Source organism: Zingiber officinale, chromosome 11B, assembly GCF_018446385.1.
Source record: "Zingiber officinale cultivar Zhangliang chromosome 11B, Zo_v1.1, whole genome shotgun sequence".
Classification (NCBI taxonomy): domain Eukaryota; kingdom Viridiplantae; phylum Streptophyta; class Magnoliopsida; order Zingiberales; family Zingiberaceae; genus Zingiber; species Zingiber officinale.
The window spans coordinates 45,706,903-45,778,991 of NC_056007.1; the positions used below are offsets into that span (position 1 = coordinate 45,706,903).

At 37.6% G+C, this 72,089-nt stretch overlaps 1 protein-coding gene across 4 annotated transcripts; it reads right to left on the reverse strand.

Moving 5' to 3' along the window:
• Positions 1–25,700: 25,700 nt before the first annotated feature.
• Positions 25,701–39,158, reverse strand: LOC122033530 (probable ubiquitin-conjugating enzyme E2 23). Of its 4 annotated transcripts, none has more exons than XM_042592577.1 (8): positions 38,940–39,158; positions 28,844–31,024; positions 28,586–28,702; positions 27,985–28,497; positions 27,712–27,781; positions 27,491–27,630; positions 26,982–27,293; positions 25,701–26,019 (listed from the first exon to the last, which is right to left on the reverse strand). In XM_042592577.1, exons 2-8 carry the CDS (start codon positions 31,007–31,009, stop codon positions 26,005–26,007), a joined length of 3,333 nt encoding a protein of 1,110 aa, XP_042448511.1. In that variant the 5' UTR covers positions 31,010–31,024; positions 38,940–39,158; the 3' UTR covers positions 25,701–26,004. The 4 variants fall into 4 exon arrangements, with proteins under 4 accessions (XP_042448511.1, XP_042448508.1, XP_042448509.1 ...); XM_042592574.1 differs by having other exon boundaries at positions 25,701–26,222; XM_042592575.1 differs by having other exon boundaries at positions 25,701–26,222; positions 27,988–28,497; positions 38,940–39,157.
• Between the last annotated feature and the right edge of the window lie 32,931 nt (positions 39,159–72,089).

Genomic DNA, 72,089 nt, shown 5'->3' on the forward strand with positions numbered 1-72,089 from the left:
ATGTTATCAGTACCTTATAAATTATAAACAGTAGCTCACGACCATGATGGAAAGGAACAAACCATTGGAAGGTCGTAGTGTAATTAGGTATTAGTTTATCTTGACTATATAATTACACTAGTACACTCAGAGTGTATTGAGTAGGACCATTTGAGGTCGCTTCTTTTATCTGACTTTATAAAGAAACAAAGACCTCGGTTATTATGGAAGTGTGTGCTCTTAATCCTAATGTAATAACAAGCACATATATTTGATATTTATTTCTTTAATTTATCAATGGGTGAGATTTAGTTCGTTGAATCAATAAATCCAATAAGTTGGGAAATGGTATCACTTATAGTGTGTGTTGTTGATTATAGAAGGAAACTGTGTCCTAGAGATACTAGGTTGATAATGTCCTCAAGAGGAGCTCATAAAGATTGTCATGTTAAACCCTGCAGGTGGACTTAGTCCGACATGATAATAAGGTTGAGTGGTACTACTCTTGGACTTAGATATTAATTAAATGAGTTGTCAGTAACTCACTTAATTAGTGGACATTTGATATCTTAAACACAGGGAGACTAACACACTCATAATAAGAAGGAGCCCAAAAATGTAATTTGGGATTGGTGCGGTAGTTCAATGATAGTTCTCTAGTGGAATGAATTATCATTGATAAAATTAAGTTGTGTGTTCGGGGCGAACACGGGATGCTTAATTTTATCGGAAGACCAAAACCAATTCCTCCTCTCGGTCCCTATCGTAGCCTCTTATTTATAGAGTTCTATACCCACCTATACCCACCTTCTAAACCTACCCAATAGGGGTCGGCCAAGCTAGCTTGGGAACAAGCTAGGGCCGGCCTAGGTATAAAATTGGGTGGCCGGCCCTAGCTTGAACCCAAGCTAGTAGGGCCGGCCAAACTAAATTAAAAAAGAAATTTAATTTTAATTTTTATGTGGAAGATATAATTTAAAGAGAATTAAAATTAAAATATCTCTCTTGTAATAGATCTACAAAAGATTAAAGAAAAAGATTAGATCTCTTTCCTTATTTGTAAATTGGAGAGATGTTTTATTTTCTCTTTAAATATTATCCACATGTTGATAAAATTAAAATTATAGAAATTTCCTTTTTATCAACCATGAAGGGATTTTGAAGAGAAATTAAATTTACAAGAACAAATAAGGAAATTTTTGTTGATTGGAAATTTTTCTTCTCTTTAAATTGTGGCCGGCCATATGAATTTAATGGGGAGTTTTTATTTTATTAATTCCTCATTAATTCATATTAAGGAAAGCTATTGATATTATTTTTAATAAGTTTCCTTAATTGTCAAGGCCAAGGATTATAAAAGAGGGGGTTAAGGTGCCTTGAAGAGAGACAATATTTTTATTTTTCTCTTCCTCTTTTCTTCTTCTTGTGGCCGGCCCTAGCCTTTCTCCTTTCTTCTCTTTTGGTGGCCGAACCATACATCTCTTGGAGCTCTTGTTGGTGGCCGGACCTAGGAAGGAGAAGAAGAAAGAGGAGGAAGCCTCATCTTGAAGATCCTTTGGAGCATTGGTGGTGATCAAGTTCTTCTTCCTTGGAGGTGGTTCTTCTTGTGGCCGAACCTTGCTTGGAGAAGAAGAAGGTGCGTGGTGGTTTCTCGTCTCGGAAGATCGTTGCCCACACAACGTCCGAGGTTAGAAGAGGAATACGGTAGAAGATCAAGAGGTTTTTCTACAAGGTATAACTAGTAAATTTTATTTCCGCATCATGCTAGTTATTTATGGAAATAATACCAAATACAAGAGGCTTACGTTCTAGAATTTCGAATATGTTTTTTCGAAGTTGTGTTCTTTTGTTTCTTTCTTTTCCTTGTGATTTGATTGTTCTCTTTGGTTAACCTAAAATTATTTTAGGAAATTAAATATTAGCTTTCTATTAAAGGTTTTGTCTAGTCGGTGGTGGTTGCTCCCATATCCAAGAAGGCCATGTGCCTCGCCACGTCAGTACTGGGAACCTTTTATGGAAATTAATATTTAATGGAATTAATAACTTAAGGAGACTTGGGTCGAACGTGTTAAGTTCCGCAGGAGATCCAAGTCAAAACCTAAAAGAACAAATAGATTAAGTTTTGGATCAAACGTGTTAAGTTCCGCAGGCGATCCAAAATTTAATTTAAAAGAACACATGGTAGCTAGGAAAAGGTTCAGACCTTTGTACAAAATTTTTGTACAGTGGAACCTATAGGTTTTCCGAGTAGCAACCAACAGAGAGGTCGTCACCGGGAAAGAACAAGACTCGTCGTCTGCGGAGGTGCGTGGTGTTGTCGTTGTCGCATGGCGCCACTGCAGCGTCATCGTCGCATGACACCGCGGCGTTCGATCACGCTGGGAGCAGCAGCGGAGGAGAATGGAGCGACGATGGTCAGCCGCCAGTGTTCACGACGAGGAGGTAGGGCTGCCCTTGGTGACCGGAGTTATCAATGACGGTGGTCCTTCGCAAGTTACCGAGTCTCGGCTGTCCATCGTCGAGGAGCGGAAACAGGAGGCCACAGCGGCAATCTGGTCGCGGTGGGGGAAAGAAAAGCAGCTTGTGCCGCTGATTGCTCGTGATAGGATCGTCGCTGGTCTTTCCCGGAGATAGAGGAGGTGTTTCTTTGGCGGACAGCGGGGCGAAAGCGGGGAAACGCGGCGCCGGCGAGGGCTCGCGGACAACTGCCGCGGCAAGGTCGCATCGTGTGCACAAGTAGGGAGGCGGCCGAAGGGTTGTAATTAAACTTAGGTTTTGTATCGTTAAAAACTATATTTATATTCAACAACTCCACATTTAAATGGATATTTCTAAACAGGCTTTCCTTTGACCCAATAATTTATCCATTTAACATATGTCATATGAGCTCCGAAAAATTCTTAGGAAATTCCTAAAAATTCTGTTAAGGTTATTCGCCCAATAACCTCTATTATTTAATTGTCGGATTTCACATTCTCCCCCACTAATAAAAATTTAGTCCCCAAATTTCCTGCTCAACTCTGGGATCCTCATCCTAGGGTAACAACAAACGACATACTCATATACTACTCCAACTAAATATCATGAACAAACCTCTAACCGTAACAGATGACTCTGTGGGTTATGAGCTCACCATGCTTTCGTTGTGCCACTTTGATATCTATCTAACTGTGGGTAAAATTCATTAATAGATCCTCAAAAGACTACATATTACCACACCTAATATCTCAATATCCATCAATCAAAAATCATTCTCAACATCACTTGTTCTAAAATTTGATTCGGTTACAAACATAAAGCTTCCATGATCAAACTCAACCACAAGACTCCATAGATTAATGTATAATAACAAATCTACTAAACAGTGTCACAAAAGGAACAAACAAAGAAATAGTGCAAACTATCTAGCCCACGACCAAAACAGATAGTTTATATAGACTATAACCACTAAGACGCCAATAAATTAAGATTGTCAGCTTCTACATAGATCCTTGCCGTATTCAATTCATCATAATGTGTCATATATGGTATAAATAACTAAACAAGAATACATGGTATAATCAACTAGCCAAGTATTAATAAATATGTACGATGACAGTATACGAACATACCTCCTATAGCTTAGAGATGTCCTACCGCTGCCTGGTCCCAAAATCGAGAAAGTCACATCATAAAACCAACTCATGAAAATCCATAACACGAGAAACAAGCATCGCAAACCTACTCTGATACCATTAAATTGGTATCAGATTAACTCAATAAATCGTAAATCACAACAAGATCAAAATCCAAAATACAAAAAAACAAACAAACATCGTATACCTGCTCTGATACCAAAAATTAGTATCAGATTAACTCGAAAATAATCATAAATCAAAACAAGATCGAAACTGCTCTGATACCATTAAATTGTCACGCCCCAGAGGAGTCCCTGTACGAAAATTTTTTGGCAGCATCTCCCCTGTGCCGGTGACAATCTGAAGCATTTCTACATACAAAATATACATCAGCCACATTCGGCTGGAATATATACACAACCACGCAGTTAATATACGCAGCCTACCCGGCTGGACATAAATGAATAAAACAACCACAGTTAATATTTAGCCCACACGACTGTATCAAAAACGCAGCGAAAAACCGAAGAGAAAACCCACAATCCACAACTAAAATTTACTAGCCAATTTGGCTTGCACCACCACAAGATTTCGGAAGCAAAACACCACGAATCAAACACCAAACACAGACCAATTCATACAATACTAAAACCACCATATACTAAAAATACAAGTAAAGCGAAAATAAAATCGATATAGCACAGGACCCAGAACTGGCAGCCAGCGTCTCTCCAAGCATCCATGAATCATCTACTGCTACCTGGCGAAAGAAAACCATTTTACGGGGTGGTGAGTATTGGAACTCAGCGAGTATAGGAAAAGATAGTGCATGAACAAAACCTATAAATAGAGAATGGCCAAAAGGAATACAGTCTCATAAGAGAAGTAGCATATACAAAATGAAACCATAATCAATGCTCATACCTGGGACCATATCCTAGGCTAGATATAGAAGGTCAAGAATGGTACTAATCTGCTATAATACTACTCGTAACTACAGAGGTAATGTGTAAGACATATAAACATTTCCAATAAATAAACCAAGGTTTAACCACCTACAACGAGAGCATATCTCAACATAAGACAACATATCAGCATAAGTGAACAATAGCAAGAAGCAACGACAACATAAATATACCACATCAGCATAAGTAAGCAATAATAACATAAGTAAACAGCAGCAGCCAAAGCAGGCATAATAACAGCGTATGCACGGATGGTCACCCCGCCTTTTTTGCCTTGGGTAAGTAATATAAAAGAAGGGGAGAGGAGGCCTCAATTATTATCAATTCTTATTCTCTTGGAGGAGTTCCTCATTGTGGCCGGCCCTCTCTCCCTCTCTGTTCCCTTTGCTCTCTTTTGCTCCTTGGTGGTGGTGGTGGCCAAAACTTAGAGAAGGAGGAGAAGCTCTTTGGGTGGTGTTCATCTTGGAGGATCGTCGCCCACACGACGTCCAAGAGGAGGCGAGGAATACGGCAGAAGATCTCGAAGTTATTAGCTTACGAAGAAGAGGTATAACTAGTAATTTTCTTCCGCATCATGATAGTTATTTTTCTTTGTATGAATTCCAAACACAAGAGCCATTATATTATAGTTTTTCGAATTTGTTTCGAAGTTGTGTTTTTTGTTTTTCGAATTTGTGATTCGATTGTTCCTTTTGGTTAAACCTAGAGTTATATAAGGAAATTAAATATTAGCTTTCCTTAAAAGGCTTTGTCTAGGCAGTGGTGGATGCTCCCATACCCAAGAAGGCCATGTGCCTCGCCATGCAGTCCTGGAAGCCAATTTTAGAAATTAATATTTAATTAAATTTATAACATAGGTGGATTTGGATCAATAGTGTTAAGTTTCGCTTGCGATCCAAGTTTAAACCATTAAGCACAGATAAGTTAAATTTGGAATCAATAATGTTAAGTTCCGTTTGTAATTCCTAATTTAACTTCTAAAGAACACAATAGGTTATTAGGAAAGGTTCGACACTTGTACAAAATTTGTGTACAGTGGAACTAGAACGATCTTCCTAAGATAACCAACAATTAGTATCAGAGCTAGGGTTTGCCTCTATGTGTTTTGGTTTTAAATTAATTATGCACATGTCATACATAATTTAGGCAGGATAATAGTAGGATGTGCTAACTTTGTGGTTGCAGGCTCTAACTATTATGGCTTATAGATGTTGTGTGTGATTGGACCCTTGGACATGTCAAGGGCATTATTTTGTGTGTGCATGATTACATGTATTAAATACAGCAGGAGCTGTATTAGTTTTAAAATTTTACTTTTTTGTTCGATTTAGAATACATGTACATTCCTTCATGGAATATAGGATCGATATATGTAAAATTCTATATTTATCGCGGATCGTATCTTTGCAAGGTGTGGTGCTATTGGAGGACCAGAGGCGCAGCGAAATAAGAAGCAAGATAGATGTAATAACTGGACCCGATGTCGGTGGCTAAAGATGGCAACAACTAGGGTTGGAACACAAAGAGGACAATGATGGAAAAGGCCATAATAGTTGAAAAATTAATTTTCATATTTATTGCTTTTATTTACTATGATGTGTGTGTATGCATGTGATATATGCTAGCATAGGTTAAAATTCCTCACCTTAAATAACTAAGTGGGAGAGAGATTTTTAAATAAATTCCACGGTCTCCATTACTGGTTTATAAGTAATGCAACAAGCTTGCGTGTTGGCTCTGAGTGCCTCCCTCCACAACGGATGGGTTTGTTGCGGATCACTAGATCAAACTTCCTTTATGGATGGTTATAGGAAATTATTTAGGAGCGTGTGATCTTCTCCAACTGAAGGGGCACAATCCTATTTAATGGACTAAGTATCAAGTAATGGTATACACTTTGACGCATACAATAGAGACCTCCCCAATGGAGTCACTGCTATTGTTTTGCGTGACCAAAGTAAAACCAACTATTAATTTTATTTGTCATAAAGTTAGGATGACAAGATAATAAAATTAATGGGTAAGACCCTCCTCTTATAGATGTTGAATTTGTATACGTCCACACTAACGTGGCATGCAATATTCACGATGTTTTGAGGTGTTGTTAAATTTAGAGACCTGACCAAAGTTTATTTTGTGATTCTTAGGATGTCTTTCAACCCATTGGATATTATATTGAAAGAGAACAGACTTACTGGTACCAACTATATAGATTGGAAAAGAAACCCGGATATTGTCTTAACTGCTGAAAGCTATAAGTTTGTACTGTTAGAGGTATGCCCAGATATATCTAATGGTGATTCTACCCTAGAGGAGATTGAGTATCATAAGAAATAGGTAAAAGCAGATGAGATGGCACGGTGTTACATTTTAGCTTCAATGTCAAATGTATTGCAACATCAGCATCAAGATTTACCAACTGCTTATGATATAATGAACAATCTCAAAGAACTCTTTGGGCACTAGAATCGGACTGCTAGGCAAGAGGCAATGAGAAAGTTAATGACAGCCACCATGCCAGAGGGGACACCCGTAAGGGATCATATCCTCAAAATGATGGCTTATCTGAACGAAATATAAGTCCTTGGAGGTGAAATCGATGGGGAAACCCAGGTCGATATAATTATCTAAACGCTACCGAGAAGTTCTGAGCAGTTCCGCCTGAACTATAACATGAATAAAAGGGAGTATACGTTGGCGGAACTTCTGACAGAACTACTGGCAGCAGAAGGTATATTTTTTCACAATTCTCATATTTACTATGCTGAAAATGGTTCTACTTCTAAGTCGAAAGGCAAGAAGAAGAAGAAACGGGTCTTTTAAGCAAAGAAGGTGAATAAACCTCAGGGTACAGGACAAAAAGCTGGAATGAAGAAGCCGAAGGGCAAGTGCTTCATCTGCAAGCAGTCAGGATATTAGAAGGCGGACTGTCCTCGTAGGAATCAGAACAATAAAGGTATATCTCATTCTCTAGTAGTTGAAACATGTTTAGCGGTGTTATCTACCAGCACCTGGTGTGTAGATACGAGAGCCACTGATCATGTCTGCAACTCTTTACAGGGCTTCCAGGAAACTCGACGACTATTTGAAGGAGAGATAACCTTCTACATGGGCAATGCTACTAAGGTGGTGGCTGTTGTAGTGGGAGATGTCTACTTATCTTTTGATAGGAATAGAAGTTTGGTTTTAAGAAATTGTCTTTATGTACCCAGTTTTTGAAAGAATTTAATTTCAGTTTCTAAATTGTATTTGGATGGATATTCTGTTTCTTTTAATAACAATGTGATTATAAAGAGAAATAGGGTTATTATCTGTTCTGGTGCATTGGTTGACAATTTATATACTTTAAATCCAATTTCTTCCACAAAGAAAAAAATGGAAATTAATAACACATCTTCTAAATCTAATAAGAGAAAGGAACCTTCGGAAATGAACCAAACATATCTTTGGCATCTAAGGCTTGGTCATATTAACTTAAGTATGATTCAAAGGCTTGTAGTCGATGGACTCTTGGGTTCATTAGAGTTGAAAAACTTTCCAACCTGTGAATCTTGCTTGGAAGGTAAAATGACCAAGGAACTTTTTAAGGCCAAGGGGTATAGAGCCAAAGATGTGTTAGAACTAGTTCATTATGATTTGTGTGGTCCTATGTCTATCCAGGCAAGAGGTGGTTATGAATATTTTGTCTCTTTTATAGATGACTATTCAAGATACGGATACATTTACTTGATGCGCCGCAAGTCTAAATGCTTTGATAAGTTCAAAGAATATAGGGCTAATGTGGAGAAACGTCTTGGTAAAAGTATCAAGACACTACAGTCTGACCGTGATGGCGAATACCTCTTTGGAGAGTTTAGGAATTACTTATCAGAAGCCAAGATTCAATCCCAGTTGTCTGCACCTGGTACACCCCAACAGAATGGTGTGGCAGAACGAAGGAATAGGACTCTAATGGAAATGGTTAGATCGATGATGAGTTATTTAGAATTACCAAATTTATTTTGGGGATATGTTCTAGAAACAGCAGTGTACATTCTTAATATGGTACTTTCTAAAACAGTTCCTTCTACTCCCATGAAATTGTGGAATGGGTGTAAGCCTAGTATGAATCATATCCGGATATGGGGTAGTCCAGCACATGTGCTGAAGGGAGATACTGACAAGTATCATATCATTATAGGCGAACAAAGTGGTTGTACCTGTCATGCTCTTATGCTCATAAGGACATCTTAACATGAAGGCGAACAAAGTGGCTGATGCACTCAGCCGGAAGTTGTAGGCCACCAAAGTATCCGGAACTATTTTAAGTTCGAGGACGAACTTTTATGAGGTATGGGGACTGTAACACCCATATAGTACTTAGCAAGATTTTAGATATTTTTATCATGAATAAAAATAGGCCTTATGTGGAAATTGCAAAAAAGAATAAAAATAAAATAGAACCAAAAAGAGAGATGACCAAGGCTTGAACCTTGGATCTCTTACTAGATATATGCATGTGTTAACCAATAAACCAAGAGAAATTATTGTTAAAGAAAGAAGTGACAATATAGTTAAGGGTAAGAAAAGAGATTTTTCATTGAGAAGGAGAAGTTAGAGTTGTCTTCCCCCTCTCAAAAGAAAAGAGGATTCTTGCTTCCTCTTCTCATTAAGGAGAAGTAAAAGAAAGGAGAAGGAAAAGTACATTTTCCCTTCCTCCTCTCATGATGAATAAAAGGGAAAATTAAAGAGGAAAACTCATTTGCTCCTCTTCCTCCTCCCTCCTCCTCCTCACCGTGACCAAGACCTTCCCCCACCTCTCCTTGCCGAAATCCAAAAACAAAGAAGACCCCTCTCTAGGAAGGCTCCACAAGAAAGATCCCTTTTCCTTAAGCAAATAAGGATGTAAGTATTCCCTCACCTGTGGTACAAGTTGCTTACAGTATTCTCGAAAGATTTGAACTCATAGAATTAGAAATAAAATGAAGAGAAGAAACCATGCTTATGTACTTTAGTAGGTTATGATATGAATTTAGTTAGAAAAGAAATTATGTGTGTGATGTTAAATTGATCTTCTTATTAAGATGTTTATTGACCTTCTTTTCTTTTATAAGGTTCGGCCATGATAAAAGTATAGAGTTCATGAGGCTTAAAACCTAATCTAACATGCTTATAGATTTATTTATGATGTGTTATGAAATTTGTTAGAGATTCATGTTCATATGTTGTTTAGAAGTTGTGTTCTTGCTTTTGTAAGTTTCGGCCATGATAAAGATATAGAGTTTATGAGGCTTAAACCTTAATCTAACATGCTTATAGATTTATTTATGATGTGTTATGAAATTTGTTAGAGATTCATGTTCATATGTTGTTTAGAAGTTGTGTTCTTACTTGAGAAAGTTTTGGCCATGATAAAAGTATAGAGTTCATGAGGCTTAAAACCTAATCTAACATGCTTATAGATTTATTTATGATGTGTTATGAAATTTGTTAGAGATTCATGCTCATATGTTGTTTAGAAGTTGTGTTCTTGCTTTTGTAAGTTTCGGCCATGATAAAAATATAGAGTTTATGAGGCTTAAACCTTAATCTAACATGCTCATGGAATTAATTAGGATGTGTTATGAAATTGGCTAGAGATTCATGTTCATATGTTGTTTAGAAATTATGTTTTTGCTTGAGGAAGTTTCAGCCATGATGGAAATATTAGGGTTCATGAAACTCAAAACCTAAATTAGTATGCTCATAGACCTCCATGTGATATGTAATGAAATTAACTAAGAGATTTATGTTTACATGTTGCTCATAATTTTATTTCTTAGTTGTGAAGTTTCGGCCATGATAGTGATTTAGGGTTTCTTAAAGCTCCAAATCTAATTTAGCATGTCCATAGGCTTCCTTGTGATATGTTATCAAATTTGCTAGGTATTCATGTTAAAAGATTTCTTAGAAGTCTACTTCTTGTTGCATGATGTTTCGGCTATGATAACTTTTAGGGTTCATGAAGCACAAAACCTAAGTTAGTATGCTCATAGGCTTCTTGATGATATGCTATAAAATGGGATAGAAACTTATACTTATATGTTGCTTAGAAATTCATTTCTTACATGATGAAGTTTCGTCCATGAATAATCCTTAGGGTTCATGAAGCTCCAAACCTAATTTAGTATGCTCATAGATTTCTCTATGATATATGATGGAATTAGCTAGGTGTTCATGTTACATGTTGTTTAGAAGTTTATATTCTTGGCTTATGAAGGTTTGGCCATGATCAGATTTTAGGGTTCATGAAGCTCAAAACCTAATCTAGCATGCTCATAGACTTCCTTATGATATGTTATCAATTTGGCTAAGTATTTATGTTCATATGTTGCTTGGAAGTTTTACTCCTTGTTATATGATGTTTCGGCTATGATAAAGTGTTAGGGTTCATGAAACTCGAAACCTAATTTAGTATGTTCATAGACTTCTTATGATATGTTATGAGATTTGCTAAGTATTCATGTTGTATGTTGTTTAGGAGTATTCTTTGTTATGAACTTTCGGCCATGACTATGACTTAGAATTCAAGAAAGTTTTAAACTTAAACTTAGCAAGCCATGAATTTTCCTTATGATATGTTTAGGTTTAAGTATGCATGCTTTATGATAAGATCAGTAACATGTTGATTATGTATGTACGAATTATGCATGATGTGATCCTTATGATGATTATTATGTACACAAGCATGTATGATTTCAATATGTTGAATGCTCATCTATGTAAGCTTAGGAACCAAGCATGATAATGATTTCATATGATGGCCATGTGCCAAGAATGCATGCCTTATGATATGATAAGAAAATGGCAAAGAGTTGCTTCCCTTAAGTTGGGATTAAGAGCACTCTTCATGTTAAGACAAGAGCATGACCTTATGATGATATGATATGACGATTATAAAGATATGATATGCATGACATGTACTTTACTTTGTATGGCTTGTACCAAGGGTGGGCTCCATAAGCGCCCCTAGACCGACGGACTATGAACGGGTCTAGTAAAAAGGGATGGGCTCCTTAGTACGCCCCTAGACCGACGGACAATGAACGGGTCTAGATCCCTAGTAGGTTTGGGGCTAGCTACCCTGTCCTAGGGATTGCGCGCATTTATGTATGTATGTGGTACAAGCCGGACCCTCATGATGATGATATTGTTGGTGCGGTTAGCACTAACGATTTAACCCAGGTTTTGATGAATGACAAATAGGTTAAGTTAGTCTTGTTGTTGTCTGACACTTTGATCGAGTGTGCAGGAGAAGTCCAGACAGGTCGACGGGCTGACCGGATGTCTGGCAAGAAGTCCAAGCGGGTCGACGGGCTGACCGGACGCTTGGCGAGAAGTCCAGCTAGGTCGACAGGCTGACCGGATAGCTGGCGAGAAGTCCAAGCGGGTCGACGGGCTGACCGGACGCTTGGCGAGAAGTCCAGACGGGTCGACGGGTCGACGGGCTGACCGGACGTCTGGCAGGTAAGTGAGGTAAGTCACTGGAGGGGAGTGACTGTGAGGACGCGTTCCCGGGAAGGGGACATTAGGCGTCGATCCGGCTTAGATCCATTTCGGATGTCTAAGTCGAGATCGTGACTAGATTCCGGTCTCGAAAAGACGGAATCTAAGTCATACTCTTTTTTATCCATCTGTTAAACCTTAACTGTGCTAACAATCTGTTTTACAGGATACATATTTGCCTCGGACTAACTTTGTTTTGCAGGAAAAGGGAGTTTTCTGAAACAAGGTGGTCCGGGCGCCCGGAGGGGATCCGGGCGCCCGGAGGTCCGGGCGCCCGGAGGTCCGGGCGCCCGGAAGGGATCCGGGCGCCCGGAAGGCGAATTCTATCCAGCCGAGTCGTCGCCACGTGGAGCATCATGGTTTGTGCAGCTACGTCACATTCCAGGCGCCCGGAAGGGATCCAGGCGCCTGGAACAGCATATAAAAGAAGCCCCAGACAGGAGCTTCAGAACAATCAATTTTTACTGAGAACTCTTCTACTGCTGGTCTTGCTGCTCGACGTTCAAGTGCGAGATCAAAACGCTCCGACAAAAGTGCTCCTCCGGTTTTTATTTAATTTTCTTTGTCGGTATTTCTTTATTGTCACTAGCATTTCCTGTACTTATTCTGTAATTATACTTCGACTTGTTAGTGATTGCCCAACGAAAGTGGTCAAGGACCACGGGCCTTCGAGTAGGAGTCGTCACAGGCTCCAAACGAACTAAAAACATCTGTGTCTATCATATTTTTTCGCTGCGTTTATACTCGTCTTTTTCGAATCGATATTCACCCCCCCCTCTATCGAATCTAACGGTCCTACAAGTGGTATCAGAGCAGGTACCGCTCTGATTTGGTGCAACCACCAATCAGACAAGGGGTGAATTTTCTTTTGTTTTTTTTTAATTTTAAAACTGGTGTTTCGTTAACTTAATCAATTTATATTAGTGCAACACGAATCTAGATTTATTTTTCCTATTTTTCTCTTCCCGCACTACTAATCCAAGACCAAGTCTTGGGATATTTTTTTTGGTTATTTACCTGTGCACAGAATGTCTCAACAAGAAGGATTCAGCACAGTACGACCTCCACTCTTCAACGGGGACGACTTTCCATACTGGAAGAAGCGCATGGAGGTCTACCTCAAAACCGACTTTGACCAGTGGATGAGCATTACGAGACCTTACAAAATTCTGGCAGACACCTCCGGAAATATACTGGATCCTGAAGAATGGACAGCTGACTTGAAGAAGAAGGCGTCAACAGAAAATAAAGCGATCAACACTCTACACAAGAGAAGAACTAAACAGAGTCGGCCCACACAAAAACGCTAAAGAACTGTGGGACAAATTGATCGAGCTGCACGAGGGAACGAGCGACGCTAAGGTAACAAAACGAGACCTGTTTTTAAATAAAATTTTTAATATAAAAATGCAGGAAGGAGAAACAGCGAATCAACTCCACGCGAGGATCAAGGACATCCTCAACGGGCTTCATGCGATAGGCCACCAGATGGAGAATAGAGACTTGATAAGGTACGCATTAAACGCCTTTCCACGTAATAGTTTGTGGGCATCAATAGTGGATGCCTACAAAATTTCTAAGAATCTTTCTAAATTAAAATTAGATGAGCTTTTCTGTGAATTAGAATTACACGAACAAACTAATGCTGGAGTCGAGAAAGGTATAGCTCTATTTGCAGGTTCCTCCAAAGAAAAGAAAAGCAAGCCTGAATTTAAAGAAGAATCTGACCAAGACTCCGAAGACGAAGAACACCTGGTGAACTTGGTAAGAAAAATGTTCACCAGGAGAAAGAGGAGCTTCAGCAAAAAGGACCTTCAAAAGATCAGCTCTCCCTAAGAACAAAAGAACGTGACTTGCTACGGCTGCAACAAAAAGGGACATTACAAGAACGAATGTCCAAAACTGAAGTTCGACAAACCAAAGCTAACCAAAAAGAAAGCACTTAAAGCAACGTGGGACGACTCCTCGGACGAATCGGAGGAAGAAGAGCAGAAACATCAGAGCCACCTCGCACTGATGGCCCGCGAAGACGGGTCCGAACCCGAAACAAGCCACGGGTCCGTACTCGTTTCCGAAGGCTCGAATGAGGTATATTTTAATTTAAACAAAAAAAATTTTAGAATCATTTCTTGTTTAAATAGTAAATTAACCAAAGTAGAAAATGAGAACAAATTACTTCTTGAGGAAAATCAGAACCTCAAGGAACAATTAAAAAATTCGAATCCAACTCAAGATCTAACACTTGAGGAGGAGAATTTATCATTAAAAAATGAAATAAACAATTTAAAGGAGATGTTAGAAAAATTCACAACAAGATCAAAAAATTTAGACCTAATCCTAAATAATCAAAAAGCATGTTATAGTAAAACCGGACTAGGATATAAGACAAATTCAAATAAAACCTTCAAATCATTAATAACCCAATACAAGTCAATCAATTTAGCTTGGGTTCCGAAAGCGTGTCTGACCACGCAAGTAGGACTTAATCAATATTATATACCTAAAGAAAAAATACATTATATAAAAGTGTATAAACCAAACCAAAATCCAAAATACAAACCTAAATCAAATTCAAAATCTAAACAGTTTAAAAATCAACAAAATTATCACCAAGTTAACTATAACTATAAAAAGAATCGACACAAGCCTAAAACCAAAATCTAAATTAATGGCCAATAATTCAGGGGGAGGCTCCAGAATAGCTGGCACCTCCAAAACTAACCTACCCGACAGGGTAATTAACCCGGCAGGGTAATTAGGATTAGTTAAAAAGAGACCAAGTTTAACTTGAATCATGGTACTGGTGAAATTTTTGGATGATAGTACGTTAGGGAAACTTGGGCATCGCATGTCTAGAAAGATATAGCTTCAATCTGGTGCATTTGGCCAAGTGGAATTGACCGAAGCTACCCTTAAATGAATTATAACCAGTTAGACCAAGATTTAGTTCTAAGTTCCGTGGATAGGACTATTCGGAAAAACCTCGAAAGGTTGGTTACTTCTAATGATGTCCATGTGACTCACCAAGCTTAGAAGTTTATCCGAAGAATGCCTATTTGTGGAAACCAAAACTAAATCTGAATCTAACACACGTTAAACCAAAACTCCATAATTAAAAATCCAATTTCATCTCACGAAATCATAGGATTCCCTGATTGAAAATATAGATCGGGTGAGATGAATAAGGTTTTAATTTTAAACTTAAAAATTAATTTCAAAATTTTAATTTTAAACTTAAAAATTAATTTCAAAATTTTAAACTTAAAAATTAATTTCAAAATTTTAATTTTAAACTTAAAAATTAATTTCAAAATTTTAATTTTAAACTTAAAAATTATTTTCAAAATTTTAATTTTAAACTTAAAAATTAATTTCAAAATTTTAATTTTAAACTTAAAAAATATATATATATATATATTATTTTCAAAATTTTAATTTCAAACTTAAAAATTAATTTCAAAATTTTAATTTTAAACTTAAAAATTAATTTCAAAATTTTAATTTTAAGACTTAAAAATTATTTTCAAAATTTTAATTTTAAACTTAAAAATTAATTTCAAAATTCTAATTTTAAACTTAAAAATTAATTTCAAAATTTTAATTTTAAACTTAAAAAAAAAAAATTATTATTTTTAAAATTTTAATTTCAAACTTAAAAATTAATTTCAAAATTTTAATTTTAAACTTAAAAAATTAATTTCAAAATTTTAATTTTAAACTTAAAAAAATTATTATTTTTCAAAATTTTAATTTCAAACTTAAAAATTAATTTCAAAATTTTAATTTTAAACTTAAAAAATTAATTTCAAAATTTTAATTTTAAACTTAAAAATTAATTTCAAAATTTTAATTTTAACTTAAAAATTAATTTCAAAAATTTTTAACTTAAAAATTATTTTCAAGATTTTTAAACTTAAAAATTAATTTTCAAAACTTTAAACTTAAAGCTAATTTTAAACTTAAATAATGCATGCTCAAAAGACTAACTTTAAATCCTACTTACTGTAGGAAACCAAGTGGATTTTGGACAGTGGTTGCTCCAAACATATGACTGGAGATCACACCAAGTTCACTCAACTCACTTACAAAAGCCTAGGAACAGTTGCCTTTGGAAACAACGGCAAACTCAAGGTAATTGGTATAGGTAATATTGAGTTAAAATTAGACTTTATAATTACAAATGTCTTACTTGTTGAAAACTTTAAATATAATCTTCTAAGTATAAGTCAATTGTGTGATACTAGGTATAAGGTCAAATTTTTATCTACAGAATGTTTAATCAAACATCTAGATAATCCTACCATAAGCCTAAAAGGTTTTAGAAAAGACAACATCTATGTCATCAACTTAGCCATTTCTTCCATTAAGTGTTATTTAACACAAAAAGAAGAAACTTGGTTATGGCATAGGAGGATATCTCACACCAACTTTAGAAATATAAGTAAACTAAATGAACTTGTAAAAGGCGTACCAAAGTTACCTAACTTAGATTCAACCATATGTAATGCTTGTCAACAAGGCAAACAAACTAAATCAACCCACAAACAAACAAATCAACCACAAACTAACTCAATCTTAGAACTTCTACATTTAGACCTGTTTGACTCCCATGGAGTCAAATCCATAAATGGAAACTTATATTGTTTAGTAATTATAGACGATTATTCTAGGTTTACTTGGGTAAAATTCTTAAAACATAAAGATGAAACTTTTGAAATTTTTACAAATTTTTGCAAACAGATTGAAAACGAAAAAGATATTAAAATTAAAAGAATTAGGAGTGACAATGGGGGAGAGTTTAAAAATCACAACTTTAACAGTTTTTGTCTAGAAAATGGTTACCATCATGAGTTCTCATGTCCTAAAACCCCCCAACAAAATGGAATTGTAGAAAGAAAAAATAGAATCTTACTTGAAGCTTCTAGGACAATGTTAAATGAGTATAACCTACCTAAATACTTTTGGGCAGAAGCCGTTAGTACAGCCTGCTATGTACAGAACAGAACAACAATTAACAAAACTCATAACAAAACCTTCTTCGAAATGTTCTATAATAAACAACCAAACATAAAATACTTTAAGGTATTTGGGTGCCCAGTTTTTATCTTAAATACAAGAGAACACTTAGGAAAATTCACCTCTAAAATTGAAAATGGGATTTTTTTAGGATATTCCTTAAATAGTAGAGGCTACAGAATTTATAATAAGGTTACCTTAAAAATTGAAGAAACTACTAATGTAAAATTTAAAGAAACTACACAAGACATAGAACCTACACAACCAAATGAGTTTGTTCCAGAAACCAACCAAACTCTAAGTCATGAAGACGAGGAACAACATCAAGAGAATCAACCTCCTAAAACAATAAGGGTAAACCCAAACCATCCAACTGATCAAATAATTGGTGACCCAGACTTAAGAGTTCAAACCAGATCATCTTTTAGAAACCTAAGTCAGATTTCATTAATTTCAAAAATTAAACCCAGAACTGTGGAAGAATCCCTATTAGACCCAGATTGGATTATAGCCATGCAAGAAGAACTAGCCCAATTTGAGCGTAATGAGGTCTGGGACCTAGTCCCACCACCTAAGAATAAGAAAATAATAGAAACAAAATGGGTATTCAGAAACAAACTAAGTGAAATTGGGGAAATTACTAGAAATAAGGTTAGGCTGGTTGCCAAAGGATTTAGTCAAGTTGAAGGACTTGATTATGATGAAACATATGCCCCAGTAGCCAGATTAGAATCCATTAGAATGTTACTAAGTTATGCAGCCCATAAGGGATTCAAACTATACCAAATGGATGTTAAGTCTGCCTTTCTTAATGGACTAATCAAAGAAGAAGTTTATGTAGGTCAGCCTCCTGGGTTTGAAAGTCTAGAACACCCTGATTATGTGTTTAAATTAAAGAAAGCCCTATATGGACTTAAACAAGCACCCAGGGCGTGGTATGAGAGGCTAACATCTTACCTAACATCTAAAGGATTCAAACAAGGTCAAATTGACCCAACCTTGTTTGTTAAATCATTAAATACAAACATATTTATTGCACAAATATACGTGGATGACATAATATTTGGCTCAACAAATTCAGAATTTTTAGAAGAATTTATTAATCTAATGGAAAAGGAATTTGAAATGAGCTTAGTGGGAAAACTAACCTATTTCTTAGGTTTACAAATCAAACAGACAAATGAAGGAAACTATATTTCTCAACATAAATACACCAAAGAATTACTTAAAAAATTCGGAATGGAAAATACAAAAGAAATAAAAATCCCGATGGCAGTAAACACAATCTTAGATAGTGACCCAAATGGAAAACCAATTGATTTAAAACATTATAGAAGTGCAATAGGTAGCCTACTGTACTTAACTGCAAGCCGACCTGATATTTTATTTGCAGTTAGTATGTGTGCTAGATACCAAACTTGTGCTAAGGAATCCCATTTGACACAGGTTAAAAGAATTTTTAGATATCTTAAAGGAACAACAAATGTAGGAATCTGGTATCCTAGGACAAATAATTTTGAACTAATAGGATATTCTGACTCAGATTATGCTGGATGCAAATTAGACCGCAAAAGCACAAGCGGTGGATGCCAATTATTAGGTTCATCACTTGTTAGCTGGTTTAGTAGAAAGCAACATTGTGTTGCTCTATCTACAACTGAGTCAGAATACATAGCTATAGGCGAATGTGTTGCACAATTATTATGGATGATGTATACTCTAAAAGATTTCAACTTAAATATCACAAATGTAAATGTATTAATTGATAATATATGTTCAATTAACTTAACCAAGAATCCTGTGCATCATTCAAGAACCAAACATATTGAAATTAGACACCACTTCATCAGGGATCATGTTACTAAAGGCGATATTGAACTCAAGTACATTGAGTCCAAATCAAATTTAGCTGACATTTTCACAAAACCACTCCCTGAAAGTGAATTTAGCAACTTACGACGAAAATTAGGGATGTGCTCAATAGACTAGGATCTTTCAAAAATACTTTCAAAATAGGTTTTATCAAATTATAGGTTAAATTTGTTTGTTTTCAAAACTTTCCATTTTTAGATTTTCAAAAACAGTTTTGGCCTTAGACTAGTTCTTGAATCCTTAGAAAGCATGTACCCATAGGACTAGTTGTTGAGCATCTCACCAACACCTTAGGTTTACCTTGCTTGTGTTTGACAAACATAGAAAGGGGTGAGATGCATAGGCCAACTGTCTGGACTTAAGATGCTTATTTCAGTGCATCAGCATAAGTCTGGACGTTAAATACAATTCAGATATTAATCAGATTAAAGTTCATCAGTCAAGTCAAACACTGACTGGTTATAATTAACTTAATCTGACTAACCAAGTGAAAGCTACTATCTTCTGATAGTTAGTTAGTACCTAATTGGTTAGACAGCTGGTTAAAGATAAGTGTCAAGTTCAGGGGGAGAAATTAATGTGTGTTTGAAAAAGTTTTTTTTACATCTATGTTAAAACTAACTTATTTTTAAAACACCAGTTTTCAAAAAGTTAAATTTAACTAAGTTTAAATCCCACCTAATTTTTAAACCTGATTTTAAAAGTTGAATATTGCAAAGTTAAACTTATTCAGTTTTGTAACATATGCTTGAAAATTCAACTTTCCAAACTTAGCTTTTATCAAATTAGCCTTAAAACTTTATTTTGGCAAAAAAAAAAAAAAAAAAAAAAAATTGAAAAATTATTCTTACTTGCTAAATTTTTTTATTTTTGAAAAATTGAAGTTAAAAATTTACCTTGTTGAAAAGTAAATGTTATTTAAACATGCAAAGTAAATTTGAAAATCTTTACACACTTATGAAACTTGATTAACTTTATACTTTTCAAAATTTAACTTGTCTCCCCCAAGTCAATTTGGCTATTTTTGCAGTAACTCAAAGTATATTGCAAAATCTGATTAATTTTTGCAGTAACTCAACACTATAATTGTTTACCTTTGCTTATTTTTTATGAATGCCAAAGGGGGAGGAGGGTTAGGTGGTTAAGTTAGCTAAACCAACTTGAAAATACAAACTAACTTCAAAACCACATAAATGCATGTTGTTTCTTGTATATGTTTTCACTAACTTAACCAGGTTGTCATTCCATCAAAAAGGGGGAGATTGTTGGTGCGGTTAGCACTAACGATTTAACCCAGGTTTTGATGAATGACAAATAGGTTAAGTTAGTCTTGTTGTTGTCTGACACTTTGATCGAGTGTGCAGGAGAAGTCCAGACAGGTCGACGGGCTGACCGGATGTCTGGCAAGAAGTCCAAGCGGGTCGACGGGCTGACCGGACGCTTGGCGAGAAGTCCAACTAGGTCGACGGGCTGACCGGATAGCTGGCGAGAAGTCCAAGCGGGTCGACGGGCTGACCGGACGCTTGGCGAGAAGTCCAGACGGGTCGACGGGCTGACCGGACGTCTGGCAGGTAAGTGAGGTAAGTCACTGGAGGGGAGTGATTGTGAGGACGCATTCCCGGGAAGGGGACATTAGGCGTCGATCCGGCTTAGATCCATTTCGGATGTCTAAGTCGAGATCGTGACTAGATTCCGGTCTCGAAAAGACGGAATCTAAGTCATACTCTTTTTTATCCATCTGTTAAACCTTAACTGTGCTAACAATCTGTTTTACAGGATACATATTTGCCTCGGACTAACTTTGTTTTGCAGGAAAAGGGAGTTTTCTGAAACAAGGTGGTCCGGGCGCCCGGAAGGCGAATTTTATCCAGCCGAGTCGTCGCCACGTGGAGCATCATGGTTTGTGCAGCTACGTCACATTCCAGGCGCCCGGAAGGGATCCAGGCTCCTGGAACAGCATATAAAAGAAGCCCCAGACAGGAGCTTCAAAACAATCAATTTTTACTGAGAACTCTTCTACTGCTGGTCTTGCTGCTCGACGTTCAAGTGCGACGTCAACAACGCTCCGACAAAAGTGCTCCTCCGGTTTTTATTTAATTTTCTTTGTCGGTATTGCTTTATTGTCACTAGCATTTCCTGTACTTATTCTGTAATTATACTTCGACTTGTTAGTGATTGCCCAACGAAAGTGGTCAAGGACCACGGGCCTTCGAGTAGGAGTCGTCACAGGCTCCGAACGAAGTAAAAATATCTGTGTCTATCATATTTTTCCGCTGCGTTTATACTCGTCTTTTTCGAATCGATATTCACCCCCCCCCCCCTCTATCGAATCTAACGGTCCTACAGATATTATGTTCCTCTTGCACTCGACATGACATATGTTTTAAAAAAAAAAGACATTTTTGCATAATGCACCCATTCATATATGATATGTTTCTTTCTATGTTCCATGATATGTTATGCTTCTCATGATCTACCTCATATGATTCCTTTGTTTATGATATGTTAGAAACATGTTTCATAAGGATATGTTATGATAAAAACTATGCTCACCTATTGATGATTATGTTATTTTTCATTGATGATATGCTTGTATGATTTTGCTTGAGATACGGATTTTTGTGAGTAGGAAAGAATCTTACTGAGCTCGTGTGCTCATAGCTTACTTCCTTGTACCACAGATAAAGGCAAGGGATGGATGACCTAAGGGAGCTGCAGGGGAGGCAAGGAGGTGGTGTGGCAGTGGCTCGGCTGAGACCAATAAGACCTGCTATAATGTTTTGTTATGTTTGACATGAACCATTGTATTTACGTTACATTCCAGTATAATTCTATGACATTTCCGCTGCTTTATGTTATAAGAAAGAATTTTTGAATATGTATGTATCCTGGAATAGTTAAGTAAGTACGTAGCCCCGTCCCTTTGAGTAGCAGGGAGGGCGGGCGTTACAGTTTGGTATCAGGGCGGGCGTTACAAGGACAAGGGTCGAAGGAAGCGACTTTGAGGCATACGCGAAGGATGATATTGGGGACGAGTCACGGGCTTGAATGCATCCGAGGGACGAGAGCCAAAGGAAGTAGGCTTGAAGGCAAGAGGTCAAGACTGCAAAGAAGCGTCAAGTGAGTCATAAGGGTGAGGGTCCGAGTGCTGAGAGATTGTACTCGGGGTAAAATCTTAGATTTAGGGTTTTACTGTAGCAGCCACTGTAGCAATACTATAGAAATCACTGTAGCAGTACTATAGCATTATTGTAGCAGTCGACTGTATGTTTTAGCAGTCAACTGGGAGCGAACAGAATGCTTCTGTTCGTTCGGTCAGTGTGGAGCAGCCGACTGGTATCGAGCCGTTGGGATGTAACGGTCGAATTTCCATAGAGGGTAGTCGACTGCATGTTTTGGCAGTCGACTAGTAGTAGGGATGGCAATGGGTAGGGTTCGGGTCGGATTCTATATCCTCCGTCCCCATACCCATCGGGTATAGGATCTCCGATGGATATACCCATACCCATTAAATGATCGGATATCTTTTATAGTTATAATTTTTCTTCTTTCTATCCAACTATTATCATTTAACAAAAAAATATTAAAATTAACAACCTATTATATATATATATATATATATAATTAAAAAATAGATTAAACATTTATATAGTCTCCTCCTAATATCAACAAAAATAGTAAGTTAATTTTGGAAAAAAAAAAATTCTTTAATATATGTATATATATTATTTAATCGGGTATTCGGGTCGGGTATCAGGTATTGATAGTCCCTCCATACCCTCCTCCATTCGGGACGGATGTCGGATCCTCCATCGGGTTCGGGTGAAATTGTCATCCCTAACTGGTAGGCGGGGTTTCCAACTCGTGGCCTATATAACCAAGCCTTGGGAGTTTGGTTATAGTTGACAAAATTAGTGGTGGTAAACCCTAATTAGTAGTCTACTTGTTCTCATGTGTTTGTGAGTGTTGTGGTGAGGTTTCTCCACCCACAAGGAGCTACTTGAGATAGCCGGAGTTTGCCGGGGGCTAATCCACCGACAGATCGGAATCATCCACCTCAAGGACACGCCGTGGAGTAGGAGCCCTAATCTCCAAATCACGTTAAACGAACGTGTTAGCGGTTTGCTTGTTTTTCTTGCCTTTAGTGTTTAGCTTTCATATTTGTAGTTAGTTTGTATTTCCGCTGCGCATACTAACGAGTGTAGGAAACGAGGATTTGGGGGTGCCGTCTATCTAACTCCCCTTCAAGCCGGCCACCGATCCCCTATAAGCAGTTGCCATAGTCTTACCCACTTTGTCACACAAATGTCATGGTAGCTGAAGTGATGTATAGGAATGACACATATATGTATACAGATGATGCGTATTGCATATCTTGGAAATACTTATTGCATATGCCTATAATATGTTGTATTTGCTTGAGATATGGATGTTGCATATGCCTAACATTATCATACATGTTTATTTATCATACATATTATGTCATCATATGTTGCTCATGTAGTCTATTACAGATCCCCAGTGATTACTGATCATTATACTATAGATGTTAGACGGGTTCTGGTATGTGCATTTTATTTGTTGTTTATAGTTGAGTATAATGATACTACCTGTGAGTTTATATACTTTGATCTCCTTACACGTTTAACCATGCACTATCTATTTTCCATTACCCGCTGAGTCATTTGGATTCACTACCCCATGTATGCTTTCTTTCCCCATGTAGTAGATAGAGAATCTATGGAGTCGCTTGAAAGTTCTGTTTGCTAGTCCCACTTCGCATCAAGAATTTTTCTGCTAATGCTTTTACTTGCATTTTGTCTTTGTTTCCAAACTTGTTTATGTAATAATTAACTTTTATGTGGATTCAGTCTTGTGGTGTACTTTTGTTCGGTTATGATACTTATTGTGATAAAGTCATATCAGTATGCAGTTATCTTATGTTTTTTTTTTCATGTTTTAGTGGATTGAGTAAATCCTTCCGCTGTGTATTTATTTCTAATTTATGAACTTATATTATATTCTATCAAATATTATCACACAAGAGTATCATCTGTTTCGTCGGACAAGTACACCTCCGGGGCATAACATTCCTCATGCAATCCACTCGAACTTAGCTCCAGGTTTGTTCGACGTTCATCTCGAGCCTTCGATATCACTTCATCGACATGACATTCGGAGCACTCGTTAACTCACAACTTGGCAAATCAACGACTTAGAAAAGTCCCTCTCCCACTCAAACTTGGATAACTCCAGATGAAATTGGTGATTGACCTATTTAGCTAGGTCGACAGCTTGAGATTCTCAGCTCAAGTTATCTGCAAAATAAGTACTATCCATCTAGTAGATTATAGATAGAAATCCAACGATTTGTCCATTTAGATGTATATTAGAATCTAAGGAGCCTTTGGCGCACTTATTGTGAAACTTAAGCAATTTGAGTTTATGAATTAATTTTGACTAAAATGAGTACATGGATTTAAATTGGTCTAAATTAGAAAATGCAAAATGGCCCAGGAAACAATCTAATCGATATATGAAACACAACAGAGGGTTCTTGTTTATAAATTTTGAACAGTTTAGATCCATATAGCAATTTAAAAATATTATTATATTAAAAAATTGTATGAACTCAATGAGTCGAGAGAACATGATAGAAGTTCATATTTGAGGTTTGAGTAGTTTGGATCCATATAATAATTTTATCCAAAACTAATTTATGAAAACTGATCTAAATTGCAAAAGACATTATAGGAGTTTAGTAGGTTCAGGGAAGATGTGGACTCATATTTGCAATAGTTGGCAAAACTATTACATACATCTAAACTGTTTAAAATTGCAAAAGAAAGACATGGTATGAATCTAATGGGTTTACGAAACACAATAGGGAGCTAGCATTTAAATTTTGGACAGTTTGAAATCATATAGTATTTTGATAAAATTGCTACATTGACCTAAAACTATAAAAATTTAAAAGAAAAGGGTTATGTTATCCTTTACAACTTGATCTCCTTGACAGCCTAACTCAATAGACCACAAGCATCAATAAACATAACAGGCAACAGGAACAAACAGTGAAAGTGAAAATTCTTTTTTTAACAAAAAAAAAAAAAAAGTAATGATTGAGGTTGACGGTCAATTGAGATTTCAATCTGATTTATTTAATGGGTTTAAGGATAAATTTAGGAGGAAATAACAAGGTGCTTTTTAATGGTACATCAAAAAAGAACATCCATTAGTAATTTTCAGAAACATAAGTCCCTTTTAAATTTTACCTAAATTAATTTGTCAACTTTAAGTAGCCCTGTCACAATTAACTATGTTGAGACAATCATTTCTCAAAACTAATGATACAAATGCCTACAAATAAAGATAAGATATTTATAATAAGATTAACTTGTGGAGTTAGTAAAATCAATAGTGATTTTACATTGTTCATTGGAGCAAAAGATAGAAGCCGTCCCTCTAGCAGACTCCCCAAAACAGCCCTCCACTCTTAAAAAGGATAAATCACAAGGAGCATTTGCATAGTTCATACCTTGAACAAGATTTGACATGATTCATGCCTACTAGAAGTGATGATCTATTGGTAGAAAGAGCAATAGCTATTCTATACAACACATATAAAACATTCTATAATACTCCAAATTTGTAATAAAAAAGAATAGTTTGAAATTACAGTAGAACGTGCAATATCTTCAAAGAATCACTAGTATAGAATTATTGCTGAAGACAATGAATAATTTTAATCATTCCCATGAGATAATAACATAATCAACATGAAGCTCTAGATGTTTTAGGGGGAAAAATGACACGAATACAGTATAGTTAGCACAAAAGAAACCCACAAGAGACCGTAGCATCCAGAAAGTATTTTCTAAATGCATTATGAAACAACCTTCCAAGTTAGGTTCCAATTCCGATGATAATGAAACCATCACCAAAACACTGCCGATGTAAACCATAAAAATCTTGGGATTCAACCTTCTGAAAGGTTTTCGGATTTGAGTAGATGTTCGAATTGGTGGCAGTCAGCACCTACTTCCCTGAATGAAGAAATCAGTCGTGGTAAAATTTTTGCAAGAGTTAACTTGAAACCTACGGAACAAGCATGCTCCCGGCTCTTTTCAGTCAAGCATGCATCGCTAGTAAGGGAACCGACCACGCAACCTTCCATGTAGGTTTCGCAAGTTTTAATAATGTAATGACCACGTCTACAGAAGTGATCCTTTACAAAGTCTTCAAAATGCTGAATCAATAACATAAAGATCAGGAAAAAAAACACATCCCTAACCATGTGGAAGAAAATGTAATAGGATTGATAAGAAATATGATAAGATTTGACTCCCCAGATAATGTGGAAAAACTGGAATACCAAGGATGATATGTTATTATTGGAAATAGTCATCAACAAGAGTACCTAGAACTATTTTAGATTCTTGATGTAAACATTACATTTGGTTTTCAAGGGAGGAAATAGCCACATTGCACAAAAAAATTATAACTAACTATATTTTTTTGAAGTCTATCATGTTCACATAACAAGAAGAACTAAACTCAACATGGATTCAGCATGATAGATATTCAAAATTCTATGATAAGATCAAGTACTTCGACACCTTCTTAATGAAAAAGAAATGAGTGCATTTTCATCTAATAATCCAATAAAACTAACAGATCATTTCCAATTTTGCCTGATATTCCATTAAAACTGACAAGTTATGTGTGTGTTCATGAGCGCACTTTCACCTAATAGTCCAATAAAACTGACTAGCTATTTCAATTAACATGTGTACAAATGCTCTCATGTGGGTGTTGGTGCATATGTGAGTGCATTTTCATTTAATAATCCAATAAACTGACAAGTTTTTTTCAATAAATGTATGTGTGTGTTGTCAGAAACAATCAAGGAAATGAAAAACAGATAGAAAAGATAGCACAATGGGAATGTAAACTGAAAAAAAAAAAAAAAAAAAAATTTAACTTACCGCCTATCTGAAGCACTTACCATGGGGGGCCTTCTCAAAAGGTAAAGCATAGTTTTCAGGTTGAGTAGATAGGTGTTTTCATTGTATGGTATTGCATTCTTCTCGCCTTCAACTGTTCCAATCTGCTTATCATAACCAGCTTCATTAAAGTATGGTTTATCATTGAGAACCAATCCCTGTAGTGAAACCAAGACTTGGAGGATGCTAGAAGAAGATGGATCCCAGACTTCATTTCCCCTGCCTGTCCATGTATTTAGCAAGCTTAAGCACACCTTCCCATCCACATACAAATTTGGATTTATCCGCAAGCCACCAGAATGATAATATACTGACTGCAGAATCAATAAGAGTCAGCAACGAAAAGGAATCGATTGTAGAAATCAACACAAGTGACTAAACAGGATTAATTTTCAGTTAGTTTAGAGTGAGCAGCAAACAAAGAGATCTATAGTAAACAGCAAGGTAGTATCTAAAAGGCTAAAACCATTAACTTGTGTATGAAAATAGAAGATAACAATAACATAGTTACCGGTGGGACTTGAGGGTAGTCTGGAGGAAGGTAAAAATCAAAGAAAAAGAGACCATCATGATACGGTGTCCCACTTGCTCCAACTATTACTGCTCTTATTAAATCCATGTGGTCTTCAAATACTCGTACATAAATAGCATCTGTAAACAAGAGCACAAGTAGAGTTTAAGTTTTCATCATGTCTGAATGTGAATAATGCCTATTCAGCCATATTCACTTACCAGGTAGGTTCTTTTCAAGAATACTCCATTCTTGCTGAACCTTTTTAACCCACTTCCTTCCACCATTACACTGCATTTTGATTGTTATAATTAATACAACCACAAAACTTAAATAAAAAGCAAAGCCATAATAAAAATTTGACATCAAGAATTAAGAATGAAATAGACAATGGTAGATTAAAAGTACAGCACATATATGGAGAATGTATAACTGAGTTGTGTGAAAATTGTGCCTCAAAAAATGAGCATAAAATTGAATAAATAATCAATTACCACCTCAGCATCACCAAGATAATGATGATCTTGAGGATTTTCAGCAACATCAAAGTGCTTGAAAGTATATGCATCATCCATACTATTTGTTCCTCTGATAATATTCTGTGTTGATGATGATTGGTTAAAATTGTCATCAACTTTCATTTCAGTCTCTTTTGTTGCTGCCTCATGATCATACTCTCCTTCTGTACATAAATGTAGCGTTTGCGCAACAAGACCATCTGAAACATCAAAACCTTTACTCTCATCCTCCTCATCTAATGTCATTTCAGAAGTAGCATTGTTTGCTTTATAATCTACTTCACTTTCTTTTATCTGATCTGAACCCGATACGTCCAACTGTTTCTTAGCCTGAAAAAGTAACCCAGTTGCAAACTTTGTAACATAATCAAAAGCAGCAAGCGATACTGCAAGTGGTCCACTTCGTCCACCAGTATTGTCTTCTTGTGATGTTGCAGTACTCTTTTCTTTTTGGACAGGGCTCTTGCTAGGATTCTGTGAATCAGTTTCCTAGAATTGAAGACATACATATAAAAAACATAAAAAAGAAAGAAAAAAGAAGAATTATTATTAACAAGGATGAACATATCGAATCAACCTTCTCATTGCTATCGAGTACATCCACCTCATTTTCATCAACTGTTTCCCAACTAGCACCATCATCACTGACTTCATCATCATCTCGACCAACAACATAAATTTCCTGAGGTCCAACCTGAAAACAAAAAAAGGGTTAAAGTAGATAAGCAATATTATAAGAAAAAAATTAGGAAACTCTTAGATTTAGATTTTATGTTAATTCTATGAAGGCCTCAAACATTCAAACCAGTCCGGTTTTCTCAAACAGACAGTATACCTTTGAGATCATCCCATCAGCCCATGTAACTTCAATGTCACCATCTTGGAGACCAATTATATTTCCAACCCAAGATAGGCTTGTAAAGATCTCACAAAACTCTTTATTTTGGGCCTGATTCTCTTCATCAGTTAGGTCTTCTTTTCTTGATTCATCTGCTAATACTTCTGTTTTAGGTAGACTTACTTGTGCCTCAGTAGAAAATTCAGATTTTATTAAATCATTAGAAATGGTAGGAGTGGGCAAGCGTACAACAACATCGCCATAGCAGTAATCATAATCTGGATGTGGATCAAGTTCATATGCACTAACAACTTCCTCACAATCAAATTCCTTTAAGTCTTCTAGCCGGCACACAGGTTTAAGCCATCTCACACATACAGTACGCTCTTGAGAATTGACAGTTTTTACTACTCCAATACGATTAGATTCACAAGCACCATCTTCTTCATTGGATCCCTTTTCAATCACATACTGCTCAGGGAAAAATTCATTATCATTTGGAGTATGAATTGGAATTAGTGATGTGGATTTCAGCCCATATTCTTTAATTCCATCTTGCCAAACAACATCAACCTTTGTAATAGTGTTTACAATGAAAAGTGCTCTTTCAAAATTCTCTTCTTTTTTTCGAACTTTCTTCTCTCTCTTAAAAAAGACTTTTCGCAGCTTTTTACGATATGTTGGCCAGCTTTCATGAGAAGCCTCCTTTGGAACTGAAGAACTACTGCATAAGCAATTTGCAGGTGTATCAGTTGACTCAGTGCCGTTTGAATCACCCATAGATGTTCTAGCATTACTTGTGTAATCATCACTTTGAGTATGACTACAAAATTCTTTAGAAGTTGAAGTACATTCAGAAGAACCTTTAGTAACTTGCCCAGGTGTAGATTGTCGATTGTCAACATCAGTAACCACTAGTTGCCCAGGTGTAGATTGTTGATCATCAACATCAGTAACCTCTAGTTCAATGGCAGCTGTGGATGCTCCACCATAAATGCAAGAGTTTATTTGATTATTCTTTATATGGCGATTGTAGTCGCCTATTGGTTCTTTCAATTTCTCTGTTGGAATACTATCAGCAACAGATGATAGCTGCTGACAAGATGAAAGTAGACACCAATCAGCTAATTGCCAGTTTGTGTGTGTAAAGCAAGACAACAGAGTTAAGTTCTTTGGATTCTGCTCTTCAGCAGGAAGAGATGCTGAATTAGTACCAATACCAAGATAAGCTGAAGCTATCCAATAGACGACCACAGAAGCTGTCTGAACTTTGATAACCGTGCCTTCAAGACGGTTAGCTTTCCATAAACCAGAAAGCCATCTAGAACTTTTGAAAACAGAGGAAGAAACAGCTCTAACCCTTTGACCGGGATAGTATGGGCAATCTGCATCATCAACAATTGGCTTCAAAACAGGTTTGAGTCGCAGAGGGTCAGCTTTAACTACTTTACATACGGATCCATCATCAAACAGAACAGTGACATTATCTAAGACTTCATCCACTCTGCCAAGCCAAGGGCCAAAAACTACAAAATCACCAACACTAAATTCCCTTATGCGTTTAAGATCTCTAGAGCAAACACTGTTTATCACCTCACCATTCATAGAAAGTAAATCAACTATAATATTGACATCAATAACAAGTCCTAATTTTCCAGTTGGATCAATAGCAGAAGCAACAATATCACCATGCAAAAAGCTTCTGTCTACTACCGTGATATCATTAGTATTTTCTATTGTCTCAACACCATCACTCCAAGTTATTCTAACTTGCCCATCTGGAAGAGTATTGATGTTATCATCACCGTAGTTGTTACTACTATTATTATCGCCATTACTCCCAACATGGTCCGGATCAACCTTGTCTTCATCAATCTCGCTGCCGTCATCTGTGATGCTACCTTCTGAGTCTGAATCGCCAGCCACTTCGACAACAATTCCAAGTAGACCTTCACGTTTACTGCATTTTACAACATCTTGTCTGTAAACAAATATATCATTTGTATGAGCAACAGCAAGTTCCCCAATTTTCTCTGGATTTTCACCCTCAGATTTACATTCAAAAAAAGAAATTTTATCTTTCTCTAGCGCATCTGATTCATTACTTGCTTTCATTGAAGGATTGAATCCTAATATTTCATCATTGGCATGGTGACTTTCCATTAAAGTTAATAAAGCCTGTACAAACATGAAATGTAATTGTCCGTGAATAATAGATGAATCTTTGCAAAGACAAGCAAACTCAATAAGTTATGAGATTGTCTAACTGCATATAGAGTTCGCATAGATGAAGAATTATTTATGAAAAATGAATAGCCCTTAAAAATAAGAAAGAAAAATAAATAGCCTCTACTAATAAATTTTGAACTGTTGACCAAAGCAACAAAGAAACTAGAGAAAAAGTCACAAAAAAAATAGTTAATTATATATCAATTTTTATCACAAAAATCCTAGAGATCCACATAGTTAGGTGAGCAATATTTCTTTCTTTCTTGCCAAATTATTTAGAAATTAAACACTTTAGGGAGGGAGTTCCCCATGAAGAGCAAATTGAACACAATGCATTTAGTCAAAGAGAAAAAACATTAGAGATATAGTAGGTCGCCTAGATAAGCTGTGGCAACCTTATGCATAGAAACTTTCACCGACATCCTGAAACTTGGTAAGATTAGACAAAAAGTAAACAGAATGGTCAAGACAAGAAAAATATAAATCATAAACAGATAGCAAAAAACATTGGTACACATGTAAAAGAGTAATAAGTTTGATCCTGACATGGGGCATTTCCTAATAACTCAAGGCATTCATCAATGTAGTGTGAAAATTTTCATGAGTCATCTCAAGGAGATTAAGAAGACCTCTAAATTAATTAAATTGTAGTAAATATTGTGGCAAAAAGGCGAATACGCTCGTCCCAGCGCCCCCGCCAACCCGTCCCAGGGAAATTGTAGTAAATATGAACCACATCATGGTTGATCAAAACCATGGATGTCAAAATCGATATCAATATTGTGAATTTATGGTAAAAAAAAACCTAAATATCAATCATAGATTAGTAGAATGTATGGTATTAAAATAAATATTTTAAAAGAAAGGAGAAGCATTTCATGTACGAGATAATAAATTAAGTTCAAATAATAATAAAAAAATTTGTACAATACATTATGCCAGATTAAAAACAACACATAATATAAATGACAACAAAGCAAATTATAGCTATATCAGCAATCAAGCTATTAAGAAATCATGTATAATTCTACTGTTAGCAATATAATCAGTATCAGATTATTACATATAATCATACTCAATAATTAGTTAACTCCACCCATGACGAACCAGTCATAACTGGTCCCAAGCCCGAATAAAGGAGGAAGGTTGCATTAAGTTGTCAGCCAGCCCGAATAAAGGAGGAAGGTTGCGTTAAGTTATCAGCCAGTGTTAAAACTATGACAAATATTCAATGAATGGATCTATTAAATTATTGTGCTAATGCTATGTTGTTCCCCAGAAGGAACGCGTTACAGGATCCAACTGTAACGTCTCGACAAGGACCGCTACATCTTCAGAACTCGGGTGTAGTACTAATATGCAAGAGTTCGCATTATAGAGTCTGACTATAATGTATCGGCAAGGACCACTATATCTCCATTAGAATTTGAGTGTAGTGTTAAATAGGCAAACATTCTCACACCATACATTGGATAAGAACAAATATGATAAGAAAATTAATAATATAAGATTTGGAACATGGAACATAGGAACCCTCAATAAAGTTAGTAGATAAGATGATTAGGAGAAAAATTAATATTTTGTGTGCACAAGAGAAAAAATAAGTAGACGAGAACGTAAAATTGATAGAGAACTCGGGTTTTAAATTATGGTATACAGAAAAAAGTAAAACAAGAAATGGAGTAGGTATTGTTGTAGACAGTTCGTTAAAAAATGAAGTTGTACGAGTAGTTAGAAGATGAGAGAATTAAAGCCGTTAAGATAATAGTGGTGAAAGAAACTAGGAACATAATAAGCGTATATGCACCGCAAATAAAATTAGATGAAGCTACTAAATCAAGATTTTAGGACGATTTAGATAAAATATTACAAAATATTCCGCCAAATAAAATGATTTTAATAGGAGGTGATCTAAATGGGCATATCGGAATAAAAAATGAGGGATATAAAAGGGTACATGGGGTTATGAGTTTAGAACGAGAAATGAGAAAGGAAAAATTATATTAAATTTTGCGATAGCATATGACCTTATATTAACTAATACATTTTTTAAGAAAAAAGAAGAACACTTAGTCACGTTCAAAAGTAAGAATAATAAATCGCAAATTAACTTTTTTATGATTAGGAAGAAGGATAGAAAGATTTGTAAAGATTGCAAGGTCATCCCAGGAGAAAACTTAATGACCCTACATAGGTTAGTAGTGTTGGATATACGCCTCAAACATAGTATCAATAGAATTAAGTGGTGGAAGTTAAAAGATGGAAAACAAAATATATTTAAGAAGAAGGTAGGAGTACAAGCATTAGATGAAATATACGGTGATTCTAATATGACATGGGATAAAATGATATCAATGTTGAAAATAGTAACTAAAAGTATACTCGGTGAGTCAAAGGGCATGCACCACTAAATAAGGAATCTTGGTGGAATAAGAAAGTACAAGAGAAAATGAAAAAAAAACGAATAGCTTCTAAAAAATTATATATTTGTAAAAACGAGAAAAACTTTAAAAAATATACAATAGCCAAGAAAGAAGCTAAGAGAGTAGTGAATGAAGCAAAAAATGAAATTTTTGAACGATTATATCAAAAATTGGATATAAAAAAGGGGGAAAAATATTTATAGAATAGCAGAAGTGAGAGAAAGAAAGACAAAAGATCTTATTCAAATAAAATGTATTAAAGATGAATATAATAGGGCACTAGTAAACGATGGAAAAATAAAAAAAAAACGGTGGAAGAAGTATTTTCATCAACTTTTTAATAAAAGTTTAGGTGACCAACTTAACTTAAATAATTTAAATACGTCAAATGAACATAAAATTTTAATTTTTTATTGTGAAATTCAAACTTAGAACAAGTTTTAAATAAGATGTACAAAGGAAAAGTCATTGGACCAGATGATATTCCGATAGAGGTATAGAAGTGCCTAGGGAAACAAGTTATTGAATGACTTACAAAATTATTTAACATGATATTGAAAACGAAAAAAAATACCTGATCAATGGAGGATAAGTATTCAAGTTCCTTTATATAAGAACAAAAGAGATATACAAAATTGTGCAAACTATAGGAGTATTAAATTAATGAGTTATACCATGAAATTTTGGAAAAAAATAATAGAAAAAAGATTAAGGAAGGAGACACGGTGATCGAAAATCAATTTTGGTTCATGTCTGGAAGGTCGACAATAGAAGCTATACATCTTCTTAGACAATTAATTGAAAAATATCAGAAGTAAAAACAAGATTTACATATGGTATTCATTGACTTAAAAAAAACTTATGATAGAATCCCGAGAAATTATATGGAGAATTCTAAAAAAGATAGTTGTTAGCATAATATATATTGAACTAATTAAGGATATGTACAAGGATGTAACAACTAGAGTAAAGACTTCGGACAGAGTAACTCAAGCATTTCCAATAAAAATAGGGTTACATCAAGGATCAGCTCTAAGTCCCTATCTTTTTACACTAATTATGAATGAACTCACTGCACACATTCAAGACATAGTACCGCAGTTCATATTACTTGCAGATGATATTGTTTTGGTAGATGCAACACGGGAAGAAGTAAATGGTAAACTAGAAGCTTGACAAGAAACACTAGAAGGGAAATGTTTTATGCTTAATAGAATAAAGACAGAATATATGAAATTTAAGTTTAGCAATATTAGACATAATGGGGTAATTATTAAGATAGGAGATGACGAGTTGTCTAAAATTAAGAACTTTAGATATTTAGGATCAATTTTGCAAAATGATGGAGGAATTGAGAGAAATATCTTATATAAAATATAAGCAAGATGATTGAAATGGAGGAGAGCATCGAGCGTAAAGTACTTCTAAAACTTAAAGAAAAATTCTATAAAATCACAATTAGATCTGCTATATTATATGGAGCTGAATATTGAGCTATAACTCGAGCACATAAGCAGAAGATGAGAATTGTAGAGATGAGGATATTAAGGTGGATGTGTGGAAATACGAGAATGGACAGAATAAAAAATGAGAGCATTAGAGAGAAATTCAAAGTTGCATCTATTGAAGGAAAACTCTGAAAGACGTTAAAAATGGTACAGGCATGTACTCCAGTTAGGCGATGTGAAACTATAACAAACACGCATATCAAACGAGAAAGAGGAAGACTAAAAAAGACTTGGTTAGCAATAATAAAACAAGATAAAATTTATTTAATTATAGATGATGATATAGTAAGAGATAAAACTCAATGACGTAAAATGATCCATATAGCCGACCCCACCTAGTGGGATAAGGCTTGATTGTTGTTATACTCAATAATTAGTTACTTTTAGTTATTAATATACATGTTATACCCAGAATATTTTTGTCGTTTCTTGTGATTTAATAAGATAGTTACGTCAAGAAAATGCGTGTTTGAGTTAATTGGTTTAGTGATGGACCCTATTGAACCCAAAAGGAACTGGATTAAATTGATTTAGAACCAAATATACTTTGCCCAAATTTAGTTGAAACTTAAGGTTTAATTAGGCCTCAATAACAATAGTTTGGATAAGGTCTGGGGCCAACAAAGTTGGATCTACATTAACATTGTTGGTATGAGGGCATTATGTTCCCTCTCGATTAATGATAGTGTGACAATCATAGTTGTGGAAGACACATGCTTGGTTGTGCTAAAAAGTGAGCTTAAGTGCGTGCCTTTTGAGAGGCGACATACACGTGTAAGGCACAATTTTTCTCATCTAATTAAGTGAATTGTTTTTAAAGGCCAACCCTTCCGACAGCCGTGGAGGTGTCATGCGAGCCTTGCAGCAGTCGTGGAGGCGGCGTGCGAGCCCCGCAGCCACCGTGGAAGCGTCGCGCGAGCCCTATGGTAGTGGAGGACGTGTCGCACGAGGCCCACTGCCACGGAGGACGTGTCGCATGAGGCCCACAGTCACGGAGGAGGCGTCACATGAGCCCCGCAACAAACGTGTCACGAGAACCCCGCAACGGACAAGCCACACGAGCCCCGTGACGAGCGCGTCACGCAAGCCCAGCGATGAACACATCATGCGAGCCCCGCAACGAACACGTCGCACGAGCCCCACGACGCCAGCGAACGCTTCGCCCAAGCTCCCGGTCACAAGCGATGCGTAACAAGAAGTAAATTAGCTTTTAATGAAATAAAACTTAATAATTTCAATCAACTCCTAGATATAATAGAGATAATTTAAATATGTTTAATTAAATCTTAATAAAATTATCCCATTAATTTAATATAAACATTTCTTTTTTAAAAAAAATTATGTTTTAAATATTTAGATTAAATTTTTTATTTTTAGTTAATATATTTTATATTTATGTGTATAATGTATTTATTTAAATTATATGTATAACGTATTTATTTATTAGTGAATTTTATATTTACATTATTGTTTAATACTTTATGGATTATAATTTTGCTAGTAAAATATTTTGACAGAAATTTTCTATATATGTTTGAATTATAAATATTTATATCCAAAGCACCTTACTTCGCTAAGGCGCGCACCTCGTCTTGCACCTAGCACCTCGGGCCCAGCACCTATACCCTTTTAGGCGACTCACGCCTTAAATAACTATGGTGACTAACAATGATAAAGGGAAAGGTTGATATCTCCTCAAACTAACACAGGATCAACAATAAGGCTAAGCAGCAAAGCTTCTTATCTGCTCTAAGGCTGGCTCAATTGCCCCCAGGGCGTAGCACAGATGGGGAGTGCATGGTTCTGTGGCTGAAAGGTCCAGGGGTCGATCCCCGAGGTGTCACTGCCTGGGGTTAACGTCTACGCCATGCACTTTCCACCTGTGTACCTGCATTTACCTCCCTCCATATCCGTGGGACCGGCTCTAGGGGGGCCGCTGATGTGGCGGTTCCACATTTTTCTAAGGATGGCTCAATTGATAAGTGCATGGGATAATGATTGTAGTGGTTGGAGGGTCGAAACTCAACAGAGAATTTTATCACCTCTAGTGACCCCCGCCATGCACTTACCAATTTGGGTTCGGCTGAACTCTCGAGCCCCGTCATGTGAGGACCGCTAACGTGGCGATACCACATTTTTTTTAACAAAACTTCTCATCTCATAGCTGGATGCAAGCAAGGAATAGGAAGGGGAAAAAAAGTTAGTTAGATGGGTTGAGAATTTCAAACCCAACTTGATATGTCCAAATTTAAATGATGTCATTCATCATCCAATAAAATTTAAATCTATTATAATTTTCAATGCTTCTCTATCAATGTTTCTCACATGCCTGGCTTTTGCAAATAATCAGATTGGCCTTCGTTTGTCCAACCAAACTTAGCTAATCCATCTTAGGATCATCTTTGTATGACAACCTTAATTGGAATAACATTTAAAAAATGCCAGAAATTATCTAAATTGGATTTGTCTAAATATATTAACAACCGTAGAAACTAATTTTTCTTCCTAATTCTCATAACTAAATAAAATCCTATTAGGCAAGAAGATCCAATCCCAAATTCCTACAAAAATAATACTGTTTAGCAGATATTATTGTAGTATACTAGTGCAATGTTCCCTATTCCACTTATGCTCTCTCTACTAGCATTTCTTTAGCACGCCCATCAACAATCTTCAACTTTCTAAAGCCTTAGTTTTACTCCAGTTTTGGAAGCATGATACTCAGCAATACTCATAATATTGCTAACTCCATAGACCTACCAAACAACTATCCAACAACAGAGATAATGGTAGCTCGGTTGTCTCTTTGGAAGTAATAACATAAGAAGGTAAAAACTTAGTAATAAAATTGGTTTTTTTGCATTTGAATGGAATTGAACAACAATAACTTAATGTGATAATTGCATTGAAACTTCACTAGCTTTGGAATCAATATGCAACTTCAGTATCCTTAAAAAGTGTATGACGTTTCACTTCAGCTATTGAAAACCCAGATCATAAGAAACCAAGAACCATTTCAGCGCAATCAATATTTACAAGATGAAGCATGTTAATTGTGTGCTTGAATAACCAAAATCAATTTCAGTAGATACTACATAACAGTTATTCCATTTCACTTTGTTAACCATTTCATTGAACTTAGGAAAATTAAACTTATCTTTACAATTAATAAGATCAAATGAAACTGTTGTCTCTCTAAATACCTCTACAACATTCATAGAATAACATCAATGGGCATGCAAGTGCAAAGACAGCATAAAATCCAATCCACAAATTACTATTGTACCATCCATCTAATGAATTTTCACTTCAAATCTAAAGCCTGAACAGTATAAACATTTCAAAGTTTAGTTTAGAGTACCAGCCACGTAGCTTACTTCAGTTTGCCTAGCACTAAATATAGATAGAACAAATCACCAATATAGAGAACAAATAGATAAAACATTTCGCAGTTCATGAAATACCCTGATCATGAACGTAACTCAACTTCACTTGTAATCTTAAAAATCACAATATGCGGGGATCCAAAAAAGTTACAGATAAATAAAATAGTAAAGTAAGAAAATCATGGTATGCCCCTTATGTCATGCCCTTTTATCCACATGGAAAAAAAATTACACAGCCGTGGTGACCTCTCGACTGAAGGATGCCCAACCAATCAGAAACATCCTCACCAGAGCAACTAGAGTCGGTAATCAAATCCAAATGAAAGAGAACCAATATCAACAAAGAGCACACTACCTAGAGGAGCCAATCCACAAATCAGAGGTGAACAAAGGGCGTAAAGATCAATCCACAGCGTTGTACCCATTTTCCCATCAAACCAAGGGATGAACAAATTGAAGGTTCGATTGTGATCAGAAAAACGGATAGATTTTCCTCGTTAGGGATACAAGAAGAGGGAGGATCAAAGAGAGGGATAGGGGTTCGCACCTAGATGGATGGCGAAGCGGCGGCGGCGGCGGCGGCGAAGGCGGCGATCTGCGATGCCGAGGAGGTGGCGATTGGCGGAAGAGAGAGTCCGAGCTACAGGGAGACGGCGATAGGTGAGAGGAAATGGTACCGGAGGGTAGAAGGAAGGAATGAGGACGGAAGGACGACAAGGGTTGTGCAGCTCGTTGTCTCCTCTCTTTTTCAACAACAAATTTGGAGCACGACTTGTTTTGGGTTTGGGCGTTGGCAGAGCGGATCCTCAGACACGCGAGCCACAGCTCGCAAATGGGCTGGAGCATACGCAGCATAATCGGGCCGGGCCCATATTAGCAGGATTGCTATTTTTAGAAATCTAATGTAATTTTGCCAAACCCATATTAGATGGATTTCATATTCTTTTATATTTATAATTGATACGCCCGACTCAGTGGTCGGGACATCCAAAAATATTTCGGATTGCCTTTGTACTCGCGGTGTTTGGATTATTTTTGGATGCCCTAACTATTCAGTTGTGGATGTGCATCACTAACTAGTGGTCAGGAGGAGTATATCAACTATATATTTATTATCCTACATACACATGAATATCTAAATTTTTTTTATTTTTTTCATTTAATAATATAATCTAACACATAAATCTAAAAAAGTAAAAGTTTATTGATATAATTGAAAGTTTAAATAAATAAATAAATAATAAATTAAAGTTTCATTTATGTGAGAGAGTTGCTCACGCTGACACCCAAATTAAAATTGAAGTCAATTGTTATGATTTTTTAACTTTTATTATTTAATTGTTAATCTTTCTATGTCAGATGTCGTAAAAATAATACATAAGTGGAATGGTCATAAAGATACCTGCTCAAAATATATCTCGATAGAAAAGATACATGCTTTAATATTTATAATATTAATTTTTTTCGTCAATAGTATTTAAAATATTAATTTAATTTTCTATTAAGTTTGATTCATAATTAATAAAATTAAACACTTAGGGGGTGTTTGGTTTAGGGGAATAGGAGTGTGGAATAAGAATGTGAATCATTGATTGTCATTGTTAATGTTTGGATTAGAGGAATAGGAATACAAATAAGGGAATGAATCATTGAAATTGGGTAATAACTCATTCCCATGTACCTCCCCTTCAATGAGTCATTGCCCTATTTTCATCAATTAAAATATTCCCTTATTCCAAAAATACCCTTGACCTAAAACTAAAATTTTCTCCCTTAATATCAAATATCAAAATATATTTATTTATTTTTGTTTTCATATCACTTCTCTCTCCTTATCCTCTCTCATCATATTTTCTCTCTCATCATGTTATCACACACTTTCTCTATCCTTAATCTCTCCTATCACACTCTCTTTCCTTTTTTTTCTCATTACACTTTCTCTCTCATCATACTTTCTCTCTCCTCAATCTTTTCCATCACACTCTCTTCCTTCTTTTTTTCTCATCATACTTTCTCTCTTATCATACTTTCTCTCTCCTCAATCTCTCCCATCATACCCTCTTTTCTCTTTTTTTCTCATCACATTTTCGCTCTCATCACACTTTCTCTCTTCTCAATCTCTCTTGTCACACTCTCTCCTTTTTTTTCCTCAACACACTTTCTCTCTCATCATACTTTCTCTCTCCTCAATCTCTCTCATCACACTCACTGTTTTCTTTTTTCTCATCACATTTTCTCTCTCACCATACTTTCTCTCTCCTCAATCTCTCTCATCACACTCTCTCTCCTCATTTTTCCTCGTTACATTTTCTCTCTCTTCATCCTCTCTCATCATACTTTTTCTCTCATCTTCTCTCGTCATGCTCTCTCCTATCACACTCTCTTTTCTAATTTTCTCTCATCACACTTTCTCTCTCTTCATTCTTTCTCATCACACTTTCTCTCTCTTCATTCTTTCTCATCACACTTTCTCTCTCAGCATACTTTCTCTCTCATCATTCTCTTTCATCATATTTTTCTCTCACATTCATCTTTCTCTTACATCTATTTCTTTCTCTTATTTTCCTTTAAGGGTAAAAAAGGAAATTTTGATTTATTCCGATAGAAAATATGCAACTAACTAAACATTGCTTTTAAGAGTGATATCCATGCTCATACCCATTCTCATTCCACTATACAATGATTCCCATTCCGATACCTATTCCTAGGAAAGAACCAAACGCCCCCTTAGTATATTAAATGATTGCAAATAAATAACGGTAACTCAGTCCATTTCCTTTCCATAATATAACAATCAGGTTTCAAAGATGGTAATTTACATTGCAACAATGCCTCTTAAAAGAATTTGGGACATTTGATGTCATTTTTAAGAAATATAAAATATATTATATATATTTTGTAAATCACATAATGGATTTTTAACTAGGAGCTCCTCTTATAGCACTTAAATTATTTTTTTATTAAATCTTAGTTAAATTTTAATTTTGAATTATTTTCTATCAAGAAATTTATATATTTTGTGTGAGTTTCTTTTCCGTCATGGGTGTACCTCAGCCTAGGGAGCAGACCTTTATTTATCATACTTCCTTATAGAGAGAAACAACACCCACATCTCTAGTTAGTCACATTCTAGTTGAGGGGATGTCACACATCCACCTTTCCACATCCCCAATTAGTCATGGTTCAATTAAGGGGATGCCACGTAGCATCTTCAGTTAGCCATGCCCTCCCCACTCGAGCACAAAGGTTCTCGGGCTAGAGGCGCTTAGGGTACTCGAGCATCAAGGAGTCAAGAACTGCAGAGTCGGGCGTAAATGATTTAGGGACCATGAAGTCGGGTGTCGAGGAGTTGAAAACCATGAAGTTGAGCATCGAGGATTTGGGGACCACAAAGTCGAGCTTCCACTTTCGAGTGAAAAGATGGTCACCATGTCGAATTAGAGTTAGATTTAAATCAGACCCAACTTGAATGTAACTTGGAGGGTCTTGACTTGAGATCCCCTAGGAGGACCGACTTGACCTGCCCACGATTTGATCGAGTTTGAGCTCGGTTTGACTTGACTCAAGCCCCATCTTGATTGGGCTTGATCTTTTCTTACCTTTGACTTACAGGTCAGCTTTACTTTTGACTCAAGTGTGCCATATGGATGTAGGAGTTAAGAAGATGAAAGGGTGCCTCTTCTCCTTTATCTTCCTCCTTATGAGCAACCCTTTATTTTTCTCTTTTATAAGCGACATTATTTTCGCTTGCCTTTATATAAGAGGCATCCAAGGAATTGAGAGAGAGAGGTGGTAAGTAATCTGCGAAGAAGAACATACCTCTATGGGATCGTTCTTTCAATGACAAATGGAGATTCATTTGTGATCGTTCTTTCAATGACAAATGGAGATTAAGATCTACTATGAGAGATCATTGTGAGCTTTACAGATTTCATATTTTTGTATTTCATGCTTTAGAATCAACAAACATATTAGAGCGAGATTTATTTCTAAATGCATGAAATGAATTACCTCAACACATTTCCGTGTTGAAATCCCTATGATGTATGTCTCACTACATATGTTCACTAATCGATGTCGGAGATATTGCCAATGCTCTGTTACGTTCTGCCATCATCGGGTGAAATCGCAACCATGTCACGATCTACTTCCATCATCACCATCGCTGGGTGAGATCATGAATGTATTATGATCTACCACTGTTGTCAAGCCTCATACACAGTGATCACTCCCACGAAGTTTGTCTCTGTTTCTGGTTGGTGGGCGAAAAGTGGTTGCATGGGTGTAGGGATGGTAGCACGACGTTGGTAGGGAAGGGATTAGGTTTGTCATTTTTGATGGCAGAAGAAGAAAAAAAACAAAGAAGGGAAAACCAACGTTTTTTTCATTGCGTGTTAATTGCATATTAGAAAAAAAAAACATAATTTTTTTAATTGCATGGCCAAATCGTATTGTAAAGCCCGAAAAAATTCCCGAATTTATTTTAGAATTATTCTATGATTTTTCTGGAATTTTTAGATATTTTTCCGGAATTTTCCGAGTAGCGGAAGTAGCAAAAATAATTAGAACCCAGTTTTAGAAGGAATCGAACCCAGTTGTAAGGGATAATGCTAGTAACCAGTTGAACCCAGCAGGGCCGTGCTGAAAGAAGAGGGAATCAATTATATTTATAATTGATTTTGGATGAATTAATTAGTAAATAAAAATAAGGATTTAAGTGAGAAGTTTGAGATTATTTCTCACCGTGGTTTTTCTTCACCCGAAACCTAAAACCGCCGCACCTCACTCCTTCCCCTCTTCCTCACGCACGGCACACACCAAGCTAAGGGTCAAGGGAACATCTTCCGACGACGACTCCAACACGAAAAAGGTTCTTCTCTGGGAGAGGAACGTGATGACGTAAGCGGTTCGTCGAACGGAGCAGTTTTCCGGAAAACCTAGCGGTTAGAATCGTAAGAAAACCTTGCGATTGAGGTAAGAAACCCCTCACCTGCAGTATAATTGCTCTCGCTTGTTAGTTTTGGCGTTAGTTCAGTAATTTTACAGTTTTCAGTTTTAGGGTGTGCTTTTAGTGCACACCAAGTATTCGGTAGAATGCCCAGTTCAGAAGGATGCACTAGTAGGCGTCCTAACAGCATGTAAAATGTATTAGAAATATTTTATTCAGTTTATTATCAGTTATTACAGCTATATGGATCAGATATCCATTGGGTGGGCTCCCACAGTAGCCTCTAGGTTCAGATAACCTAGCTCTAGGTTCAGATAACCTAGAACAGCAAAGTAAAATAAAACAGTATTCAGTATTTTACTTTTATTCAGTACTTGGATCAGATATCCATGGGCTGGACTCCCACAGTCGTCTCTAGGTTCAGATAACCTAGTAACCCTGCTGGATTCGGAACTTGCAATCCTGGGTCTCGTAGGGATGCGCACACAGTAAGTACAGTTGCCAGGGCCCCAACAACATGTTTAGTATTTTCATCTATTATATGTATAGTTTTCAAATTTGAAACTAGTGATGAGAACACTAATTTAGCTTTCAGTTCAGTTCAGGTTCAGTTTACATGATTTGAGTTCATGTACAGATTTAGATATATGTATGACTAGTTCAGTTTCATGTTCAGTTTATATGCTATGCCATGTTTCAGTTCCAGTTTATGCTTTGTATGATACCATGCCATGCCATGCTTGCATATTCAGTATGTTTCAAACAGCATGATTTAAAAACATAATCGCATCGTTGCATGTTTTAGTGAGGTAGATGGTTTCTTACTAAGCTTTAAGCTTACAGATGCTACTTTCCTTATACTGCAGATACCGGTAAAAGAAAAGTGGACTAGCAGAGGCTGGAGGGCGATGCTACGATGATGTGTGTGTGCAAGGGGTTTGGAATAAAGATCCTTGGGGATCTATACGCTTCCATTTCAGTTTTGATACTTAACATGACTAGTTTTATGACTTAGCCTTGTTGCTAGGTGTTATAGCTTAGTGAACTATGTTTTGTTTAGATTATCATGTTTAGAATGTTATTATTTATGTGCTAGAGTGTTTTCATGTATCTAGAACTTGTGTATGCGATTTTTGGCACGAATCAGTGCTGGAAATCAGAAATTCGATGTCGTTTTTATCAGAACCGGATCAGTCAGCAGACCGATCCAATGCCATTCCTTCTCCGGATCGGCGCCGACCGATCCACATGGATACAGAGCTCATCAGATCGATCGGCCACCGACCGATCCAACATCGAATGTAAGGCATCCGCGTTTCCGGTGCTCGGATCGGCAGACCGATCCAGACACCGGATCGGTCTCGCCGACCGATCACCGGATCGGTCCGCAGACCGATCCAGCAGGGCACAGAATCGTAGCAAGTTGATCGATCCGTGGATCGATCAGCAACTAGCTGGGAAGTTAGTTCTGAGTTCCTAGCTCAGATGGGAGGTCAAGTATCCTCCTTAGCACATGTACACCAACCGGAAAGGGTCTTGAATCCTTCTTTATAACAGCATGGGTATATCAGTTGTCAGTTTAATAGAGTCAACTAGTGAAATTTTTATTTTACCCAGTTTTCCGCACAGTAGATTCAGTAGTTAATGTAGCGATCCGGCTCACAGATTAGTACCCAGGAGTTGGGTCGTTACAGAGTGGTATCAGAGCAGTGTTCCATATCTCCTACACACACATCAGCATTGTGCCTACAGCTTCCAAGTAAGAACATCTCTCACTCAATTTTGTTTTCAGCTTTCATATCAGTTATAAGTGCTTTCATGTTTGCTCTCATGTTGGTAGTTAAGTAATTCATGTTTACAGTGATAGTATTTAACATGTTACCAGTAGTTAACTATAACATGATAGCCTAGTTATATATTTGTGTTCTCTGCTATTTAGAAAATGGTACGAGGACGTCCAGCTAAGAAAGCATCAGCGGCTGAGCCCCAGCATGAGGCAGGTAGTTCAGTGCCTCCCCCAGACCTTACAGCACTAGTGGCTCAGCTACAGCAGCAGTTAGCTGATCCCAGTAATCACAGAGGTAGTACCAGCTCAGCCTGCAGTACCAGTCCCAGTAGCCCCAGTAGCAGGGGCTAAGAGAGAAGCTTACCTTATCCAGTGGCAGAGAATTAAGCCCGAGAACTTCTCAGGCACCAGCGAACCATGGGATGCTCAGGCATGGTTTAAAACACTGGAAAGCACGATGGAGCTTCTAGACTGGCCAGAGCACGAAAAGGTGAAGTGTGCCTCCTTCTGTTTAACAGGAGACGCACGCATGTGGTGGGAGCGGATTAAATCGAAGTGGCCAGTAAATCAGATGACATGGGCCAACTTCGAGAAAGAATTCTTCGAGGAATTCTTTCACACGCAGGTCACGAACCGACACTATGACGAGTTTACAGAATTTCGTCAGGGCAACCTATCAGTTCAGGAGGCCGTGAAGAAATTCAACAGGTTGGCCCGTCTGTGTCCAGAACTAGTCAGCTCAGAGAAGGAACGAGTACGCTTGATGCTGAAGATGCTCAGACCAGAGATCACAATGAATGTGGCTGGTGGCGTTCATAGGCCACAAACCACAGAGGAGCTAGTGAGTAGTGCTCTGGTCACCGAGCACTATCAACACAGTATCACCCAGCAGAAGCAGGTTTCCACAGAGCCCAAGGGACAAACTAGCTCAGGTACTCAGCAGAAACAACAGGGACATAGCTCCAACTGGAAGGGGAAACGCAAGGCAAGCAGTGACCCAAAAGGAGGACCAGCTGGAAAACATTCCAGACATCCCAAGTGTGCTACTTGTGGGAAACATCATCCAGGAGTTTGAATGTGGACAGGAAGGGCACATGGCTAAACAGTGCCCGAACAAGAACAGTCTTCCTCAGCCTCAGCCGATACAGTATGGAGCTCAGCCAGCACAGCTACACCAGATGTATGCTGCCTTAGATGGTCCACAGATCAGTCAGGGCAGATTAGAAGCCCCCACAACTATCCCGAATGCCAGGATTTTCTCACTGACCAGAGAGGACGTAGCAAATGCCTCGACTGTTGTCACAGGTCAGATCAGTATTTTACAGCATAATGCAACTGTCTTATTCGATACTGGGGCAACCCACTCTTATGTATCCAGGGCATTTGCCGAGAAATTAGCAACACCTCCAGAGGTACTCAATAGTCAGTTTCTGACAACACTACCCTCAGGAGACATTATGGCATCTACACACTGGCTCAGAGCAGTGCCAGTCATTATAGCAGACAGAGAACTTTTTGGTGATCTGATAGTGCTAGAAATGACGGACTACGATGTCATCTTTGGAATGGATTTTCTGATCAGATACGGCGCTTCTATAGAGTGCCGTAAATAGAAGGTCATATTCCAACCTGAAGCAGGAGTACAGTTTGAGTACATGGGAAAACCAAAGAGAAAAGCCAGGAAGTTTCTCTCAGCATTGAAAGCACAGCAGCTAATGGATTCAGGATGCATGGGATTTTTAGCAAATGTAGTCAACACCGGCCAGGACAAGAACCAACAGCTATCAGAGGTTCGAGTCGTTTGTGACTACCCAGCAGTCTTCCCTGAAGAGCTACCAGGCTTAGCACGAGATTGAATTTGAGATAGAGCTCATTCACACAAATCCAATTTCCAAGGCACCATACCGCATGGCTCCAGCAGAACAGAACATGAGCAATTACAGGAGCTTCTTGACAAGGGTTTCATACGCCTAGTCACTCACCATGGGGAACACCTGTTGTTCGTGAAGAAGAAGGATGGAAGCGCGCTATGCATAGACTACCGTGCCTTGAACCAGGTCACAATTAAAAACAGTACCCTCTCCCCGGGATAGATGACCTGTTTGACCAGCTAAAGGGAGCCACGGTGTTCTCTAAAATTGACCTCGGATCGTGATATCACCGTGTTAGAGTCAAGGAAGGTGATATACCTAAAACAGCTTTCAGGAACGGACATTATGAGTTCGTAGTCATGCCTTTCAACGTGACAAATGCTCCAGCTACTTTCATGGACCTCATGAACAGAGTATTCAGAGAATACTTAGACAAGTTTGTCATCGTGTTCATGACATTCTTATCTATTCAGCACTCTGGAGGACCATGCAGCATCGAAGACAGTTTGTAGATCCTTCAGCAGAATTAATTGTACGCCAAATTCACGAAATGTGAATTTTGGCTAGACCAGTAGCCTTTCTCGGTCACATCATCTCCAAGGATGGTGTTATGGTAGATCCCAAGAAGATAGAAGTAAGTCGGAAGAGACCCAGAACGCCATGGTGAAATCGAGCTTTACGGGATTAGCGGCTACAGAAATTCGTGAGGACTTCTCCAGATAGCCTCCCCACCAGCTCTCACTAGGAAGAACAAGAAATTTCGATGAGGATCATGAGAACAATTTCAATGAACTAAAGCGGAGATTGACGGTGCTCTATTTTAACTATACCAAAACACACTTGACATCTGCGGCGCCTCTAAATTGGGATTAGGAGCGGTAAGCAAGGCAAGGTGATCGCCTATGCCTCCGACAACTCAAGGATTATGAGAGGAACTATCCTACTCACGACCTTGAGCTTGCAGATGGTGTTCGCTCTCAAGATTTGGAGACATTATTTGTACGGAGCTCAGTGCAGAGTGTATACAGATCATCAAAGTCTGAAGTATTTCTTTACTCGAAGGATCTGAATATGCGACAGCGCAGATGGTTAGAGCTGGTCAAAGATTATGACATAGATATCCTCTACCATCCAGGAAAGCTAATAAGGTAGCAGACGCACTTAGCAGAAAGTCCATTAGCAGCTATGTCACCACCCCTAAGGAAGGAGATTATAGCCTTTAGTCTCGAGCTTATAGTCGACAACTTTCCACTATGTCCTTAGCATCTACCTTGCTTGATGATATCTAGACACTCAGGAGCGGATCCCGAAATCCGAAAATCAAGCAAGGGTTAGCGTAATCGAAATGGAGAGTTGAGTGTCCGCAGTGTCTTGTGGTGAGACTTTGTGTTCCGCACCGGGAGGAACTACGAAAATGATTCTAGACGAGGCTCACAGGACTCCTTATGCGATGCGGTTCCACCAAAATGTATCAAGATCTAAAGAAACGATTTTGGTGGCTCGATGAGCGAGATATCACTAGATACGCCAAGATCGCTCTAACGTCGAGGGTTAGGCGTAACATCGACAGGAGGAGTTCTGCACCGATCCAGATTCCGAATGGAAGTGAGAGGATATCTCTATGGACTTCATAGTGGGATTACCTGAACTACGAATGGTTTTGATGCCATTTGGGTAATAGTCGACAGTTGACTAAATCGGCCCACTTCTTAGCTATCGAATATCCTATTCCATGGAGCAACTAGCTCAGTTGTATCTCAAGGAGATAGTCAGTTGCATGGAGTCCCACGAACCATTATATCGCATGAGACAAGAGATTTACATCACACTTCCGAAGTGTGTGCGATCACATGGGCACCCGTTAAAATTGATCCCTTCCATCCTCGAGCGGATGGTCGAAGCGAGTAAATCGGTACTCGAAGATATGCTCGAGCTTGTGCCCTAGATTTCAGGAAGTTGGTGCAAATATCCGAGTCTAGCAGAATTTGCAGGTTATCGTGCCACTATCGGCATGGCTCCTTATGAGGCACTCTATGGGCGGAGGTGCGGATCACCAATCTACTGGTATGAGAGTGGTGAAATGTGAAGGAACTAGAGCTTGAGGCAGATCTAGTAGCGATACTACAAAGAGCACCCATGATCTGGCTGTGAGGATAGAGACAGCCATCAAGAGCTATGCCGATACAGAGACCCCTAGAGTTTTCAGTTGGGATACAGTTTTCCTCGTAGCTCCCATGAAGGAGTCATGCGTTTTGGGAAGAAGGGCAAGCTAGCTCCCGGATATGTGGGACCATACCTTATCATGAAGAGAGTGGGCAAGGTAGCATATGAGCTAGAGCTACCTCAGGAGATGTCACTGTCCACAACGTATTTCATGTCTCCATCTGAAGAAGCATATTCGGACGCCACCAGTGATTGAGCCCCGGTTACAGTCCGTGATGATCTCACTATGACGATCGGCCTATTCGGATAATAGCCGAGCAAGAAAGAAATTACGAACAAGGAAGTACCATTAGTCAAAGTCACCGCAAAATCACACAGCAGCAGAGGCGACTTGGGAGACAGAGGCCAGCATGAGACAATTGTTTTAAGTTCGGGATGAACTTTTATAAGGTATGGGGGATTGTAAAGCCCGAAAAAATTCCCGAATTTATTTTAGAATTATTCTATGATTTTTCTGGAATTTTTAGATATTTTTCCAGAATTTTCCGAGTAGCGGAAGTAGCAAAAATAATTAGAACCCCAAAATAGCTTAGGCGGGAATCGAACCCGAGACCTATGGTGTAAGGGATAATGCTAGTAACCAGTTGAACCCAGCAGGGCCGTGCTGAAAGAAGAGGGAATCAATTATATTTATAATTGATTTTGGATGAATTAATTAGTAAATAAAAATAAGGATTTAAGTGAGAAGTTTGAGATTATTTCTCACCGTGGTTTTTCTTCACCCGAAACCTCAAACCGCCGCACCTCTCTCCTTCCCCTCTTCCTCACGCACGGCACACACCAAGCTAAGGGTCAAGGGAACATCTTCCGACGACGACTCCAACACGAAAAAGGTTCTTCTCCGCGAGAGGAACGTGAGGACGTAAGCGGTTCGTCGAACGGAGCAGTTTTCCGGAAAACCTAGCGGTTAGAATCGTAAGAAAACCTTGCGATTGAGGTAAGAAACCCCTCACCTGCAGTATAATTGCTCTCGCTTGTTAGTTTTGGCGTTAGTTCAGTAATTTTACAGTTTTCAGTTTTAGGGTGTGCTTTTAGTGCACACCAAGCATTCGGTAGAATGCCCAGTTCAGAAGGATGCACTAGTAGGCGTCCTAACAGCATGTAAAATGTATTAGAAACATTTTATTCAGTTTATTATCAGTTATTACAGCTATATGGATCAGATATCCATTGGGTGGGCTCTGAGCCTCTAGGTTCGATAACCTAGCTCTAGGTTAGATAACCTAGAACAAAGAAAGTAAAATAAAACAAGATTCAAGATTTTACTTTTATTCGGCTTGGATCGAGATATCCATGGCGGACTCCCACATCGTCCCTAGGTTCGATAACCTAGTAACCCCGCTGGATTCGAACTTGCAATCACAGGTCTCGTAGGGATCAGCTCTGCAAATTGCCCCAACAAGATGTTTAGTATTTTCATCTATTATATGTATAGTTTTCAAATTTGAAACTAGTGATGAGAACACTAATTTAGCTTTCAGTTCAGTTCAGGTTCAGTTTACATGATTTGAGTTCATGTACATATTTAGATATATGTATGACTAGTTCAGTTTCATGTTCAGTTTATATGCTATGCCATGTTTCAGTTCCAGTTTATGCTTTGTATGATACCATGCCATGCCATGCTTGCATATTCAGTATGTTTCAAACAGCATGATTTAAAAACATAATCGCATCGTTGCATGTTTTAGTGAGTTAGATGGTTTCTTACTAAGCTTTAAGCTTACAGATGCTACTTTCCTTATACTGCAGATACCGGTAAAAGAAAAGTGGACTAGCGGAGGCTGGAGGGCGATGCTACGATGATGTGTGTGTGCAAGGGGTTTGGAATAAAGATCCTTGGGGATCTATACGCTTCCATTTCAGTTTTGATACTTAACATGACTAGTTTTATGACTTAGCCTTGTTGCTAGGTGTTATAGCTTAGTGAACTATGTTTTGTTTAGATTATCATGTTTAGAATGTTATTATTTATGTGCTAGAGTGTTTTCATGTATCTAGAACTTGTGTATGCGATTTTTGGCACGAATCAGTGCTGGAAATCAGAAATTCTGATGTCGTTTCAGACTATCAGAAACTGGATCGGTCAGCAGACCGATCCAGTGCCATTCCTTCTCCTGGATCGGTCAGCCGACCGATCCAGATGGATACAGTATCATCGATCCGTGGATCGATCAGCAACTAGCTGGGAAGTTAGTTCTGAGTTCCTAGCTCAGATGGGAGGTCAAGTATCCTCCTTAGCACATGTACACCAACCGGAAAGGGTCTTGAATCCTTCTTTATAACAGCATGGGTATATCAGTTGTCAGTTTAATAGAGTCAACTAGTGAAATTTTTATTTTACCCAGTTTTCCGCACAGTAGCTTCAGTAGTTAATGTAGCGATCCGGCTCACAGATTAGTACCCAGGAGTTGGGTCTTTACAGGAAAAAAATGTTTGATATGTATACAATTTGCAATCCATGAATTGAGTATGGACTTGAATAATTGGATCGTTGAGATTTGGTCTAGTTTAAACTATTGGTTAGTTTAATCATATCAATTTGGTTCAATCAAATTTAAGTCTGTTTAAACCATTAGTTGATTTAATCATATCAGTTTGGTTCAATAAGACTCAATCTAATTCAAATCATTAGTTGGTTTAATCATATCAGTTTGATTCAATCAAAATGGATTGGATCTAATTGGGTTGGATCTTTCTAAATTTGATCAAAGGAGTCAGATTTGTTCTAATGGGTCAAATTTGATCAATATTGGGCAAGATTATCTAATGAGCTAGGATTGATCAAATAAACCTTGGTTTGATCAATAAGTCTAAGTTAAACTTCAATAAGCTTAGGTTAAAGAATAACAATTATACATCCCAATTAGATTGGTTCTAATGAGGACAAGGGAATAAGCTAATGCTTAAGATCTAGTTTACCAATCGATCGGTTCAGTGTGTTAGTCAATTGGAGCTCCTCAAATAAAAAAAAATATTTTTCTTATTTGTTTAATTATTTTGTGTCTTGGTTTTACACATATATGTGAATTGAAATGAATCAATTTTGTTACTGCTTTGTCAATTTTATGCTGACATTATTATTTTCAATTCCAGATGTCATTGATGATATACATGATGACCCGTCGCGACGTACGACGCAACGAACTAAGGGAGGAGATTGAGGACATAGAGCATGACCCAATTTAAGGACTCTAAGGTCATATTGGATGGCTCGATTGACTATTCTAGAAGCTCGAGTAGGAAGAGTTTCCAATCATAAATAATTATAGGATCTAGGTTTAGGTTCGATCGCTATCAATACACCTCAATGAAGTAACACATCATTTATGGGGGCTCTCCGAAGGGCGAATCTCATATGCACAGTTGTGTGTGGAGCTAATTTATCATGTGGATCAAGAGGATCTTGAAGAGTTTGAGGAGGATCCACAAGAGAATTCAAATGTAGATCTAATAGAAAATCCTGAAACTGGTCTACCTGAGATTGTCCTAATTAAGTCTAAGATGAAAGGGATAGTGTTGACCGCTACACTAGCGTTCATCCTAGTGGCAGTAGTATTAGCTTATCTAGCTTATTAGAGTGTTGTTGTTGTTACTATCGTTATGTACGAACAGTATTAGCCCATTAAATTTAATAAAATCATGTAGTAAAAACTATGGATATGTACGAACAATACTACTGTAAGTAATAGCTCCAAGAGTCAATTATGAGATGATTGACATATCCGGATTAGAATCATTGAGTTAGACTTAAGTGAATCCAACCATATGGATTCAATCTAATCCAAATTAGACTTGAGTTAGACTTAAGTGAGTTCATTCACTAAAGAGGATTAATGAAGAGTTAATTTCGAAATTCATTTAATTTTGAAAATTGAATTCAAAATGAAGAGTTTCAAAATGGTCTTAATGGAGTGTTAATGTTGATTAAGTCTCATTATGTGATTAATGCTCATTAAGTATTTTCATTGGATGAAGTACAAAAGCATTTTTCTCTCATTTTTTAGTATAATTTTTCATTCTTCTTCCTCTCCTCCCTTTCTTTGGCCGAAACTCACTAGAGGGTTGCTAACACAACCTTGAGTGTTGGTCTTCTCCATTTTCTTGTGTTCGTGTGGATACCGAAAGAGGCACAGACACGTGATCGTACTGAGATCCTAGATGTCGGGAGATCGAGTACACGCATCAAAGGTATAACTTCCTATCATGTTAAAACTTAGTATATATTTTCTTCCTTCGCATGGATCTTTTGATAAAAACTAGATGTTTTCTGCTGCGCTTTCTGCGTGTTTAGCGTCCTAGTTTCTTACAATGGTATTAGAGTCACTTGCAAAGGCATATACTAAGTTATTAGATTTTATATGTGATATAGAAATTGCATGATAGATTTACTATGATTTGCATGTTTATGAGTTTTCTATTAGGAACGAAACAGTGAATATATGAGCAAACTAAAATATAGCATTCTTCATAGTTGTTATGAACGAGTGTTATACTTCCAAGGTTTCGGCCAATAGAAGTTGTGAACATAAAGGTGCTCTCGGCCAAAGTGTTGTGAAAAACATGGTCTCTCGATTTTTTTGTGGGTTGTAGGGTCTCGGGTATGCCAACAACTCATACAATGAGTATGCGGGACCACCATGACGTTGCGGCTCATAAGTAGTAGTTGATCATAGTAGATTTATGTCATAAGGATATTGTGAATATATATGACATGGTACATGGTTATGGCCTTTAACCCCAATGTGATTGGATGTGTGTTGTAATTCATAATACGGCCTGCGTGTCGTGCCTTCATCTTTTATCACTCTAGTTATAAATTTAGACTGCCCTCGAATGTAACTCGAGTTTCTTTAGGTTTTGTAATGTACAAATTAGAGAAGAATTAATCTACTGGACAATGGTGGAAAAGGGAGAAGGGCAACAACACCCAGCAACTAAGGAAGCACTTGGAGAAGATGTTTTGACCTATGTTGACTTTTCGATCTTCTTATTAGCTTGAGAATATAGTAGATGATGGGGGCATAACCATGTCATCTTTCATTTTTCATATATGTTGATGTGTGCTATGATTGTGTGCTAAGTGTAGTTTAACAATATTTAGATCCTTTTAATATATACCTACCAAAGTTTGATACTCACTTCTAGCTCGATCAATTATAGTCAGGTGTTTCCAAAGCAAAGTAACTCGATTTATCTTGCTAGAGTGCAACAGGACAATTATGATGTCCGACTATTAAATTTTGGATGTGACTTAATTAAGTTCCATTAGATTGAGAACTTAGAGGTATATCCCATACGATGAAATTCAAATTATACTAGTCTTGGGCGATTAGCCAAAACTAACTCAAGATGAGCTATAATGTGAATTTCATAAGATAGGCAAACGAACAAAGAGTCTTGTTCACTAAATGATACAAGAGTTACATAGGATATAATTGATAAACGTTACCTACCTAAGTTATACTAAGTCTTGGGCGATTAGCCAAAGCTAACTCAAGATAAGGTATAACATGGATCTTGTCCCACATGAATGTCATCACGATTGGATTTGGAGCCAGTAGTGTGGGTAAAACCACATCCATGACTTGTTCATACCAAGCATTACAATTCAGTGGGAGAATCATTTAATTAAAGTCCTAATTAAATGATCTAAATATGATACTTATTTCTGTATTTTATTATTGTAGATACTATGTCGTCAAATACGTCTAATACCTCTCTCTGCAATCTGTCCTTGATAAGGACAAGTTTAATGGAGCTAAATTCCTGGACTAGTACATAAACTTGAGAATAGTTCTCAAGCAAGAAAGAAAACTGTACGTCCTAGAGTAACCCATTCCTGAAATACCCCCACTACTGCCACTAAAGTTGATAAGGATGCTTATAAAAAGCATCAAGATGATGCATTAGATGTATCACGCCTTATGCTCACTACCATGAACTCTGAGCTTCAGAAGTAACATGAGAAAATGGATACTTATGATATGGTTGAACATCTTAGATAATTATATCAAGGATAAGCAAGGCATAAGAGATTTGAGATCTCCAAGGCTCTATTTCAATGCAGAATGCAAGAAGGAAGTCTTGTAGGGCCTTATGCACTCAAAATGATCGAGTATGTGGAGAATCTACAAAGGTTGAGATTTCCACTAGGCCAAGAATTGGCCACTGACCTTATTTTACAATCATTTTCCGAGAGCTACAGTCAATTTGTCATGAACTATAACATGACATGAAAGCCTGAGATGTTGAGCATGTTGAGAACTGCTGAACTCAACCTTAAGAAGGCAAAGCCTAGTACCATTTTGATGGTACAAAAGGGTAAAGACAAATGAAATCCCAAAAGTAAGGGTAAGACCCAAGCCAAAGGCAAATGCAAGACTCATGCATTAAAACCCAAAGGTGGGGTTGCTAAGGAAAGAACTTGCTTCCATTGTGGTGAGACCAAACACTGGAAGAGGAACCACAAGGTGTACCTAGAGGAACTGAAACGAAAGAGAAGTGAGACTTTTGCCTCAGGTATATATGTTATAGAAGTCAATCTATCTATTTCTTCTTCATGGGTATTAGATACCAGGTGTGCATCTCACATTTGTACTAATGTACAGGGGCTGAGAAATAGTGGACCATTGACAAAGGGCGAAGTGGACCTACGGGAAGGCAATGGTGCAAGAGTTGCTGTTGTCGCTGTAGGAACATATTGTTGGTTGCTACTCGGAAAACCTAGAGGTTCCACTATACAAAAATTTTGTACAAAGGTCTGAACCTTTTCCTAGCTACCATGTGTTCTTTTAAATTAAATTTTGGATCGCCTGCGGAACTTAACACGTTTGATCCAAAACTTAATCTATTTGTTCTTTAAGGTTTAGACTTGGATCTCCTGCGGAACTTAACACGTTTGATCCAAATCACCTAAGTTATTAATTCCATTAAATATTAATTTCCATAATTGGTTCCCAGTACTGACGTGGCGAGGCACATGGCCTTCTTGGATATGGGAACAACCACCACCGACTAGACAAAACCTTTTATGAAAAGCTAATATTTAATTTCCTAAAATAACTTTAGGTCAACCAAAAAGAACAATCAAATCACAAGGAAAAGAAAAATAAAAGAACACAACTTCGAAAAACATATTCGAAATACTAGAATCGTAAACCTCTTGTATTTGGTATTATTTCCATAAATAACTAGCATGATGCGGAAAGGAAAAATTACTAGTTATACCTTCTAAAAAGACCTCTTGATCTTCTACCGTATTCCTCTTCTAACCTCGGACGTTGCCTGCGCAACGCTCTTCCGAGATGAGAACCACCAAGCACCTTCTTCTTCCTTGCAAGTTTCGCCACCACAATTCTCCAAGAGAAGTAGAGGTCCGCCACCACCACCAAGCTCCAAGGGATGCAAGAAACAAAACCACGTTTCTCTCCTTCTTCTCCTAGCTAGAACCGCCACCATCAAGAGCTCCAAGAGAGGTTGCCGCCAGAAGAGAAGAGGAAGAAGCTAGGGCCGACCACCAAGGAGGAAAGAGAGGAGAAGAATAATAGAGTTGATCCAGTGAAGGCACCTCTACCCCCTCTTTTATAATCCTTGGTCTTGACAAATAAGGAAATTTTAATAAAAAATTCCTTAATTCTTTTGTCATAAAAAATAAAAATTATTTTAATTAAAAAACAATTTTCTTCTTTTAATAATAATGGCCGGCCACTTCTAATTCCCCAAAACAAGGAAAATTTAATTCACACAAGAATTAAAACTTCCTAATTTGTTTCTAGAAATTTATAAAAATTTCTCCAATAATTTTTATCCCTTCATGATTGGTTAATAAAAAGGAAATTTTATAAATTAAAATTCTTCTTCTAAACATGTGGATAATTTCCAAAAGGAAAGTTATCTCTAAAAATTAAAATCTCTTTTCAATCTACAACTAAGGGAAGATATCAAATCTTTTCTTAATCTTTTGTAGAAACTAATAAAATAGAATATTTAATTTTTAAACTTCTCTTTTAAATTATTATCATGGTCAAAAAGGAAAGTTTTTCTTAAAAATAAAATCTCCTTTCAATCTACAAATAAGGAAAGATTTCAAATCTTTTCTTAATCTTTTGTAGAAAGCTTTAAAAGGAAAGATTTAATTTTAAACTCTCTTTTAAAACTATGATATCCACATAAGAAATAATTTTAAATAAAATCCTTTTTAATATGATGTGGCCGACCACCTAAACTTGGGCTCCAAGCTATTGGCCGGCCACCTTTAGGCTTAGCCGGCCCTAAGCTTGAGCTTCAAGCTTAGCTTGGCCAACCCCTATTGGTTGGGTAAGAAGGTGGGTATGTGGTGGTATAAATCTCTATATACAAGAGGCTATGATAGGGACCGAGAGGAGGAATTGGTTTTGGTCTCCCGATGAAATTAAGCTTCCCGTGTTCGCCCCGAACACACAACTTAATTCATTCCACTAAAGAACTATTATTGAACTACCGCACCAATCCCAAATTACATTTTGTGCTCCTTCTTATTATGAGTGTGTTAGTCTCCCTATGTTTAAAATGTCGAATGTCCACTAATTAAATGAGTTACTGACAACTCACTTAATTAATATCTTAGTCCAAGAGTAGTACCACTCAACCTTATCGTCACGTCGGACTAAGTCCACCTACAGGGTTTAACATGACAATCCTTATGAGCTCCTCTTGGGGACATTATCAACCTAGATCACTAGGACATAGTTTTCTTCTATAATCAACAATAGACACTATAAGTGATATCATTTCCCAACTTATCAGGCTTATTCATTTATCGAGCTAAATCTCATCTATTGATAAATTAAAGAAATAAATATCAAATATATGTGCTTGTTATTATATTATGATTAAAAGCACACACTTCCATAATAACTGGGATCTTTGTTCATTTATAAAGTCAGTAGAAAAAAATGACCTCTAATGGTCCTACTCAATACACTCTAAGTGTACTAGTGTAATTATATAGTTAAGATAAACTAATACCTAATTACACTACGACCTTCCAATGGTTTGTTCCACTCCATCTTGGTCGTGAGCTACTATTTATAATTTATAAGGTGATGATAACATGATCCTATGTGTGTGACACCACACACCATATTATCTACAATATAAATTAATTGAACAACTACATTTATCATAAATGTAGACATTTGAAAAATGTGATTTTTCTTTTTAGATAAATGGTTATACCAAAAGCTAGGCTTTTAGTATACACTCTAGCAATCTCCCACTTATACTAAAAGACTAAGTGTCATATCTGCCGCCATACATCTGATTCCCATGCCCTTCAAAAAGCTCTCGCCTTAAGGACCTTAGTGAAAAGATCTATAGGTCATCATCTGATGCATTCTAGGCGGCAACAACTTCTCCTCGTTATACGATTTCTCGTATTGGGTAGTACTTGCGCTCTATTGTGTTTACTTGCCTTATAGACTCATGGTTTCTTCGAGTTTGTTACTGCACCATTATTATTACAATAAATTGTAATAATCTTTGGACAAACTAGAAATCATATCTAAGTCTATCTTGAGGTAATTAAGTCATTCATCTTTTATGGTTTCCTCAGAGGCTTGCCATATACTAAGCTTCTATGGTGGAGTCCAGAAAAACACCTATGCTTATCACTCTTCCATAGTTATGACTTTACCTCCTAAAGTAAACACAAAACCCCGAGGTTGACTTATTATTGTCCCTATCCGATTGGAAGTCAAAATCCATGCAACACACAGGGACTAAATTAACTGCCTTGTAAGCTAGCATATAATCTCTAGTTCCTCTAAGGTACTTTAATATATGCTTTACTGCAGTCCAATGTCCTTGTCTAGGGTTACTTTGATATCTGCTAACTATGCCCTTGACAAAACAGATTTCTGATCTCGTGCATAGCATACATTAGGTTGTCTAACTGCCGAAGCATAAAGAACTGCCTACATGTCCTCAATCTCCTTTGATGTCATCGAAGACATCTCTTTAGATAAAGACACTCCATGCTTAAAAGGTAAGAAACCTTTCTAGGAGTTTTGCATGCTTAAAACGAGCAAGGATTTTTCTGATGTATCAAGCTTAGGATAAGTATATTTTTCTTGCGATCCTTTGATCTCAAAAATATATACATTCTCCCAAGTCCTTTATATCGAATTATTTGGACTACCATACCCTTACTTCTGACAGCATTTTGATATTGTTTCCAACTACCAAAAATGTTATCTACGTATAGTACAAGAAATACCACCACATTTCCATCACACCTTTTGTATACACAAGACTTATCCGTTTACTCAATAAATCCATAGGTCTGGATTACTTTGATAAACTGGATGTTCCAAGACCTTGAAGCTTTGCATCAGTCCATAGACTGATTGAGCTTGCACACAAGATGCTCTTAGCCCTTTGCAATGAACCCTTCTGGTTGCTTTATATGGATGCTTTCTTCAAGACTTCCATTAAGGAATGTTGTCTTGACATCCACTTACCAAATAGATAAAAGTATCCGGATAGACTTAAGCATGGCTACCAGTGAAAAAGTTTCCTTTTTCATCTAGCCTTGCTTTGAAAGTTTCTACCTTCCTGTCTATCCCTCTTTTCCTATTATAGACCTTTTTATACCCAAAGGCTTTTACACCATTTGGTGGTTCTACAAGCTTCCAGATTTTATTAGAATACATATATTCTAATTCTGTTATTCATTACTCTTTGCCAAGATATTGCATCTTTATCTTGGAGTGCTTCGTCATATGTCCGGAGATCAGGTTCATGTCCTCCAGGGATCGAGTCCAAAAACTCTCCCAAAACATGAATCTTTTTAGGTTGCCTAACAACCCTCCCACTACGACAAGGCACTTTCTGCAATTGTGTATCATTTGTGATACATGTTGCAGTTTCCTTATGGTATCTCATCTTGTACAATTGGTACTAGATTAGACATGTCTTTTATTATTTCCTTAAGAACAAATTTTCTTATGGGCACGTGGTTTATTACATAGTCCTTTTCTAAAAATTGGTCATTGATGCTAACAATGACCTTATGATTTTTAAGACTATAAACCTACTTTCATTTCTCTAAGATAACCCACAAACAAGTGAATTCCTGTCCAACTTATCATTGTCTCTCTTCAGCATATGTGCTGGACTACCCGAATCCGAATATGCTTCGAAATAGGCTTACGCCTATTCAACAATTCTATATGAGTAGAGAGTTCTAACTTTGGAAGGTACTATATTCACTTCCATTTCCAGAGTATATCCTAAAAATAATTTTGGTAATATTCTAAATAACTCATCAATCTACTTATTTCCATAAGAGTCCTATACCTTCCTTTTTCTACACCATTCTGTTGGGGTGTACCAGGTGCAGTTAGATGGAATTGAATCCCTACTTCTGATAAGTGACTCCTAAATTCTCCCAAGAGGTACTTGCCACTATGTTCTAACCATAGTGACTTTTACTTTAACATTTCTCCGCATCAGCCTTGTACTATTTGAACTAATCAAAGTACTTAGTCTTGCGGTACATTAAGTAAATTTATTTGTATCTTGAATAGTTGTCTATAAAATAGACGAAATATTCAATACTACCTCTTGTCTGGATAGTCATAGGATCACACAAATCAGAATGAACCAATTTCAATATATCTTTGACTCCATACCCCTTAAACTTAAAAGCTTCTTGGTTATTTTTTCTTCCAAGACTCACAGGTTGGAAAGATTTCCACTACTAATGAACCCAAAAGTTCATCAGCTACCAATGAATCCTACTCAAGTTAATATAACCTAGCCTTAGATGCCAAAGATATTAATGGTTCATTTCCGAAGGTTGCTTTCTCTTAAAATTAGAAGATGTGTTACTAATTTTCATTTGTTGCGTCGTGGGAGTTATTGGATTTATAAATTGTCAACCAACGTACCAGAACAGATAACTTCCCTCTTTTTCTTAATAACAACTTTGTTATTAAAAGAGGCAGAATATCAAGTTCTTTGAATAGTTTAGAAACTGAAAACTAGTTCTTTCTAAACTTGGTGCGTAAAGACAATTACTCAAAAATTCATGTTTTATTCTTATCAAAAGATAGACATCTCCCACTGCAACAGCTACCATTTTTACAGTAGTGCCCATGTGAACGGTGTTTTAATTTTCATTTAGTTGCTGGATTTCCTGGAACCCTGCAATGAATTGCGGACATGATTGATGGCATCTGTATCTACACTCCAGGTTCTGGTAGATAACACCACTAAACATGTTTCAACTAATGAATTAAATACACCTATATTGTTCTTAGTTCTAAGAAGACAGTCTACCTTAATGTCCAAGTCCTATTTCTAATCATTACAATTGGGACTACTAAGTCTTTTCTATAGTATAACAACTAGGGGATTGACAAACATTTTAAATCCTAAGAATCACAAAAATATTTGGTCAAGATCAATTCTTTAAAATCCCCATGAATTTTGTATGCCACGATAGTGTGGACGTATACAAAATCAAAGAGGAGATTTTATCCATTAATTTTATTATCTCGTCAACTTTACTTTTTGATGAATAAAATTAATAGTTGATCTGTCTTTGATCAAATATTTGGTCAAAACTTTTTGAATTTAAAATAAAATATTGATTCCTCAAACAATATTATTTAAATTCACCAACACCTCAAACACCGTGAATTTTGCATGCCACGTTAGTGTGGACGTATACAAATTCAACATTTGTAAAAGGAGGGTTTTACCCATTAACTATCTTGTCAACGTATCTTTATGACAAATAAAATTATCTCAAACACCGTTAATTTTGTATGTCACGTTAGTGTGGACGTATACAAAATCAATCATTTGTAAGAGGGGGTTTAACCCTTTAATTTTATTATCTTGTCAACCTAGTTTTATGACAAATTAATAGTTGGTTTCATTTGGTCACACAAATAATAGCAGTGACTCCGATGGGGAGGATACTATTAGATGTGTCTAAGTGTATACCATTACTTGACACTAAGTCCATTAATAAGATTATGCCCCTTCCGTTGGGGAAGATCACACGCTCTTAATTAACTTCCTATAGTCATCCAAAAATGGAAGTCTGTTCTAGTGATCCACAAACAAGCTCATCCGTTATGGAGGAAGGCACTCAGAGCCAACGCGCAAGCTTGTTTGCATCACTTACAAACCAGTAATGGAGACCATGGGATTTATTTAAAATCCCTCTCCCACTTAGTTATTTATAAACGAGGAATTTTAACTATGCTAGCCTACTAGTCATGTATACTAACATGCACACACAGCACAATATAAAAGCAATAAATAGAAAATCTAATTTTCAACTATTATGGCTTTTATCTCTAGTTATCCTCCGTGTGTTGTCATCCCAAGCTGCTGTCATATTTGGCTACCGCCACCGGGTCTAGCTGTCGCATCCATCTTGCTCCTAGTTCCGCTGCGCCTCTGGTCCTTAGAAGGTTCCACGCTTTGCAAGATTCGATCCACGACATAAATAGAATTTTACATTTTGATCCTATATTCCATAAAAGGAATGTACATGTATCTAGATCAAAAATAAAATCCTAATAAAACTAAATACAACTCCTGCTGTATTTTAATACAATCATGCACACACAGATAAATGCCCTTGACATGTCCAAGGGTCCAATCACACACATAATAACTAAAAACCATAATAGTTGGATCCTGCATCCACAAAGTTAGCACATCCTACTATTAACCTGCCTAAATTATGTATGACATGTGCATAATTAAACTAATACCAAATACACAGAGGTAAAACCCTAGCTCTGATACCAATTGTTGGTTGCTACTCGGAAAACCTAGAGGTTCCACTGTACACAAATTTTGTACAAAGGTCTGAACCTTTTCCTAGCTACCATGTGTTCTTTTAAATTAAATTTTGGATCGCCTGCGGAACTTAACACGTTTGATCCAAAACTTAATCTATTTGTTCTTTAAGGTTTAGACTTGGATCTCCTGCGGAACTTAACACGTTTGATCCAAATCACCTAAGTTATTAATTCCATTAAATATTAATTTCCATAATTGGTTCCCAGTACTGACGTGGCGAGGCACATGACCTTCTTGGATATGGGAACAATCACCACCGACTAGACAAAACCTTTTATGGGAAGCTAATATTTAATTTCCTAAAATAACTTTAGGTCAACCAAAAAGAACAATCAAATCACAAGGAAAAGAAAAATAAAAGAACACAACTTCGAAAAACATATTCGAAATACTAGAATCGTAAACCTCTTGTATTTGGTATTATTTCCATAAATAACTAACATGATGCGGAAAGGAAAAATTACTAGTTATACCTTCTAAAAAGACCTCTTGATCTTCTACCGTATTCCTCTTCTAACCTCGGACGTTGTGTGGGCAACGATCTTCCGAGATGAGAACCACCAAGCACCTTCTTCTTCCTTGCAAGTTTCGGCCACCACAATTCTCCAAGAGAAGTAGAGGTCCGGCCACCACCACCAAGCTCCAAGGGATGCAAGAAACAAAACCACCTTTCTCTCCTTCTTCTCCTAGCTAGAACCGGCCACCATCAAGAGCTCCAAGAGAGGTTGCCGCCGGCCATAAGAAGAAGAGAAGAGGAAGAAGCTAGGGCCGACCACCAAGGAGGAAAAGAGAGGAGAAGAATAATAGAGTTGATCACCCGTGAAGGCACCTCTACCCCCTCTTTTATAATCCTTGGTCTTGACAAATAAGGAAATTTTAATAAAAAATTCCTTAATTCTTTTGTCATAAAAAAGAAAAATTATTTTAATTAAAAAAAAATTTTCTTCTTTTAATAATAATGGCCGACCACTTCTAATTCCCCAAAACAAGGAAAATTTAATTCACACAAGAATTAAAACTTCCTAATTTGTTTCTAGAAATTTATAAAAATTTCTCCAATAATTTTTATCCCTTCATGATTGGTTAATAAAAAGGAAATTTTATAAATTAAAATTCTTCTTTTAAACATGTGGATAATTTCCAAATGAAAAGTTATCTCTAAAATTAAAATCTCTTTTCAATCTACAAATAAGGAAAGATATCAAATCTTTTCTTAATCTTTTATAGAAACTAATAAAAGAGAATATTTAATTTTAAACTTCTCTTTAAATTATTATCATGGTCAAAAAGGAAAGTTTTTCTTAAAATAAAATCTCCTTTCAATCTACAAATAAGGAAAGATTTCAAATCTTTTCTTAATCTTTTGTAGAAAGCTTTAAAAGGAAAGATTTAATTTTTAAACTCTCTTTAAAAACTATGATATCCACATAAGAAATAATTTTAATAAAAAATCCTTTTTAATATGATGTGGCCGGCCACCTAAACTTGGGCTCCAAGCTATTGGCCGGCCACCTTAAGGCCAACCTTTAGGCTTGGCCGGCCCTAAGCTTGAGCTTCAAGCTTAGCTTGGCCGGCCCCTATTGGTTGGGTAAGAAGGTGGGTATGTGGTGGGTATAAATCTCTATATACAAGAGGCTACGATAGGGACCGAGAGGAGGAATTGGTTTTGGTCTCCTGATGAAATTAAGCTTCCCGTGTTCGCCCCGAACACACAACTTAATTCCATCAATAATAATTCATTCCACTAAAGAATTATTATTGAACTACCGCACCAATCCCAAATTACATTTTGGGCTCCTTCTTATTATGAGTGTGTTAGTCTCCCTGTGTTTAAGATGTCAAATGTCCACTAATTAAGCGAGTTACTGACAACTCATTTAATTAATATCTTAGTCCAAGAGTAGTACCACTCAACCTTATCGTCATGTCGGACTAAGTCCACCTGCAGGGTTTAACATGACAATCCTTATGAGCTCCTCTTGAGAACATTCTCAACCTAGATCACTAGGACACAGTTTTCTTCTATAATCAACAATACACACTATAAGTGATATCATTTCCCAACTTATCGGGCTTATTGATTCATCGAACTAAATCTCACCCATTGATAAATTAAAGAAATAAATATCAAATATATGTGTTTGTTATTATATTATGATTAAGAGCACACACTGTTAGGATCCTTCGTACGGCTAGAGAGGGGGGGTGTGAATAGCCGACCCCAAATCGATCGCGTTTCTTCCTACAATTCGTTAGCGCAGCGGAAAAACAAACAAGGAAACGAAAACAAGAAGATCAAACCTCAACGCGTCGATGTAACGAGGTTCGGAGATGATACTCCTACTCCTCGGCGTGTCCGTAAGGTGGACGAAGCCTCTCAATCCGTCGGTGGATGAGTCCCCGGAGAACCGGCTAATAATATACTCCTTGTGGGTGGAGAAACCTCACCACAATCTTTTGCAACAGCAAACAAAGGAGTACAACAATAGAGACAACAAACAAGAACAATAGAAATTGTAAAACACTTGCTTGCCTCTTGTTGTCGACTGGAACCTTGATGAAGCAGCAGCTTCTCAGATCCAGCAGCTAGAACACCAGCAGGAAACTCACGCAGAGCTTCAGCAGCGATGAGAGCTCAGCAAAGCTCAAGAGCACACCAGCAGCTCAGTAGTCGAAGAGCAGAAGCTCAAGAAGAAAAGAAGAAGTCGCCCTGTAGAAGCCCTCAGCCCCTTTATACCTGCGAAGGAGAAACAGCGAAGAAACTAGCCGTTGCGTCACAACGGCTAGAACTCGATCGGTCTCCGGACCGATCAGGACTATCTGATCGGTCCCGACCCGATCGATCTGATCGAAAGCTCTGCGCGTACTCGATTGATACGTGGACCGATCAGGAGCCGGATCGGTCCGCGACACGATCCCAACTCCGGGGTAGCTTCCGCGACATCGTCTCGATCGGTCCCGCACCGTCGGAGACATGTCTGATCGATGCGTGGACCGATCGGCTGCTCTTTCGCCTCATTCGCTTGCTGCGATCGGTCACGGACGTCGAACAGGGAAAACTGATGTCGATGGTCACGGGACCGATCGAGAACAAACATCAAGTATCCTTGGATCGGTGCGGTGACCGATCTGAAACAGTTTTGCCCAAACCAAGTCCCAAGACTTCAAACCAATATCCGGTCAACCTTGACCTATTGGTTCATCATGCTTAGCATCTGGTCACTCCCTTGACTGCTAAGACTCCCCACCAAGTGTCCGGTCAATCCCTTTGACCTACTTGGACTTTCAACACCGTAAGTCCGATCATCCGATCCATCTGGATTTTCCAACACAGTCCGATCATCCACAGATCCATCTGGATTTTCCAACACCGAGTCAGGATCATCCGATCCATCGGATTTTCCCTTGCACTGGTTTCACTCACGGGACTTTCCAAGCCTAACATCCCGATTAGGACTTTCCCAACCGCTCGGCTTCACTCACGGGACTTTCACACCGCCTAACATCCCGTTAGGACTTTCTCATGCCAAGCTCCCTGCTTGGACTTCTCCGTGCCAAGTCTCCATACTTGGACTTTTCGCCAAGTCTCCATACTTGGACTTTTTCGGTCCAGCTCCCTGCTTGGACTTTTCCGATGCCAAGTCTCCATACTTGGACTTTTCCCGAATCAGTCAACGGTCAACCTTGACCTACGGTTGCACCAATAATCTCCCAAACATCTATTCTTGTCCCACATCAAGAATACAACTCTCTCAGTGTCAAACATCAACATGCAACACAACTAGGTCAACCTTGACCTAAGGTTGCAGAACAATCTTCCCAAGTCAAACATCAAAATACAACTCTCAAGTCACCTCGAGTCGGGTCAACCAGGTCAACCTTGACCTGGGTTGCACCAACAATCTCCCCTTTTGATGTTTGACAAAACTCATAATCAAGTTAGGTTAACCCGATAACCTAACTTAGGTTTCCAACCATCTTCCAATGTCCATGTTCTTTCCTTGAACATTCTCTGGACATTCTCCTTAGGTTAACCCGATAACCTAACTTGGGTTCTCCATAATTCTCCCCTTTTGACATACATCAAAAAGAATTCCAATTCTTCCTTGAACATTCCTTGACATTCTTTCCCTAACTTAGGTTAACCCGATAACCTAACTTGGGTTCTCAATAATTCTCCAATGAACACTCTCCTTTTTGACACACATCAAAAGAACAAGGAGAATATCAAGGTCAAGAGTTCTTCCTAATGAAAGTCTCATACCTTTCATTGAAACTCTTAATTTCCCCTTGATACTAAACTCAACAATCAACTTAGTGATAATCCCATATCACTAATCCTCAAAAGTCTTAAGGAGTAAAAACTCCCCCTAAAGTCAACTCCCCTTGACAATTAGGTAAAACTCCCCTAAAGGTCAACTCCCCTTGACCATTGCACCAACAATGTCTTTGTGAGTTCCAAACCTTTAGAAATCCAAAACACCATTTCCATAACTAAAATTTCGAGACCATTGAAAAATCAGAAATTGACACATACGATGATGGTCCCCCGGACGATCAGAAACCCATGGATCGGTCCCCGACATGATCGGCCTTCACCGATCGCACCAAGCTCTCGGTTTCTTCTTTGGATCGTCTGCAGACCGATCCATGCGCCGGATCGGTCCACGGACTTCCCAGATCGGTCACTGATTCTCCAGTGTTTCAAATTTCCTTCCCGAAATTCGAACTCCTAGAAAATCCAGAAAATTCCAAAATCGAAAATTTTGAGGATACACTCCTCATACTATATACTATCACGGAAAATAGTTTTCTATGAAAATAGTTTCTATTTTTCAATCTTGATACAAAATTGAAAACTTTTAAATAGTTCAAAGTTAAGTCAATTTTGTATCACAATGATGAATGCTATCACTAGGAAAGCTTCATCAAGGTTTTCAAATCAATTTTAAAATGTTTTAAAACCATTTGAATTTAGGACCATAATCTTAGGGCTAAATGTACATGACTTGTACACAAGCTTTCCCTATGATCCTCACTTTCTTGAATTAGGCTCATCTAGGTACAAGAACTATGCACCTTGATCCTAACTCATGATCCTAATATCTCACACACATCTAAGGTGTATCAAACCACATCCATGTCAATTTTGATGTGAGATATGGGTTTAGGTATCTTAGACTAAGGTCTCATGCATTTTCTAAACACAACTTTGATCTCAATATCAAAATGTGTTTTTCATCCTTAAATCAATTCAATTGATTATTAATGCAAGAGATGATGACATGGCATAAAATGGTATCATAAATGAAAACATGTGCCAATGTCATGATGTCATGGCATAAAGTTTGAAACTTAAATAAACATGACATAAAAACTAGCCTAAGCATTATCATGACATTTCAAATGATCATAAATTAAATATGATGTCATGACATGGCAAATGGCAAACAACCATGGTAAGTTAACACAAATAAAATACCTAGATTACCTATCTAAGTATCCTTAATCACTTAGCTAACTTAAATTCTAATCCTAGATTGCCCAAAGTGCTCCAAGAAAATGTCAAAACCCAAATTGGCATTTCTTGATCTCTTGTTTGATTTATACCATTTAAAATTTTACAAGAGTAGCACTTCTAAATTAAGGCCCGGATTGCCTTGATTACCTAAGAGAATATCAAAATCCCAATTTGATATTTTTCTAGGTTTTTCCAAATTGTGCCAATTGAGATTAAAAATGAGATTTCCAATCTTTAGGCACATTTAACTCTTCAAAGGAGTAAATGATAATTCATTTCATTTTCAAAGGTTCACAAAACCTTGAAAATGCTCCTTGAGTGTCAATTTCCTCAAAGTTGGGTTAACTACCCTTCTTATTGGAGTTGACACTCTCTAACCCATTTATGGGGTAGAGAAGATGCTCCTAGGAACCCAATACCTATTAGAGCTCATTGGGTTCACTAAATATTCACTAGGGATAACTTCCCTAGCAACCCTCCTAATGACCCTCTTAGGCTTTAAAGCCTTGGTCATTTGGGTCTCATCAAGGTCAACTATAGGGGTGACTCCCCTTGTGACCTTGGTAATGGTCTTCCTAGCCTTAGGTTTTGTTCCATAATCGAATGGAACATTATGATAAGTGGGCTTGACCAATTGGGACTTAGGTTTGTGACCTAAACCTTTCTTGTCCTTGGACATTGGTTTTTGACCCTTAAACCCTAGAGATGACTTCCCTATGTTTTTAAGAGCCTTTTCCAAATTATCAAGTCTTGACCTCAAGACTTGATTTTCTCTCTCTAATACCTCAAGTTTTAATTTGTCATTTTCTCTTGAGATATTCCTAGGCATGTGTCTAGTCTTCTTGGGATTTCTACCTAGGTTTTCCTTAACTTTAGAAGCGTTAATCCTAGGGTTGGTATTTCTAGTGTTAACCTTACCTAGGCTAACATGTTTAGCTCCTAAGCACATGTATTGGTTCCTAAAGTTAACATGCTTATCATTATTAACAATTGCAACAAAACTACTAGCATGAGTTTTATTAGAATTGCAATAATGAACCTTAGAGGTTACCTTAGGGTTTGCCTTAGCTCCCCCTATCGTTGTGCCCGGTCTCTTGCCCTTGTGAGGTTGCCTCCCCCTCGGACAATGGCTCCTATAGTGTCCCCTTTGCTTGCATTGGAAGCACACGATGTGCTCCTTGCCCTTGCGTTTTGGGACTCCGGCTTCCTTGAACTTTGGCGCCGGTGGAGTCTTTCTTACCCTCTTTGGACACTTACTCTTGTAATGTCCATGTTCCCTACACTCAAAGCATATTATATGTAACTTATTTGAAATTGAAATGCTTGAGTTACCTAGGTTTGGGGATGGGTGTGAGCTCTCTTCCTCATCCCTTCCGGAGGTAGATGTCTCTTCTTCTTGCTCCGAACTTGAACAAGAGGAACTCTCCTCCTCTTCTTCCTTGGATGTTGAGTAGCCCTCAACTCCCAATTCGCTCCCTCCATGATGTGAGCTACTTGGCTCACTTAGCTCCTCTTCATGGCTTGAATTTGAGCTCTCCTCATGGAACTTTGCCAAGTTGTTCCACAATTCCTTGGCATCGTTGTATCTACCTATCTTATGCAAGATATCACTAGGTAATGAAAATTCAAGAATTTTCGTTACCTCGTCGTTGATTGTGGATTGGTGGATTTGCTCTTTCGTCCACTCCTTCTTCTTGATAGGTTTTCCTTCCTCATCCATCGGGGGGGAAAACCCTTCTTGTACACAAAACCAATTTAACATATTAGTCCTAAGAAAATACATCATCCTTACCTTCCAATATGTGAAGTTGTCGTGAGACTCGTAGAAGGGTTGAATCGTGACATCTTCTCCATAGAGATCCATCTCTAGCTTTGCTCCCACGGGTGTTGATCCGATGAAGAGCGGCCTCGCTCTGATACCACTTGTTAGGATCCTTCGTACGGCTAGAGAGGGGGGTGTGAATAGCCGACCCCAAATCGATCGCGTTTCTTCCTAGCGCAGCGGAAAAACAAACAAGGAAACGAAAACAAGAAGATCAAACCTCAACGCGTCGATGTAACGAGGTTCGGAGATGATACTCCTACTCCTCGGCGTGTCCGTAAGGTGGACGAAGCCTCTCAATCCGTCGGTGGATGAGTCCCCGGAGAACCGGCTAATAATATACTCCTTGTGGGTGGAGAAACCTCACCACAATCTTTTGCAACAGCAAACAAAGGAGTACAACAATAGAGACAACAAACAAGAACAATAGAAATTGTAAAACACTTGCTTGCCTCTTGTTGTCGACTGGAACCTTGATGAAGCAGCAGCTTCTCGGATCCAGCAGGAAACTCACGCAGAGCTTCAGCAGCGATGAGAGCTCAGCAAAGCTCAAGAGCACACCAGCAGCTCAGTAGTCGAAGAGCAGAAGCTCAAGAAGAAAAGAAGAAGCCGCCCTGTAGAAGCCCTCAGCCCCTTTATACCTGCGAAGGAGAAACAGCGAAGAAACTAGCCGTTGCGTCGCAACGGCTAGAACTCTGATCGGTCTACGGACCGATCAGGACCTGTGCTGATCGGTCCCCAGACCGATCAGTCGATCTGGCGTACTACGGTTGTGCGTGGACCGATCAGACCAGATCGGTCCACGCCGATCCCAACTCGCTTCGCGACATCGTCTCTGATCGGTCCCGGCGATCGGGAGATCGATCGTGGACCGATCGCTTCTTTTCGCTTCGCGATCGGTCACCCGATCGATGAAACCTTCGGTATCGATCGGTCACGGGCCGATCGAGCAAAGTATCCTGGATCGGTGCGGTGACCGATCGAGCCAATTTTGCCCAAACCAAGTCCCAAGACTTCCAACCAATATCCGGTCAACCTTGACCTATTGGTTCATCATGTAGCATCCGGTCACCCTTTGCTAAGACCCCACCAAGTGTCGGTCAATCCCTTTGACCTACTTGGACTTTCAACACCAGTCCGATCATCACGATCCATGGATTTTCCAACACGGTCCGATCATCCACGATCCATCGGATTTTCCAACACCGAAGTCCGATCATCCGATCCATCTGGATTTTCCTTGCCTGGTTTCACTCACCAGGACTTTCCAACTGCCTAACATCCCAGTTAGGACTTTCCCACTGCCTGGCTTCACTCACCAGGACTTTCCACACTGCCTAACATCCCAGTTAGGACTTTCTCATTGTGCCAAGCTCCCTGCTTGGACTTCTCCGTGCCAAGTCTCCATACTTGGACTTTTCGCGTGCCAAGCTCCCTGCTTGGACTTTTCCAGTGCCAAGTCTCCATACTTGGACTTTTTCCCGAATCAGGTCAACCAGGTCAACCTTGACCTACGGTTGCACCAATAATCTCCCAAACATCTATTCTTGTCCCACATCAAGAATACAACTCTCTCACGAGTGTCAAACATCAACATGCAACACAACTAGGTCAACCTTGACCTAAGGTTGCACCGACAATCTTCCCAAGTCAAACA

What these genes read in the sequence shown, in the direction of transcription:
- LOC122033530 (XM_042592574.1), bottom strand. Translation starts at nt 31,009, where the DNA reads ATGGAAAGTCACCATGCCAATGATGAAATATTAGGATTCAATCCTTCA. An exon ending in ATCTTGGTGATGCTGAGGTG is followed by an intron (nt 27,782 to 27,984) that starts GTAATTGATTAT and finishes ATCAAAATGCAG; the next exon opens with TGTAATGGTGGAAGGAAGTG. An exon ending in ACTACCCTCAAGTCCCACCG is followed by an intron (nt 27,294 to 27,490) that starts GTAACTATGTTA and finishes TTGATTCTGCAG; the next exon opens with TCAGTATATTATCATTCTGG.